General features: G+C 35.9%; 1 protein-coding gene and 1 pseudogene across 4 annotated transcripts; one reads left to right on the forward strand and one right to left on the reverse strand.

The window, feature by feature from the left end:
- Positions 1–14,176: 14,176 nt before the first annotated feature.
- CD55 (CD55 molecule (Cromer blood group)) lies at positions 14,177–39,917 on the forward strand. 4 transcript variants are annotated; one of them, XM_061187479.1, is made up of 11 exons: positions 14,177–14,512; positions 15,329–15,511; positions 16,922–17,113; positions 17,505–17,604; positions 19,563–19,648; positions 23,453–23,641; positions 27,387–28,070; positions 31,608–31,628; positions 36,440–36,512; positions 38,538–38,643; positions 39,525–39,917. In XM_061187479.1, exons 1-11 carry the CDS (start codon positions 14,413–14,415, stop codon positions 39,537–39,539), a joined length of 1,749 nt encoding a protein of 582 aa, XP_061043462.1. In that variant the 5' UTR covers positions 14,177–14,412; the 3' UTR covers positions 39,540–39,917. The 4 variants fall into 4 exon arrangements, 3 of the variants coding, with proteins under 3 accessions (XP_061043462.1, XP_061043463.1, XP_061043461.1); XR_009700581.1 differs by lacking the exon at positions 36,440–36,512 and having other exon boundaries at positions 39,525–39,597; XM_061187480.1 differs by lacking the exons at positions 36,440–36,512; positions 38,538–38,643.
- LOC133088454 (DNA-directed RNA polymerase II subunit RPB11-a-like) lies at positions 18,983–19,554 on the reverse strand (annotated as a pseudogene).
- Positions 39,918–72,089: the final 32,172 nt, after the last annotated feature.

Consider the following 72,089-nt stretch of genomic DNA (forward strand, 5'->3'; position numbering starts at 1 on the left):
ATTGATTTCAAATTGCATCATCCACACTAGAACTACTTACATTTCTTTTTAACATTTTGGTCTTAGTCCACCAGGAACAGATAGCCACATAATTTCAGCCCCCAGATTAAAACCACTGACATCTCTCCAAGAATCTGATTTGTCTTTTAAGTGCATGTTGATATCATCACATAAAAATTCTTAGTTTGGAGACCTCCACTTGGAAGCTTGGACTTGTCACATATTTGAAATGATAAAAACTTTATTTCTGAAACAGTACTTCAGTTAGAAGTAAAAACATTAGTGCTCTGTGCACAGATTGAGCACCTGTGATCCTTGGCAGCCCTTCTGTATTGGCTGCTTTGAGAAGGAAGGCTCTCCTTGGGTCAACATGCCCCATTACTTTATCCATGGTGAATAGCACTTTGTCAAATGATTTTATTAGGAAACGTGACTAGAACCTGAAGATTTTCTTTAATAACTCACAAGTTAATTGGCTTTGGAGGACATGTATTGACGCACTTTGTTGCATTTGAGGTAATATTTTGGATAAGAAGAGCCTACTCTCTAAGCCATTTAAAAGGAAACAACTAATCCAGTTTGCCTTATTTGCTGGATGTTTCTGTCCTAAAAACAAAGAAGATTTTTAAACTCTTGCCTCTTTTCTCTATTTTTAATTGATATATCCAGTTTTCTCAAAGTTCCTACCCAGATGCTAAATAAATATTGGCTGATAAAGATGTTTCTGTTCTTTAAGTGATAATAGCATCACACGAAGTAGTTAAGCAGTTAAAAAAAAAAGATATATACACACACAATGACTTCTGGTTTAAAATGATGAAAAATTAATATTCATGTTTATTACTACTCTTTCCCAAAATGCCACTAAAGTGACAGGAAAGGAATTTTTAAAAATAAATTTATTTATTTATGAATGATTTATTTTTGGCTGCGTCGGGTCTTCATTGCTGCGCGCGGGCTTTCTCTAGTTGCCGCAGGCAGGGGCTACTCTTCGTTGCAGTGCGTGGGCTTCTCATTGTGGTGGCTTCTCTTGCTGCGGAGCATGGGCTTTAGGCACGTGGGCTTCAGTAGTTGCAGCACGCGGGCTCAGTAATTGTGGCTCACGGGCTCTAGAGCGCAAGCTCAGTAGTTGTGGCGCACGGGCTTAGTTGCTCCGCGGCATGTGGGATCTTCCCAGACCAGGGATGGAACCCGTGTCCCCTGCATTGGCAGGTGGAATCTTAACCACTGTGCCACCAGGGAAGCCCAGGAAAGGAATTTTTTTTAAGGCAGAAAAACACAAGAGAATGATAATGGGTGAGGAGATGCACACGGGTGTCCGAACGGTAACTAATTTAGCAGAGAGTAGGAAGCTAAAACCTAACTGCCTGCAGAGGGAGAAGCTGGTCTGTTTATGCTGAAGAACCTCAGAAAAGCTGAGAAACTGGAGGCACCAAGAACCTCTGAAGATGGGGGAATGAGGGTTTGGACTGAAATTAGGAGAATGGGTTGAAAATATACGTGAAGTATATAGACCTCCAAGGATCCTTCTCATATCCAGAGCATCCAAGTGACTACCTTGGCAGGAGGAAGCGGGTATTAAGTGGAAAAATCAAGGCAGAGTAATTCTCGATTCTAAGATAACAGAAAGCGAAAGAAGAGGGGTAGGAAAGACAAATATTAAGATCCCAGGATGTTAGTAGCCAGGCTTATACCTCTCTGTTCCATCCCAGGCAAGGCTTTGGAGGATTTCTTTCTAGAGAAACAGATAGACCTAAGAGAAAATATTTTCAGACAATAATATATGGAGCTACTTCCTACTCTCAATAACTCTACAGTCAAGCCAACGAGGAAACCAACCTGGACCATACACACACACAGAATTCTGTACCAACTTTTTGGAGCCTTACTCTTCAATATTAAAGGAAAATTATGAATCATAAGAGAGCTGAGAAAAGCCTCCAGCATGAGAAACAGAGGCCAAAACTAAAAAAACAGAGACAAAAAAAAAAAGCAACTCAGAAGACACATGCAGACAGTGCAAGCAGTGGAAGAGTTACCCACTATCAAAACAAAACAAAACCTGCATAATTAATATCATCATCTATAAAAAAAGATATTATATCTATGAAACGAGAAAAGGATGCTGGTAAAAGCAAAAGAATATTCAGAGACTAAGTAAGAGCTAATGGTAACTGAAAAGATCATAGCAGTAATAAAAGTTCAATAGAAGGACTAAATGATAAAATTGAGGACATCTTTAAGGAAATATAACAAAAGGACAAAGAGATAAAAGATAGAAAAAAAAAGATACAAAGTTTAGAGAACTAATAGGAATCTTAGGACTAATGGTCTAACTAATAGGAGTTCAAGGAAGAGAATACAGAAAAAAATTATCAAAAGAATAATATAAGAATACTTCCCGAAACTGGAGGATATGAATTTCTAAATTGACTTGTCCAGCAGAGCGAATGAAAAAGTCTAATACAAGGCGTATTGAGATAAAATTTCAGAGTTCCAAGCTCAAAGAGAAGAAAGTATAGCTTTATAGAGAATAAAACTGGGCCAAACATAAAGAATTTGGAGTCAGAATGACATCTAAATTCTGGAAGTTAGTAATCCTGAAAATAGATGACAATAAAGAAATGCCTTCAAAATTCTAAGGAAAAGAAATTTCAACTTAGATTTTAAAAACCTAGACAAACTTTCAGTCAAGTTTGTGGGTAAAACCAAGATTTTTCAAATATTCAAAAAATTTAAAAAGAGAAAATTACCTCCAATACTCCCCCTCCCCCGTTCAGGAAGCTATCAAAATGAGGAGAAACACAAGACAAGAAGACAGAGGTGCAGGAAGCAGGAAATCCAATAACAATAATAACAAAAAAGGCAAAGTTAATTCTCAGAATCATGATAAAAGGGAGTCCCAAGATGACAGAGGTACAGATTGGTATAAGATAATGAAAGACTACAAAAGTTTGTACTCCAAGAGGAAGAAAATAATGGAACTCATAGTTTATTTAATGTCTGACCATATTTTAGGGAGTTTTACAGTTCTGTGTAAAGTTAGTGAGAGGTACATAGAAAAACTGAGCAAACAGTAGAATGAGGCAATTATCAATGGAAAGAAATATTTTAAAAATTAATGCAAAAAGAAAAGTTAATGTACTACATACTAATCTGTTAATATTTATAGTACTAATATATAAATACTGAATATTACTTTAAGTAAAGATTGTTATATAACTATATTGAGAGCATGAGGGAGAGAGACGGGAAGTATGTGGGGAGAGTAGGGGTGTAAGAGAGTTAAATTCTAATCTTCCATAAGAAGAAGTCAACAGATAAGGTCTAAAATTGATAAAGAAATAGTAAGACATGAAGAATAGAGTTATGGAGGTACATACCTGAAGATATAGTTAAAAATGCTGAAAATTGCTACCTTTTAGGAGGATGCTGGGCCAGGGAACTACTGCTTCATGCCCTTAAAAAGTACTGTTTGGATTTTTAAATTGCACATACACACACATATAGCCTAAAATTTATATTAAAAGTCACATATAAAGCCATGTAGGAAAAAAGATTTATTGTGAATATTTAGTAAAATAATGTGTGTACAACACATAATATAGTGTTGATACATCATAGATTATTAATAAATTCCTAAGATTTACCAGTTTGTAATATAAAGGTGGTCTCATTAACAGAATAATCAGCAAATACATGTACATCTTTACTCATCATTCTCTAGTAAAACATTTTTTTACTAAGAGTTGTGGAAGATATAAAGAACTATGAAACATAATCCTCACACTAAAATAATAGCCATGACAGCTAATTTTTAATTGGTGTAAAATGCACACCAAGCATTGTTCCAAGTACTTTAAATTAACTCACTAAATTCTATGAGTTAGATACTATTATTATCTACATTTTATAGATGAGAAAACTGAGGCCCAGTAAAATGAAGTAACTTATCCGGGTCATGGAGCTCGTAAGAGATGGCGCCAGAATTCAAACCCAAGTAGAAGGCTTGAGAGTTGATGTTGTTATCCACTGTGTCACACTGCTTTATGTCCTAGTTGAGAAGAACAAACAGAACTAAATGACCTTATGAGATTTAAAAGAGTTCAACATAATGCTAGAAGAGATGTCTCAAATGCATGTAAGCATATTTTAGGGAAAATAAGTGTATTACTGTAAGATTCAGAGGAGAGTGAGAACCCTTCAGGCTAATGGTCAAGGAAGAATTTACTTGGACCAAGCTGGGCAGGGAGGGTATTCCTTGTGAGTGAGTCAGGATGTGGAGGTGGGAACTGGATGCCAGAGGTCAGCAAGGAAGGTGATTTGACCAGGGCGTTGCAAGTTTTGTTCATCCACACACGAGACCAGTGAGAACAAGGCAGGAAGGACCTAATGTCAAATTACAAAGGGCCTTGACGGCAGGCTAAGAAAACTGAACTTGATCCTGTAGAAATGGGTAGTCATCATTGAGCAGGTGGGAGCTTAATCTGGACATGGTACCCATAATCAATGGATAGGAGAAGAGGAAGTGGGAAGAACAGGGAAGGGCTTATTGTGACAGGCTGGATGAGAGTTTTCAAGGTTAGACTGGGGTTAGTGAGAGTGCAAAGAAAGGGCTGGATTCTGGATGGGAAGAACCATCAAGACTTGCCAAAAAATGTTGGATTTTGTCTTCTCTACCAAGGAGAAATTTTTTCAAACTAGAAAGGATGGAACTGATATGATTCAAATGGAATTAAATTGCAAGAAGTTCAAGTAAATAAGTTCAGATCACTAGATTCAAACAAGTTACAACCCAGAACAATCAAATACTGAGCAATTATGATCTTGAATCAGTTGATAGGATTTCTTTTAAAATGAGAGTAAGAATTTCTAGAATTAATAGTAATGTATGCTCAATAGAGAAAATAAATTAAAATAGAAAGAAGAAAAAATCAGTAAGCATACCCCACAGATATATCCTTAGTTGACCTTTTGGTTTATTTTTTTCAATCTCTTTTATATATAACTTTGTTTTCATGTTGATACATAGTCAGATTGATGATCATAATATGTATAGAATTTATAATTTTTATCTTGCTTGAATAACATTGTAATAAAACATTTCATATTCTGTTACAAATTTATTTGTATATATAACTGAATCACTACATAACATTCAGTATTGTGGGTATACATACCAAAAGGTATATAACCAAATATCATTGGATATTTAAGTACTTTAAAAAAAAATTTTTTTAATATAAGTATAGTATCTTTTTGCTTAAAGTCTTTTTTTCTGAATTGTGAATTACTTCCTTAGGCTAGTTTTCCAGATAAAGATCTTTAGGAGAAACAAGAGAGTATGAAATGAGCAGCCAGTTTAAACATAACTTCTATTTAGGTGGAGGTGAAAGAGTTAAACTGCAAAATCTTAGTGAGACAACAAAATGACGGTTTGTTTTAACCACACTGCTGCCCCTGAAGGACAACTGATAATGACACATGGGAAATAGCTCATAGAAAACATCCAAGTAGGCACAACTATGGTCTGATAATTAACATCAGAAGCACACTCTAGTTATGCCTATATTTATGTGTTTTTATATTGCATTTACATTTACAGGTATTTATTAAGTTAACTGGGAAAATGGACATAGTACATTCTTAAGTGTGGGTACAATTATTCTCCTAATTCATCCTACTGTTGTTTAAAAATCCTGAATTCATGGAAACAGTAAAGATTATGGAAAAGAGATATCTGATCCAGTTAGTACTCACTGACGCTTAGAGTGAAAATCATGTGCTTGGAGTGGTGCCTGCAGGAGTTGCCGTTTCATTTTGCAGGACGTATATTGTGACCTGTGAGTGGTGTGATGGACCAAGTGAAAAATCTGTAGTCAGATGATTTGGGTTCAAGTTTCGCCCTGATCATTACCAGATGTATGACTTTGGACTAGTTAGGTAATCCTTGAAACTCACTTAGGGGAGGATCATAACACCTATCTCAAGGAGTGGATGGAGGACTAACTGAGATATCAGTGAAGAGCACCCTAGAGGCAACAAGACTCTCTAAGCATCTGAATTGTTGCTGTCATCACATCTGTCTCCCACATTATGCTGGCACAGGGTTTAGTGGGGATTCACTACATGGGAGAGGTCATTGGAGGAGAGCCAGAAACTCTCCTCACTAGCTCTGAGAAATCAAATTAGTGGCTTGTTCTCACAGCTCCTCAGATGGAACAGTGAGAACAAGCAGGGGTCAAAACTGTACAGTTAATGGAATCTTCCTGGTTTCCCTTTGATGGTAAGTCACGCTGGAAGTTCCCACGGATGTTCTGGTAATGGTGAGCCCTCTGATTTGACCCTGGACCTCCCAGAATATAGTAAACAACCAGGATTATACTACCCAAATCAGAAGATTGATCCAACATGCTTAAAATTTTTTTGTCATGTTGTCAATTTTCTCATATATAATAACTCAGTTTTTTGGAAGTCAGCAGAGGCCACTACTGTTGTTCATTATAGGCTAAGATTATTGCACAACCAAGGTTAACACTACTTAATTAAAACTGATCTACTAAATTAGGGGGCAAAAAGGGAAGAGGTACATTTGATTGCACTGTCCCCGATATAATGACTTACTTGGTCCTTTGTTGCTAAAGCCCACCAACTCCAGAACTGAAAACTTTGATCTCATTTTATGGTTCTTAATCAACTTTATGGAGGTGTAATTTACATAAGCCAAATGGAAACATTTAAAGTATTCAGTTTGATGAGTTTTGACAAATGCATACATGCATAACCACCACCCTGATCGATATACAGAGCATTTTTGTTGCCCTCAGAAGTTCCCTGTTGCCCTTTTACAATCAGTCCTCCTACCCCTTTGCAGTGCCCACTCTAGACAGCCACTAATTTGATTTCTATCACAGTAAATTGATTTTGTATGTTCTAGAACCTCGCACAAATGGAATCATATAGTATGTACTCTTACGTGTCTAGCTTCTCTTGGCTCACCATGTTTTTGAGATTCATTCATGTTGTTGTTTGTATCACTAATTTGTTCCTTTTCAATATTGAGGAGATATGGAAGTACCAATGTATGCAGGCACTACAATTTGTTTATCCATTCCGCTGTTGATGGACATTTGAACTGTTTCCAGTTGTGGTGTGGCGAATTAAGAATAAAGCTGCTAAGAACATTTATGTGCAAGTCTTTTGTAGACATGTTTTTATTTTCCCTGGGTCAATACTTAGAATTGGAATTGCAGGGTCATAAGGTATTTGTTTAACTTTATAAGAAGTGACCAAAGTGTTTCCCAAAGTGGTTGTACTATTTTACATACTCATTAACAGTGTATGAGAATTCCAGGTGTTCTGTCCTCACCAATAAAAGGTCTTTTTAAACTTTAGTCATTCTAATGGGTGTTCAGTAGTAGCTTATTGCTTTTTTGCTTTTGATTTTCATTTCCTTGATGAATAATGATATTGAGCTTTTTTTCCCCCTGTGCTTATTTTGGCCATTCCAATACCTTTTTTTTTGTAATATGTCTTCAAGTGATGAAAGCAATAGATGGCGAGACACCTAAACCTGGGTGGATAAAGATACCATTCTTTGAATAAAGCAGGTTTGAAGTAGAAGGAGAGGTGATTGATTGAATATAAAACTGAACTCACTTCCATATAGTTCTCAAATAAACTCAAAATCTTCTTTATAGTTCTTTTATCCTGGAAAATTCTTTCCTCTCTTTTCTACCTAGTGAAGTTCTAATCTGATACAGAGGTCAGGGAAGATTTACCTAAACTATGAATTACGAGGGAGAAATGGCCAAAGGTTGAAATAATGTTTCCAGTCCTCATCTTACTTAATATATCTGCAGTACTTATTAAACAAGTCAATAAATTCCAGGGTCATAAAGAAGATAGACTGGTAAATACAACTTAACTACAATTTATTCGGTGCCTATTCTGTGCATGGAATTGCACTAGGGAATAAAAGATAAAATGATAAATTAGATCTTATACTTGCCCTCAGTAAGTTCAAATCTCCTTGCAGTTTAGACTTGTCCTTCAATTAGCCCATATGTGGCAGAACGGACTAAGAAAGTACCAGCAGGGAGAGGCCAAGTGCTTCGAACCACAAGGATTAATGTGTAGGAGAGGGGAAGAAAGGATACCATGGAAGTCTTAGAGGAGGTGGTAATAGATGGAGACCTTGAGGAAAGAGCATTGACTGATTGCAGTTAATGCTTGTTTGAGGTAAATTGCCTTCTTTATAGCAAACTATTTGGCTTTATACGAAAAAGTGCAATTTATCCCAAGGAAATGCTCATCTTTAGGTAACTGGGTTTTATTTGACAACTAAAAGAGAAGTGGTAGGAAAATATTTACCCACTAATGAATACTTCTGAGAAATATCAAGGAACAGTTAGCTTTAATTATATACCAACAAATATAAAGTAATGTGTAGTGGAAGTAGCATAATTTTAAAGCTACTTAGACCTGGATTCAAATCTTGGCTTTGCCGTCTGTATCCTTTGGTCTGATCATTTTCTCCTCTGAGCCTCAGTTTTATCATGTGAAAATGGACGTAATAGTAGTTTACTCATGGCACTGCTGTGATGGTTAAGCAGTGAGGTTAAGCCTCAAACTAAGAGTAGCACATTATGTGATCCTTAAATACAAATTTCTTTCTTCTCTTCTTACCCTTGTGCAATTCTAATGAGCTCAGATTGAAGTTCTGCTTTTTAATTTGCAAGATCATAAATCAAGGCAAACAAAACACAGATGGGACTACAGGGGAGGAAGGGAAGGAGGACAATGTTTAAACAAATCTGGATCTTTGTAAATGACCTAATCTTTGCCAAAGAAGAAATTCTACTGGGTGGGGAAAGAATAAGGAGGATAACTGAATGATCTCAACACTATTAGCATCTCCTTTATATTTCTTTTATAGATTTTTCAAATTGTCTGTCATGACATGCTCTTTTTTATAAATTACATGAAAAGTGGGCACATCCTGGTATATGAAGTGTTCATTCATGCCTGTCATTGCCATCAATTGTTGCCAATATTTATTGAGTATTTATTGTGGGTCAAACAATATACCAAATGCTTTACATACATCTTCTCATTTGTCCATCACAAAAACCCTATGAGGTAGGCAACATTATCACACCTGAGTTATAAATGAGCAATTTGTGTCACAGAGCGGTTGGATACCAGCCCACACAGAAAGTAAGGGAGCAATAGAGTCAGTATTTGAGACTAAGTCAGTATGACTTCCAAGCCTGCCCACTCAGTCTTTGTGCTATGTTGTCTCCCGTCACACACTCATACACACACGCTAATACACATACACATATACTCACACACACATGAACATACTTACATACCTACACATGGATGTACATACACCACACATACTCACACATCCACATCCTCTCAGATGCACAGCCACACACACATTAATACACATAAATACATGCACATAGACGTATACTCAAACACACACACACCACACACAAGTTTCTGGCTCCTGCCACCACCTCCACTTTGGCAAAAATTCATGCTGTCTCACAAAATTAGGGCTCGGCAAAGAAACATTTGCTTATGTGAGTCAAGCATCACACTTCCATTTGGCTGCTGAGCCCTTCCTCACACACAAGGAAGCCAGAGGCAGGGCAGGATGCCATTGTGCCAGGTGAAAATGTCTCACAGTATTAGGCCACTTTTACTGGGTACTGCTAAACCTGCACCCAGTGGAAAAAAAGAAAGCTATATCTGATGTAGTAGACTGATGCCTTGATTAGTGAATTCCTGGAGAATAAACTCCCTTTATAAGAAATGGAAGTCTGCTCATTTGTTTTCACTTACGTTTTAAGAATACACTTTACTTATTCTGCGCAGCACAGCTGCTCTGGTTTGCAGCTGCATGACAAAATACCTCAATAAAAAGTTTTTGTTTTCGTTGGCCATCTTAAGACTGCTTGGGGATAATTCTAGGCTGAGTTATGAATGCAAATATGAAACAGACTGATTTCCTAGAATTGAGGAACTGAAAGACACTGAAAGACTGGGGTACTTTGGTACTAGGTCTGACGTCGTGGTCAGGGAGGTTTCCCAGAGGAGGTGATGCTGAGCAGTGTAACAGAGAGTTAAGATCCTAAGCCCCAGCTCCACCCCTCATAAGCCAAGTGATTTGAGGCTAGTTACTTCCCTAAACACCAACTGTCTCACTTATAACTAGGGTGATAATATTTGGCTCATGGTTTTGTGTCTCTAGGCTTTCAGGAAATTACGTTCTCTTCTCTTTCCACTATCCTCTCCTTCCCCTTTATTATTTGTACTCTAATGTGGGGGGTGGCAGGGAGGGCGGGTAGCAAGGCTCACTCCTCTGGCCTCTTTGAGTTTCTGTTTACACTCCTTCCCTTGGTTACCTTGCCTTCAAGCCATGTCTCATCCACGCTCCAGCCTAATCTCTCCTACATTTTCATCTCATGCTGTACATCTCCAAATGGACACCCTGCCCAGGCATTTTGTATTCAACAAGTGCTCAGCCAAATTTTTATTTCTTCCCTAAATTACCTCTTGAATTTGGAATAGATAATTCTTTCAAATAGGACCTCTAGTCTCACAGACACCAAACCACTGAGCCGGCTTTAACGCTTTTTTTCCTTGTTCCTTATCAGTCACCAAATTCTGAGTTCTTCCATTGAAATGTATTTGGTTGGAGCAAACACAGAAACTGAAATGGCTATAATAATTGTGTCAGGGGTTTTTAAGAGGAACAAGATTGTTTCCTTAATATAGATTTATTATTTTAAAATTAAAGATGTTTCTGTCCTCCAATATGAAGTCACTGGACCATTGCATAGTTAGCTAAATTGAGTCTTTACTCACAGTCATTCCCACTGCAACATCTTATACACAACTGCCAAATTAACCTCATACTTCCTGCTTAAAATCTTCAACTGGCCTCCAATGCTTCTGAATAGCATAAAATGTGGAAGCCTTCTGTTTAAGGCTCTCTCAAGTCTGTTGCCAGCCTATCTTTCAGCCTTTTTTTCCATTAGTCCAATTCAGTTCCCCAAGCTCTCCCTAAAGGAAACTCCTTACTATTCGTGGAATCAAATGAGCTTTTCCTGACCCCAAACCTTTGCTCATACCATTCTTATCTTTTCTCATATTTTCCCTATTGCATTGAAATTCATTTGTCATATTTAGCTGAATCACTAGGCCGTTAGCCTCCTCCACCCCAATTGCCATGTTCCTTTTTCTCTTTTCTGAACCCCCATACTACATTGATTGTGGCATGCTCACAGTATTTATCATGTAAAACCTCTCTCCTAGGTTACAGATTCTGGAACACAAGTATTGGCCCTTTTTTAGTGTGCTTCTGAGTACTAAGTGGCCCTCAATTTACTAAAAACCTTTGATGTAGTCATTGGATGGTTCCTGGGACAGTGGTGGGAGCCGTGTTTCCTAACCTCTGCCAAAATCATAGATCTATTTTCTATTTTGTTGAATGTTTTTCAATTTAATTATATAAACATTGTTTTGGAATTGGAGAGCTCTATAGAGACTATTTTAGTTCCAAACTCTTTCTTAATCAATCGGTACATGAGTCCCTGAGAATACATAGCTGGTTTTTGGTAGGTCAAGTATGAAGGCTCAGCACCACTGCTGACACCAGATGCAGCTGGGTCTCAAATCACCTCCCCAAATTGCCTAATTCAGTGTCCTCCACACAGAAGAAACCTTTGCTGACTGATTCCAACAAAAAGAATGTAGTGTGGTAGGGTAAGATAGGTAAGTGTACTTTTGGGAATCAGACAAACTGGATTTAGATTCTGGCCTGGTCACTTAGTAGCTGCACAGATGTGGGTAAATTGCTTACTTACACAGCTTGTTTCCTCATCTATAAAATGTGGACAGTTATCTCCACTTCATGAAGTTGTATTGGAAAAATTGTATATAATGTATATGAAGTGACTGGAACACAACAAATTGAGGCCAAAACAATCTTCAGTAAATTATGTTTGTATATTTAATTTTTCTTAATCATGTATAGATTTTTGTCATAGAACCTTTTTCTAAATTGAATAAATGGATACTGGATTTCTTTTTTTTTCTTTTTGCAACATTCTGAGGAAATGTTGAAATTTCCTGGGAGTGGTATTACTGAAAGTGTTACTAAAGAGTCCACCCAGTTATTGCTCATAAAACTTCCTTTAAATAATGTATTATCAACTAAGTAGTTTGGAAGGTAAATGCTTAGAGCATTTAGTGTGGCTAAGCTGGGTGAGAGACATAATTTTTTTTTTTTTATATTTGCAGACCTCATTGTTTTCTTTGGATAAAAAGCTATTATATTCACTTAATAAAAACTTAGAGAGCTCTAAGTTAAGTCTTAGGCCTCAAAGTGAAGTCTTCTAACAGTTCCATAACTGGACTTGACCTTCAACTATTTTTTATGATGCCACCTTGCCTTTCACACCAATTCTGTGAGCTCAAGCAGGAATGTACACTACCTGCCTATGATGGCGTGGCAGAAGGGAGTGGTAGTTAAGGTCATGGGAGGCTCTTTGGAAGAATAAATGAAGACCTGGTATTACTTCTAAAACACTGCTGGGTCCTGATATACTTTGTGTTTTTATGTCAAATATGGGAGTAAAAATAAGGTGTTTTAATATCAAATATGAAGATCATATTAGATGGTTTTAAAAGCACCTCCCCTACCCCCCTTCTAAACTCTAGAATGTTTTAATACTGATAGGTCATGAAAGCCTATAGGAGTTCCTTTCCTGGAATCCGTACAGGACTGGTTCCAGCACTGGGTGACACAAGGTTCCGTTCAGTACAGTAAGCATGAGTTAGAGAAAATGCTGTCATCAAAACTGTTGTTTTCCTCCTTATAAAGCTCATACAAACCAATAAAGAGTGATCAGAAAGCATTTTGGAAAGGATAGGAGGCATGGATTCCACAGCTGGTCTGTGGACCAAGGCATAATTCCAAGTCAGGGATTCCATTTAATTAGGTAAAGTGTTTGAGGGCATAGGAAACCTAGGCTAGGACTCTGCTAACCAGATCAGGTAAATTACTTAAGGGAAACATGTACTTTGAGTTACTCTCCTTGAAGATGAGTAAGTGGCCTTCTCATCAATGTCCTTTAGTGTTTTTGACAGAGACAGTCCTGGGCTGGGTGGATCTTCACTCTGACCAGCACCATATAGCTCTGTGGTTCTCAACCTGGCTGCAAAGTAGAATTACCTGCAGCACTTTAAATAATCCTGATGCCCGGTCCTATCTCCAGAGATTCTAATTTAACTTGTCAGGTGTAGCTTGACATCTGGATTTTAAGAACACCGCCCCCCCTGCCCCCCCCCCCCGACACACCCCATGCGATTCTAAGGTATGGCCAGCCTGGCAAACCCCTGGCATATACTTAAGGTCTTCTAACAAACCTTCCTCTTAAAATCCACCATCCTACCATTTAGCTTTTTAGCTTTCTGGCGCCCGGTTTTTGTTTTGTCATCTTTCTCCCGGCCCGACACACAGGCATACTCCACAGGATGGTGACTTTCTATCTGCAGTCACACTACAATAGTCCTTAAGTAGAATTCAAGAGGTGTCCTTGGTATATAAGGAGAACCCTAGAGACGTAAGCGATTCTCATGCAAACATGGTAAAAACAATGTTCACTCCCTGCTGTGTTTCTTGACCTGTTTTCTGGGGTCGTTTCCCACTTGCTGTTTTCGTATTACAGAGTTTCCTAGGAGACAACACACTGTGGTGTTTATTCTTCCATCCTCCTGTTGGCATTTGACAGAAGACACCACTTCCCTGGGTGGGCCCTATTTCTCAGCTCCGGGAGCAAACAAATTCCACCGCACCTACAGCTCAGCTTTGCAGCACTCAAGTGAGCTTAATTTCCACTTAAACTAATTCAGATTGCCGGGGAGCAAAGCCTGCGCCACTAAACCATTCTGCTCTCTCTTCCGTTCCCCCCATTTTTTTGTTTACTTAAGAAAGCAGATATTTACATTTCCACTTGGCGGCTCAGTGCATCCCCCCTCCCCTCCCCCGCCGACCCCCCCGCCCCTCCCCCGCCGCCCCCGCCCCGCAGCGTCCAGCGCCGGAGAGCTCCTCTCCTTGCCCAGGATCCCTCTTTCCTCTGCTTGGGTCCCCTGAGGCCAGTGACGATGGAGCCCCCGCCCTTACCCGGCCCAGCACCTGGTGTGAGCAAAGCCCTTCTCCACCCACCTCTTTTGGAGATTCAGAGCCCTGGCCCCGCCCAAGGCGCTAATTTAACTCGAATTGCAGAACTACCGGGCGCTGCTCCTACTTCCAGCTCCTGGCTCGAGCCTGCTTGGTCTTAACCTCAGAGACCGCGGAGCCCCGAAGCCAGATCCCCGTCCCCGCGCGCTATGAGTCCCGCGCGGCGGAGCGCCCCCGCCGTGCTGCGCCTACTGGGCGGGCTGGCCCCGCCGCTGCTGCTGCTTCTCCTGCGTCCTCCGGCTGCGTCGGGTGAGTGGGGGTCGGGGACCCCCCACGGGGACCCCCCCACCCCACCCCTCAGGCTAAACCTTTAGGCAGTGTGGGAGGGGCAGGGCCCGTCTCTACAACAACCGAAAAGTCAGCGGACCAGGGTAGCTGAGGAGTGTCGGTATCCCTAATTGTTCCCGTAATCCTCTACCTTTAAGGATCAGCGCTCCTACTGGCACGATCCCTGGGGACGGGAAGAGGCTCTCCGCTGCTAGCCGGCAGTTAGGAAGCTTGCTGTGCTGGACCCCAGCTGGCAGGGTTTTAGGAGTGAGGCGTGGAGGGTAGAGGGAGCAAACACCCCGAAGCCAAAAGGTAGGGCTCGAATAGAGTGAATCCTCAGCATCTCCTTAAGGGTGGAAGGCCAAATAGTTGACCACTCTCACCTCTCAACAGGGTCCAGTCGTGTACAGACGTGGCGCTACAAGTTTGCGCGTCATCTCCTCCAGGTGTAACGTTCCAAGGGGGCGTCTGTCTTTATTGTGTGCCTAGCAACATTATGTATGTGAAAGTCTAAAACACGATATATATTTTATATATGTATATATATGTGTGTGTGTATATATATATATATGTATATATTAGATAACGAAGGGCAGGAATTTATTTTCGACTATTTTAGTTTTGAATTAATTGACAGACAGGAAGCCTAGCAAGTTCTCGGTATGTCAGCTGAGCATTGGATGGAAATGTTATGTGGGCATAGAAAGCCATTGCTGCTTCCCTTATTCGTCTTGGGAAAGGAATGCTGCAAAGAATTGAAAAGTGGTATTTCCTTCAGTTCTGTTTTTTCCTCCCTAGGTGACTGCGGCCTTCCCCCAGATGTACCTAATGCCCAACCAGCTTTGGGAGCTCTTACAAGTTTTCCCAAACAAAGCACAGTAACATACAAATGCAACGAAGGCTTTGTAAAAGTTCCTGGCAAGGCAGACTCAGTGGTCTGTCTGAATAATAAATGGTCAGAGGTTGCAGAATTTTGTAATCGTAAGTTTTTCATTTCATTTTAGAAAAGTTATGGGAATGGAATGTTTCTTAAGTTTAATTTTATCCCTCTTTGCAGTGACTTTGATAGTTTTCTAGCATTATTAATCGCCAGGGTATACCTGTTGGCACTTCACAATCTAGCTAATTGACGGCATTGCTTTCTGGGATAGGTCCTGCCCTTCGTTAACGTTTTTGTTTTTTTTTTTCCCTTAACACTGTAACTCTTGAACTGATTAATAGCAAAAAATAAACAATAGGTACTGTTTAGGGAGTAAATTATATATAACTACGTTTGGCAATTACCTTGAGACACATAACAGAGATCCTCTGTTTTCTTAAATTTCATTTTGTAAAGTAGGACTTACCCAATACAGCTCTGTAGTGATATTTTTTAAAATTCTCAATTTTTATCTCAAAAATCTATCATTATAGGCATAGCCCTAGATTAGCTTTGACATATACAAGTAAAGATAAAGGTAAGACTTGATTCCTGCCTTTGAACAACTTGGAGCAATGGAAGCTACAGTAAAGATAGAAACTGCCACAAGTAGTTTTTGAAATCAGGTGTGAGATCAGCTTTAACTTTTTATCTATCCATGATACAAGGCAGGAGGTTGAAGTGCATAAGTCTTTGCACATGTATCATGTTTTAGAGTTTATGACTCTTCTGCACATAGTACTTCATCTAATCCTTCCGACAACTCCCTGAGGTGAGTTAGGGACTTATCCACATTTTACAGTTGAGAAAGCAGCCCCCAGTTAAACAACTTCCTTGAGATCAGGAGCTCCGTTATGCAGGGTGGAAACTTGAGTCTTTTGACTATAAATCCAGTGCCCCTTCCACTATACCATGCCACTATAAATTCACATTTGCCTGGATGTTTACAGTTTGTAAATACTTTGAGGTACACCATTGGCTCATCTGATCCTTGTCCCCATAGGTTGTTCTGAGGATTAAATGAGTTTATATGTGTAAAACATTTAGAAGCACTCAATAAATATTAGCTATTATTGTTAACTATTATCATTGTCTAGGACACTAGCCCAGGTATCTGGAAATACCAGTTCTCATCTACCCCTGTGCTACATGGGGCAGGGTAAGGGAACTGGCATTAACTGAGTCAGTTCCAGAACTATGCCAGGTAACTTAAATGAGTTATATTTTCTAAATTGTGGGCATAGTGACTTCTATGTACCAAATCTACTCACAGGCCTCTAGTAACTAGGAAATGAAAATTTATATGTGAATATGCTTGATACACTGTCAATGCCATAGTGACATTAATATAAATACCAAATATGTACAAAGAAGTATAGAAAAAGGAGTGATATAGGACCAGATAATTAAACATAGGTTATAAAATAAAGTGATATTAATTTTTTTGTTGTTGCTTTTGTTAATACTTTTAGGTAGCTGTGATGTTCCAACCAGGCTACTTTTTGCATCTCTCAAAAAGTCTTATACCAAACAGAATTATTTCCCAGAAGGTTCCACTGTAGAATATGATTGCCGTTTGGGCTACATAAGGGACCATTCTCTCTCAGGAAAACTAACTTGCCTTCAGAATTTTACGTGGTCCAAACCTGATGAATTTTGTAAAAGTGAGTATAATTTTTAAAGAGTATTCTTAATCATATGGTGTTTGGGGAAAATAGTGTTTCTTCCTTCACTCATAGTGGAAGTCTATGTGTACATGTTATTATTTAGAATGATTCTTAAATGAACCATTGGAACCATTTTATTTTAAATTAGGGAAACTAAATACTTGTGAGCTACAAATATTACTTTACTCACTGATTTCACATTTAATTAGTTTAAGGTTACCTAAAATGAAATAGTGTATAGTCTAAATATGTTGCTTTCTTGAAACTGATAAAATGAAGGTATGATTTAAATAGTCTAAGGATAAGTAATATCAATGGTTCAGATGATGAATTTGCATAGATGTGCCTGATAATTTAATTAAAAAAATCAATTTGTATTCTCTTCTAGAAAAATCATGTGCTAACCCTAGAGAAATAAAAAATGGTCATGTCAATATAACACATGACCTATTATTTGGATCGTCCATCCATTTTTCATGTAATACAGGGTAAGTTTGGATATATGAAACACTATATTTAACAAATGGAAAAACAAATTAGGATTTAAGATGGAAGCTTTTAGATTTGTGGCCAGTGTTTACAAGCTAGTAGCAATAAAACCACCCCTCTGTTCAAAGATCCTTTATCATGAACTCATCACAGTTAAATTTAGTAAAATTGAGGCAAGAAAGGAAGATTTCTTATAATACCACCAAAATTCTCTCAATGGTTAGATTTCAGTACCTATGTGATTCATTATAAAATTTTAAGTGTGATTTGTATAGGACAAAACTTGTGATAACTTGATGATCCTTGGAGAAATTAAATCCTTTCAGTGTTAAATACGAAACCAATCTTTACCTAAATAATGAATTTGCATTTGCTTTATCTGTATGCGAACAATCTGTTATAAAATATCATGGGTTAAAAACAATTATTCCTAGTGTGAAAATATCATTCTGACCTAAGATCTTTTATAAGTTCTCTATGCAGGGAAAAGGAACTTACTCATTGAGTATTGTCAGTGTCTCAGGTGCTGCTAAAACCTTTATACTCATTCTCTCATTTAATATCTGCAAATTGAATTATGATATTTTATTCTGTATGTGTATCCCTGTTCTTTATAAAACTATCAGTATCACTTGTCTCCTGTACTAAACATAGATGTTCGGATCACTAATATCATTAATATTAAATCTGGGGGTACTTTGAACCCTTTAAACCCATTCTATTATTCTATGGCATCTGTAGTGATCTCTTAGAACTCAGAAATATAAAATATTTAAGCATCTGTATCTTTCAAAAATGTTTTAAAACACTTTACTATTTTCTAACATGTGCCCTACCCAAATCAAAAATATTTTGCCTTATACTTTTTTATTCTTTTTTTTCTTTTTAGTCGGTGAATATTTTTATTAAACTCTACTATGTAAGAGAAGCCTGGGGAGAGCTGCCGGGAGGCAGGCCCGGCAGCTGAGGCTTCTAGAGCAGAGACTCCTGGAAGCACATGGGTTTTCGGTTTCCTTCTGCTTGAGACGCTGCCTGGCAGCCCCAGGTTCCCAGGTTTTGTCCAGAATGAGTTTGTTCCTGCCACCTTCTCAGACAGAAATCTGGGTCTCTGGGCCAGTCCTGAAATGAGGCCCCTGAGTGGCTTTGGAACAGGTCCGCAACCTCCACTGAACTGGTGGTCCATTTGCTTTGAAGTCACCTCTGCTTCAGCCCACAGCTGGGTCTTTTCCTGCCACATTTTATTAGGAAGATAAAACTATGTACAGGCCACATCGGTGTCGGGGGTGAGGGGCTCACTGGAATTTCTACAAGGAGGCCCACAGCTGGAAGAAGTTCTCTTGTCCACCTGGTGCCTGGAAAAGGGCCAGGTGCGGCCCACTACTCAATTCCTTCTTGCTTGTCTTTGATGGCCACCCGGAATCACTCTTCCAGCAGGGAGAGCTCACTAATGAGGTCTGTGATGGCATTGGCGAAGGCCTCCTGGGGGCTGTAGTCCCTCTGCATGCGGATGATGATCTTGTGTTCCAAGGTGGGGGGAAGGGTGTGCTTTGTAGCCAGCAAACAGCACCTGTGGGTCCATCAGTAGCTGCAATTTAATGATGTTTCCTAGAGTGGTTTTCCTTGTTGATGGTGAACAAACAGGCGTTGGGTACCTTGGTGTCCTTGTTAATGGTGATCTTCTTTTTGCCCTCAAAGAGCAAGAACGACTCGAAGGTGGGAGGGGCATTCACCCTAGCGTCGCAGCCGCCTCCAAAGCCGCCCTTTTTTCTTCTTTAATGTCACCCTTTTAGATATAATTTTTTCTTTTCCTTTAAACTGGCACATGGACTTTTATCAACTATTGTTTTGTCTTATCTACTGGTGTCATAAATATTTTAAGATGATATTCTGCAGAATTTAAGGGAAGTCAAATATGTGTGAATGGAACTTAACTTTTTTTCTTCTCTCATTGTTTTAGGTACAAATTAGTTGGTGCAACTTCTAGTTACTGTTCTCTTGCGGGAAGTACTGTTGAGTGGAGTGATCCGTTTCCAGAATGCCAAGGTAAGACTGAAAAATTCTAAGCACTCAGGTGTGGGACTGAATAATTAATAATAAATTTGCTTTCTGCTCTTTAAGAATAACCCACAGTATGTATTTGTAGTACCCTCACCTTCCAATGTGTGTGTGTTTTATCTAATTTAAAGATCTCTATTAGTAATGCTTCTTAATTTATTAACTGTGCAGATAAAGGATTAAAAACAAACTAAGGTTTATATTGTGCTTGGTCATCTTACCATTCCTTCTAACAGTCAAGTAAAATAGATATGGGTTTTTTTCCCCCATAATTTTTAATTTTATGGATTAAAATACTATTGACCAGAGGGTGTGTATGACTTGATCCTGTATGCCAAAATAAGTGGCAAAAGAAGGCATTTAACCCAGATCTCTTGATTTCAAACCCATAAGTCTTCTAACACCTAGTGTTACCTATGTGTTCCTTTAAGGATTATTAACTGAGGTAGTTATGTAGAAGTGTTTTAAAGTGTGGTATTTTTTTTATCATTAGAGAAATAACCTTATATAATAAAGAAGAAGTATGGTTTCTGCACTTGAAAATCTTATCTTCTCAAGGGGGGAATAGGACACAGAGATAATTTCCCAAATGGATATATCAAGTTAAATGTATGTGCATTAGAGACATATGTCTACCTGAAAATTGAGAGGAGTAAATATATGTAATATTCTAAAAAGTAGGCTTTATTTCTCTCATTGTCAAAGTTATTGCTAAGTGCAAGTTTTGGGGGTTATTAGGAGCAGGAAACTAGAGTAGATGCAGTGTAATTTATCAAGCATTTATTGACTGACACTCTATGGTAGGGAATGTGTGGAGTCAACTGATATGAAGACAAATAAAATGAAGCCTTGCCAACCAGGAGTTTACTCCAGCCACACCCATCTGGCGCCCCACCCTCCTATAGCTACTATTTCTCCCTTTTTCTCATTATTATTTTCAAATATCCATCAGTACTACCCACCATCACCTTTCCTATTTCCACCATCCAGTAAGGGATGCTGTAAATGATACTGAACCAAATATGGAAAGCAAGCAGGAGCTGGACCATATCTTTTTCTAACACAGGCAACAACTTGTCACAAAGCCTAGACAAGCGGTCTCCCAGTTGAGGCCAATATCTTTACAAGCAATTGCTGTCATGAGTGTCAGAAATGTGGACACCAAGCACGTATTCCAGCACAGAAGAGCTTTTGCACTGCAAACCCACTTTCTTTTTGTGCTTGCCCACGGCTAGGCCGGGTCCTACTCTCTGTCTGGTATCTTCAACTCTGTGGTGAACATACTGATGTTCATACTTTCCTCTTTGATTCTTTTATCTGTCTCTGCAACTCAGCAACCACAGACATCTGAACCCTGCAGGAAAGAGCCCTTTTTCCTCAGCAACCCCAGTGTCTTCAATTATCCCTATTAAAGCCCTACTTCTCCTAGGGTTGATTTTCCACATAACTTTTCTGTTTTGACAATACCAAAAACATCAAGTGGAAAGTATAAATTCTTAAGCAATGAGCTGTTTTACCTCAAGTATGCAGCCCTGGCCTCTATCAACACATGAGACAGCATTGATGTCCATGTGTGGATGTGGATATGGAGGTGTGGATATAAAGAATGAATGAACAATGGACATATTCAAAAATTATCCTTGGTTATACATCAATCAAGAGTGATAGTTGTTCACGTCTGAACAAAGCTTCAGTATCAGAAAGATCTGTTTTCCTCTCTCTCTGCCAGTATTTTCTTTTTCAAAAATAATTTTAGTAGACTGCTAGTACATGCTAGCCTGGAATCAATCCCTGCTAGATAGTATCTGTCGTCCCGGGCCCCTCTCTTTATCTTCTCACTTCTAATCACTAAATCATTTTCCTTTACTCCTTAATCTATTTCTCAAACCTGCGTTTTATCTTCCACCTATAACACTTTTAATATAGTTTATTATTCCTTGTCTGGACTATTGCAATAAGGGCCACCCCTAACATTTTCAGGGCCCAGGACAAGGGTATAAATGGAAGTCGCTGGCCTAAGATCCAGCCTTTCTCAAGTCAGCACCCCCTTCTTGCACTGTGAGGGGTCTCTGATGCATGTAAATGGATAGCTCGGCCTACACACCCAAGTCACGTCCCCTGTAACCCTTATCCCCACTCCATTGAACTTTGGCCTAAAGGTGAACACATCCACAGTATAGACCATTCTCAAGAATATGGACCAGGAGAAGACTTGAAAGGTGTGTTGGCACAGGGAGTTCTGGGTGCCAGTTCCTGGAGCATGATTTAGAATGGGGTGGGGGAGGAGCTCTCATTGAACATATTCCCTCAGCCCTGCAGATTCCCCATCTAGTAGAGAGAGGCCCAGCCAGAGGAGGGCCAGAGCATGGCCTTTTAAGATGTGGGAGCTAAGGCAGGAGTCCCATTTGCTCAAGTTCAAAAGTGATACTGATTGCAGTGGCCTCCAGCCTCCATTCTTACACTCCATTAATGTTTCATCTATACTGTACCCAGTGATCCATCTAAAACACGAATGTGAACTTGTCTCTTTCCTTCTTAAAGCTTATTAGTGTCTCCTCATCGTGTACAAAGTCTAAACTCCTTCATATAGTGTACAAGGCTAGACATGGTCTACCTGCTTCTCCATGCTTATGTCTTGCCCTCATCCTTTGCAAACTTCTGTAGCTGTCCAGATACCTCAGACTTCTTCATGCCCCCCCATCATTCCTTGTGACACTGCCTCTGCCTGGAATGTCCTTCAGCCCCTTTTTTGCTTAGGTTTTTTTTTTTTCTTAAGGGTCTACTCTTGTAGTTCTCCTAGAAGATTTCCCTGACCCCCAGGCTGGTTAACTGTCCCTCTTCTCTCTTTCCACACCACTGTGCATGCTTTTGTGATAATCCTCACCATTTTGTATTGAAATGATCTCTTTGAATGTCTTTTTCCACTGTATTTTAAGACAGAGGAACTGTATCTTATTCAGTTTTGCACTTCTATTTATAGAGCAATGCCCGGTATGTATTAGGTGCTCAGAAAATGTTGGAACTGAACTGATGGTAATATGTGTTGTCATCGCCCACCCAGTGGACAGCCCAGTGTAAATCAGATTAACTTGTTCTTGTTCCTTGCTTTGATCAATGGCCTAAAAGTAATTCGTAAATTGCTAGTATTCTCTGGGTACTTGAGAGTATTTGTGTAATATAATTTGATGTTCACATGTGATCACATTGCTTTCCTGCTTAAGAAAAAAAAGAGAGAAAGAAAAACAACTTCATGGCTCCAGAGAATGTGGAACCATTTAATTTTTTATCAGGGCAACTGCCAGGGAGAGGCTTCTTTTTATAATATAACAAGCAATACTCTGCTTGTATTTGTTTTACAAATTCAGCTGCTTAGTAAGATTTACTTTAAATAAAAGGCCAAGAGTTAACACATGCTTAAAAAAATTTACCCTGAAAGTCAAAGTCTAATCCTGACATTTAAAATCTTTTGCTCTATCCAAAATTCCTGTTTCCCAAGCTTGCCACTTACATTCCCAACTCCTTTCATTTGGCATCGTTTCTCCTTGGAATGAAAAGCAGAGCCCTCTTCTCTGCCCTAAGAAGAAAGGTACATCTTAGGTTTAAACTCAAGTCCATTTACTCCCTAAATGGAAATCTCTGCCTTGCTTTCATCTCACCTCTGAGATGAAATGCTTAATTTAGAAGAATAAGTTTTTTCTGTAAATAAAATCTTTAACAAATTTTAGTCTTACTTGTTTATAAAAATACTTTGCCAGTTTAATTAATTTAAAATATGTTGGGATTTTTTTAAAGAAATTTTATGTCCAGAACCACCAGAAGTTGACCATGGAATGATTGAAGAGAAACAAAACAGTTATGCATATAGACAATCTGTAACATATAAATGTATGAAAGGCTTCGCCCTGCATGGAGAGAGCTCTATCTATTGTACTGTAAAAGATGACCAAGGAGAGTGGAGTGGCCCCCCACCTGAATGCAAAGGTAATCAGTTTGCAGAGTTATATTTCTGATTTATTCTTGCCCTTAGGTCTATATATGGGCATCTGAGAATCTATGAACTCCCTGAGAAATGAATGTAAAATGTTATACATATGCATATTTGCATTTTTCTGGGGGATACAGTTTTTCATCAGACTCTACAAGGGGTCTATGACTTCCAAAAAGGACGAACCACTGATGTGGAGAACATATGGTAACATATAAATAAATAAATATACACATGACCTTTATGAATATGTATATACACACACACACACACACACACACATACACATTATATGTCTCATGTTTTTAGTGAATTAGCTTAAATTTGCTGTTTCTTACCATGTTACTTTCAGTAAGTTAATATAGATATCTCTTTGTTTATACAAAGAGTGTATAAAGTGGTTTATTTTATTTAATTGGGAGAGAATCTTAGATTGAACTAAGGGATCTAGATAATGATTATATATGTGTGACAACGAAGAGAAACTCTTGCCTACCTGTTGACTTCATTGAATTATATTATATTTGTTTTCTGCCTCCAGAATTTCTCTCTTATTGAGAATGCTCTCTTCTTCATCTTTCTAGACCTCTTCTTCCCTCAGTGCTTTTTGATACTTAGGCTGTACTCTCAGAATCTTTAGAACTGCTTTTTAAGTATATTTTTGAAGAGATATTTAGAAGATCAATGAAGCTGGGTTATAACATTGCACAGGACCAGGAGGTGGCATTTATTTAAGCAGTGTCATATTTGAATGCCAATATAATTCAAGCAAATACTACTTTTATAATGATACTTGAATTCTATTAGCATGAATTTTTAAATACTATTGCTTGTTAATAATAGTTTTTTCATATAAATGGTATACATAAATATAGTGAAGTAATATTAAAACCATGTCGATGATTGTATAAAATGAGAAGTAAAAGTCTCCTCCAGTCCTACTCTCAGAAGTAGCCACTGTTTACAAATTTTAGTGTTTTATTCTAGAAAATAAATATACATACACATATTTCTTTTTTTAAATCATATTCATTGTATGGATATATTATTTATTTAACCAGTCTCCTATTGAAGGGAATTTAGTTTTTGTTCTAGTTTTTTAAAAAATTATTTTACAAAAGGTGCTACAGTAAATATTATTGTATATCTGTTCATTGTACATATGTGCAAGTACATTTTTTACAACAAATTCCTTGCAGTGTAATTACTGTATCAAAGGTATATGCAACTAAACTTCTGAAACATTAACAATATTGTTTCCAAAGAAACTGTACCAATTTACTGTCCCACCAATATTGTATCTTTGTTCTCTGCACCATTAATGAAAATGGTTATTATGATATGGAGATGTGATAGTATAAGTGGTGAAAATTTCATTTAATTGAATTCATTTAATTATGAGTAAATTTTGATATTTTAAAATTTAGCCATTTGATCCACTTCATGTTTACTTTCCCCTGTTTTATTAAATCATCAGTTATTTAGAGCTTACAGCTCTATGGTAATGCCCAAGGAAGTCATGGCAGGCCAGTGCTCCCATGACAATAACTACAAAACCTGGGTAGATTTTTTTTTTTAAATCATATTTTAAAGGCATAGGTTGTTCCCTCAGGGGAACAACTAGGGCTGGATGAACTAAAATTCCTGGGGGTAGGGAGTGAAGGCAAACCATTCTGAGGCCCATCTGGGCTGAGGATCCATCTTGACCCAGATAAAAGACTATTGCCAGGAAAGAGAGACTCTAGCAAAGCTTTCAATAGTTGTGGTGAGCTAGGATAATGCACTGGAAATTGGAAGTCCTCAAATGCTGACCCAGTTTTTCCCAAGAGCCATTTGCTGATTTCTGGGAGTGCAGGTGAGACTGGGGAGCTAGACCCCAAGCTTCCAAAGTACAAAATGAGATCTCCCTGAACCTTATGGTATTTGGACAACAAACCCATCACAGGAAGAGGCTTGTATCAAGCATACAGCCAGTGTCCTCCTTATGACATTTAAGCTCATTTTGAAGCTGTGTGGGGAAGGAGGCTACATTGCTGGACTGGGGCACTGCTGAAGGACAGACCTGGCTCTCCTGCAGTCTCTCAGGGCTGAGGAAACAAAGGTCCACCAGGCTGTCAAATAAAAAACCCAGAAGGTCCACTTCCAAGGAGCAGAGACAAGAGCAGAAGTAGACTGAGTCTTACAGAATCAGTCCCTCATAGGCTGAGTCCCTCATAGGCTGAGGATATGATCACTTCAAACCAATCTGCCTATCAGAAAAGGACACCCTCCCTTTGGTGGATCATATCATCTGAATTGTATGGCATATAATAAAAAATTATTAGATATGGAAAGAAGCAAGAAATTATAACCAAATTAGGAGAAATGAAAATCAAATAAAAAAGATCTGGATAATTGAGTCAGCAGACAAGGACTTTAAAATAAGTGATTAATATATTTAAGATGCTAATGGAAAAGATAAATAGAGAACTTCAACAGAGAATTGGAATCTATAAAAATAGTGTAAAATAGACATTCTGCAATGGGAAAATATAATATCTAAAATTAAGAGCACAATAGATATGTTTAACAGTGATTTGGATGTAGCAGGAGACAGTATTGGGAACTGAAAGAAAGGTTAATTAAAACTGGAGAACAAAGAGAAAAATGAATGTAAAATATAGATCAAATTTAAGAGACATTTGAGACATATTAAACTCTTCTAACATATGATTAAAAAGAGGGGAGAGAGAGAGAGAGGGAGGGAAGCAGAAGAAATACTCTAAGAGATAATGACTGAGAATTTTCCCAAACTGATGAAATACATCAACCAACAGATTACAAAAGCTCTCAAGACTCTAAGCAGAATAAAACCAAAACCACTTCCAGGCACCTCATAGTAAAACTTTGGCAACTTAAAGCAATGATAAAAGCACTAAGAGACATTGTTTTCAATTCTCATTTTACAAATGAGAAAACAAGCTTAGAGAAGTTGACAACAGTCTCTAGTATGTGGTCAAACAGGCTTAGGCACTGCTCAGTACTGCGTTATGATGGAGATTGCATAAGCAACCCAAAGTCAAACAGGCACTGAAGATCTAAAATTTTAATGTTAGATTTGTGACTCTCAGAATAGGATCTTCACAGAATTTGCACTTCAGATATTTATTATCTCACCTAAAATCCAAAGGGAACTAAACTAACCTATGTAAAGTTGGTAACCAACACAAGAGGAGAAAAAGGGTGTTATTTTTTTCTAATTGAATTTATTGCTTTAAAAAAGAGGTGAAACAAAACAAGTTCCCAAGGTCACTAACATGTCCTGAAAGCTTTGGAAAAAGTAACTATGTTGTGATTATCTTTGTTGGTTCAAGGTTGCATCCTGCCGTTCTTTGGTCTTGGCATGAGGGAAAGAAGATAATTTATGAGAAAAAGTATCTTTATTTGGGGTGTGTCACAGAATGAGATCACTGCCAATTCTGACTTTGGTTTCCTTTTTCACATAGAAAACAGTTTTAAGAACCTCAACACTACTTGGGTGTAAATTCACTTTAGTTGCCTAAAGGTATAATTTATTTCAAAGCAAAGACAATATAGCATTTCAGTTCTTTGGGAAATACATGAGAATACTTGGTTTCCTAAAAGTCATATTTAGTTGTTTGTGGGGAAAGAGAAGAGTCATAGAGCAAACAATTGGTTCCTAAATTTTAACTTGGACAGCATTATTTAGCTAATTTTTTAAATAATATTTTTCCTCCACAGAAACTTTTCAAATTTACAAAGTCACACCAGCAGTTCAGAAACCCACCAGAGTACATGTTCCAGCTACAAAGGTCCCACCAACTCCTCAGAAACCCAGCACTGTAAATGTTTCAGGTACAGAAGCCCCACCAACTCCTCAGAAACCCACCACTGTAAATGTTTCAGCTACAGAAGCCCCACCAACTCCTCAGAAACCCACCACCATAAATGTTTCAGCTACAGAAGCCCCACCAACTCCTCAGAAACTCATCAAAATAAATTCTTCAGCTACAAAGTCCCCACTAGTTTCTCAGAAACCCACCACTGTAAATGTTCCAGCTACAGAAGTCTCATCAGCTCCTCAGAAACCTTCCACAGCAAATGATTCAGCCACAACAGCCCCAAATTCCCCCATATCAAACACTGTCTCTACAGCAGCTCAGAATCCCATCATGGCAAATGCTTCTGCATCACAGGCCACACCAACAACCCAAAGATTCACCACGGCAAAATCTTCACTTACACAGAATCTTAGAGCAACACAAAAGTCCACTGCTGTACATACCCCAGTGACCAAGAGTCTCCATGCAACACAAAGATTGACCTCTGCTCATGTTACAGCAACAAGGAGTCCAGCTGTTCCCAGGGCAACAACACGTTTTCATGCAACAAGCCCACCTAAAGGAGGAGGAAGCTCTCCTTCAGGTCAGTTGACTACTCTGTTCAGGTTTCCAAGTATGGATTTTATGTGCTATGGTGGAAATTTCAAATTGATTGGGATTATAAGATTATATAGTCTCTGGTTTATTGTAGGCAGAGTTTCTTCATACTGATGTTCTGACTTTCTTCAGAGGCAGACTTGGATTGTGCTAGGGCACACCTTTAAAAAAGAAACATTTTGCAGTAATATAGAAAAATGTTGTGGCTCCATAAAAGCAATGCTAAATTAAGGTCGGTGAAGAAATTCTGTTTTTTATGTTAGCTTTAGGGAGTCACTGAATTCCTCAAGACCCCTCAAAGAACCAAATATGTATAATCCTTAAGGTTTATTTCTGGGTCTGATTCATTGACAGAGACCCATCCCTCAAGCATGCTAAAGGAACTCTCCAGATTCCCTAGAGTTGCTAATTTGGTAAAGCACCTTAATAGTGTCTTCTAAGTAATTAAAAACAGAGTTCTTTGAAATAGTTCATACTAACTCTTTAAATGACAGTTTTCATGAAAGCAGAGTAAAATATGCTGTAGATTTCAGAAAAACCTGTTGAGTGAATGAAACCCCTCTTACTAATTAATGCTGTTTCAGACCACCTGGATGTCTTCTTGTTTTACAACTTGCTTAATGTATAGCTATATTAATAGACATTCTTGTTCTCTAATAGAGATATGTGTTTTTTGTTTGTTTGTTTAGTTTTTTGGAAAATCTCAATAGGACTGAGCCAAGAGATAATTTTTTGAATTATTTTAATTTTTCATTGACGTCAACACACAGAAAACTGTGTAAAATATGCATATAAGGCTTAATAACTTTTCTAAAGCAAATATTGGTATAACCACCACATATGTCAAGAAATAGAGCATCGGCAGCCCCTCACTTTCCAGATGCCCTGTCGATTCTGAACTCTATTCTCTGACTTCTCCAACCAGTGAGACTGTGGCTTTCTGCTCCCTGCACCAAGTGGCCTAGGGATTTCCCCCTGCTGCATCCATGCAAATCTCACTCCCTGCAGCTTACCCCCTGCCTGAGCTCTTCAGCTTTGATTAGTTTCTGTCTGAGTTAGTTTGCTCTTCCATGCCTTCAAATCATTGTTATTGTTGTTTTTTTAGTATTTTGTCCAGATTTCATAATTGCCATGCTCAAGTTCATTTGGCTATTACCCAGAATCTTTAAGAACTTAAAACATTACAGGTATTATTGTTGAAATTTCCTTTGTATGTTTCTTTATTCCTTTAGGTAAAAGGCCAAATACCCACAAATACACAAACTCTCACTCCATTGAGTTCCCTTCTTTAAAAGGGGAACTTCAATTCCTGCCTTCTTTCTTAAAAAATTTTTATTGAAGTATAGTTGATTTACAATGTGGTGTTAATTTCTTCTGTACAGCAAAGTGACTCAGTTTTATATATATATATATATATATGCATATATATATATCTTTTTCATATTCTTTTCCATTATGGTTTGTCACAGAACCTGCCTGCTTTTGATCACTCTTCAGTGGCATCAGCTAGTTGTGTGTTTTAGAATCGTGTTTTATACATTATGACCATACTTTCATAATGATTTCATACATTTAATAATGTTTATCTTGAGGCTTATTTTGCCATTACCTGAATATTTTTAGGAACTTAAACATTACATATCTTACTGTTAAAGTTTCCTTGCACATTTCCCTGCTCCCATTTCTCTTGCTCTAAGGCAATCACTGCAAGCTTCCTCTCTGTGTTTTTATTCTTATGCTACATGTATGTCACCATAAGTAGTATATATTATTGTTTTTTTAAAATTTTTATTTTATATTGGAGTATAGTTGATTTACAGTGTTGTGTTAGTTTCAGGTGTACAGCAAAGTGATTCAGTTATATATATACATATATCTATTCTTTTTCAGATTCTTTTCCCATATAGGTTATTATAGAGTACTGAGTAGAGTTCCCTGTGCTATACAGTAGGTCCTTGTTGATTATCTATTTTATATATAGTAGTGTGTATATGTTAATCTCAACTTCCTAATTTATCCCTCCCCCCAAACCTTTCCCCTTTGGTAACCATAAGTTTTATGTTCTAAGTCTGTGAGTTTGTTTCTGTTTTGTAAATAAGTTCATTTGTATCATTTTTTTAGATTCCACATATAAGTGATATCATGCGATAGTTCTCTTTCTCTGTCTGATTTACTTCACTCAGTATGACAATCTCTAGGTCCATCCATATTGCTGCAAATGGCATTATTTCATTCTTTTTTATGGCTGAGTAATATTCCATTATATATATGTACCACATCTTCTTTATCCATCCATCTTTTGATGGACATTTAGGTTGCTTCCATGTCTTGGCTGCAAATAGTGCTGCAGTGAACATTGGGGTGCATGTATCTTTTCGAATTAGAGTTTTCATCTTTTCTGGATCTATACCCAGGATTGCTGGATCATATGGTAACTCTGTTTTTAGTTTTTTAAGGAACCTCCATACTGTTCTCCAGAGTGGCTGTACCAATTTACATTCCCACCAACAGTGTAGAAGTGTTCCCTTTTCTCCACACCCTCTCCAGCACTTATCGTTTGTAGATTTTTTGATGATGGCCATTCTGACTGGTGTGAGGTAATACCTCATTGTGCAAGTTTCCTCTCTGTTTTTGTTCTTATGCTACATGTACGTCACCATAAGTAGTACATATTATTGTTTTGTATATTTTTTATAATTTAAACAGTATGTCATATATTTCATTACCTAACTTGACTTTTTGCACTCAACATTGCTTTTGTGGCTTATATTGATATACTTAGATTCAGTTCATTAATTTTAACACATATGTGGTTACTGACTTCTTAAAATTTTATGGCATCTCTGGGCCTAAAAGTTTTAGGTTGAATACATCCAATTTTTAATAGGGCAAGGCAAAGAGAAACAAGTTTCACTTTATATAAATTTGTTATAGAGCTAACTTTGTTGAAATATTTTTTTCTGCAAGAATACAAGATAATTTAACAAATTTAACCTAAACCTGAGTCAATTATTATGATAAAAATGCAAACAAATATTTGGGATCAAATTTCTCTCATATACAATTAATTTACCCTTTAAATATTATTTACTTTTTTTGCTCTTATTGAAAAAATAATAGTAGCTACTACTTACTGAGTGTGTTCCATAGTGTCATGTACCATGCACCTTCCATTTGTTTGTATTAATCCTTACAATAACCTTGACTTGCCATCAAGTCATACAACCAAATTTACATGGTGTTTGTTTCAGTATTCAATAACTCTTTGTCGTATTTTATGTTTATTGTGTTGACTCTGTTTAATAGAGATAGCACTGCTTTATATGTTACTTGATTAAGTTAATAATGTATAATTGTTTTCATCAATTTATTTACAATTATTTCTTTTAGTTATGAAAATCTGAGTTACTTTTGAACTTTCAAGTACAGTTGTTGATAAATTTATATATTTGTTAAATTGCTAGCAAATCAATGACTTTAAAATATTTTTATTTTTGTAATTCTTTCCTTTTTTTTTCTTTAGTTGCTAGCATCATTGCATCGGGTAAGTGTGGCTGTCTGGCAGTTAACAGAACTTGTCCTCGCTTTCGGACGTGTAATCTATGTTCCTGGAAAATTATATTGTCTTTTAAGTGTCTTAGGAATACTATTAAAATACAGTGTTTATGGGTGTCAAAGAGAAAACAGGTAAATGCATTTTATCGATGTGTTTTGTACTACCATCAGGTACTTGGTATGTTCCTAAGTATTCCCCACCATGTTCTTGTTCCAAGGTAATTTTAGGACAACTTCAAATCATTTGGCCAATTGATCAAGTATTATTGCGTGCCTGTTTTCTCAATACATCTCATTCTAGTGGCTAAAGAACCACAAGAGGAGAGAGTTATCAATACATTTTCTATCCTCAAGTATTTTATAATTAATCGTAAACTACTCCTTGACCATTTCTAGATGTCTGTCTTATCCCAAGTAAAACAAAGGGTCTTACCTTTGGTTATATCCTCTTCATTTTCCCTTCCCTGTCAATGGTTTAAAGTTATCTTTAAAAAGTATTCTGTTGCTATAGGCATGAGGCCAAAAACATACCTGTGTTGCAGCATTTGGTCTAGTCCTTGGTCTTCTAGCATTTGGTCTAGTCCTTTTCTTGTTCGTAAATAAATTATTTGATGTTATGCATTAACAAGAAGATTAATAAACTCCTAAAGAAGATGGTAAAAGAAATGTTTGTTAAGAAGCAATACAGATAAATAGGCATATATTGATAAGTAATGTCTAATGGAAAATATAAAAAAGTGAATTTTTTGATCTATGTGTTAATAAGCTGAAGTCGCCTATCTTATGCATGCATGAATTAGCCAAGGGACTATAAAACTGAAAGCAGGTACTTGTTTTATTATTTTCATTGTTATTTATTATAGTTTTTATATTTTAAATGAACCTCTTTTAAGCTAAAAGATTTATCTTGAAAGATTCCAACAGTTGGAATTCACTTTGTTCATTCTATATTTTAAACAAAAATAAATGTATTCTAAATGAAAATCTCATGATTTAATGATTTGATGACATTTTTAATAGATGAGCTTAAAAATTTAATAGGTGAGCTTTTTCTTACAAGCTCAGTGACATTCAGTGAAGGTTTGAGGTGCTTATTATTTTCTCTGAAATTCTTTAAGTGTATACTGTGTGTTTTCCCAGAAACCTTCCCTTAGGGTTAGGTTTAATTCCAACATGTGCTCAAAAATAAAGAGGAACTCCTTCCCTCTTATATCAGACATATGACAATATTTTTCTTTAGGATCCTATACTTGTAAAATATAAACCTGAAAATTATTATTTTTACTTCTTAAATGTATTCTGTGAATGAGGTCACTTTTCTCATTTTAAAGATAAACTCTATTGCAAGGAAATTGCTTTTATTGATTACACTGCAGTGCACATGAGTGATACAAATGATATTAGAACTTTGCAAGTATTTAATATTTTTCCTATTTAATTCTGCTAAGAAGTAGAGACTGACGGCTCTTCCCAGAACTTTCTTATCTGCTATGTAAGTGAAGCCTGCATTTTGATTTTTAAAGCTATTCTCTGCTGGCTCTGTATCAGTGTTTTTCAAAAAAAATTTTTTTCGTTATTACCCTCTCCCCCTCAAGGAGCTTTTAAGGCATTTTTTCTTAATCATCCCTATGAAATATTAATACTACAGATGTAATATAAATCTATTTATGTACTGTATGCACATCTGTACTTTATACATAAAAAAGTGAGATTTTTTTTTTTCCCCTTCTAGGGATGATAGCAACCCCATTGAGAATACATGCTCTATATAGTTGTGGGGTTTTTGTTTTTGTTTTTGTCAACAGTGTCATATAAAAGAAAGACTTGTGCTTTGGAGTCAGTCAGACCTTGGTTTCAATCCTCTTTTGGACTTTTTTTTTTTCATTTAGTAATAATTCAACCCAAGTGATTTACTTAATCTCTCTGACTCCCAATTTTCTCATTTATGAGATGGTGATAATGATTCCTATTTAAAGTCTTGGAAGCTTAATGAGATAACGGATGTGAAAACTACTAGCATAGTGCTAAAAATTGAATAAATCCTAGCTCTAAGAATTCATTTTTATTTTATCACTATTTTCCTAAGATGGATTTCTGATAATTTTATCATTCTCTCTGGCCACACCAAAGAATAAGAACAGTCCTTTATTAGAGCAATATTTGTGTGTTTGGTGTGTGACAAGGACTGTACTGAAATATGCCTATGTATTATTTCATTTACTTCTCACAACAATCCTATAATGTAACTATGTCCCACTTTTTAGCTGAGAGAACTGTGGCTTTGCAAGATTCTTAACTTGCTCAAGATCACACGGCTATTAGGCTCTTAAATAGACGCAGATGACTAGCTTCTTCAGCACTAAGTACTTGAAAGGATAGAAAAATTCTTCTCCTAGAGCTGCACAACTCAAATTTGACAATTAAGATAGTCCTGATTCTTTACAAGTATTGCTTTTTTTCCCCTCCATTGCTGAAATCCTATATTGTGGCATTCATAAATCCCTTGTGAGAAATAATAGGTCAATTGGAGGAATATTAAAGAAAAAATTAGAGAATGCTCAGTGAAATATCTAAAATACTCTTTCTTTTAAATATCACATGCTTATTGACATATTTTTATGTTAAATAGGATTATAAGGAAGAACAAAACCTATTCATAGCTTTCTTAGTTTTTCATAGTATATAGACTGTATTTCCACTTTATGAGATGTATAAGTGAGACCTTTCGAAATGACTGGATGAATCCACATTTCTTCAGAAAAGGAGACAAGCCTCATTTGATAATACCAGATCTTGTAGTTAGGTTCTGACTTGGGTTGTTCGGGAATGGAGATGATACTCTGTATATTAATGTAATACCCATCTAATACAAATTTTGTTTGAGTAATCTCAGGTATTTTTATTGAGAATATTGTGAACAGTTAAAATCATGCCGTGAACCAGGGGTTAGGTTAGAAATAGGTTTTCTCTGGTGATAAACTGTTTGTCTTATTCATTTTCAGTCTCCGTTTTCTAATCTGCGAAAAGAATATCATGCAATGCAATTTAATAAATATTTACTGAACACTCTTTACTATTTACAAGTACCATGCCAATTATTGGAGATAATGAGATAATAGGTGACAAACTGCCTTGCAGTGTTTTAAGTACTAGGTAAATATGATTCTACATAATGGGGAACATTACTAAACTACTCCTTTTACTCCTTTTGCATTTTCTAAAATTATTTAATTTTGCTACCTATGATCTCTTCAATGAATAATTAAGGACATTGGAATCATAATCATAATTTCATTTATAATTTTATAGTTTCATGTAGCTCAAGTTGTGTCAATCTTAAATTAACACTGATTCACCTTTGGGTGAATGTTAAGGTCACTGCCTTTATACTTTAAAGTTTCTTTGTTTCTAATTTGCAAAATAATAGTCTCATTAATTATTAATTATTGAGGAATCATTTATTTAGAATTATATTTCTCAATTTCTGTAGTTTGCACTGGTTTTCTGTTGAAACATCAACCTCCACACACTTTCTTCCTGAATCACTTATATGGGCTGATCAGTGTTCTAAGAATATTCCTAACTTATGTCATCCAGACATTCTGGATCACTTCAAAATTTTCTATTTTCATTTATCATTCAAACTGAAAATGGGATTTTTCTGCGTCATTTGAAAATGGTAGGATTAATGGGAAGTGGTGAAAGGAAAAGAAACCCCAAATTTTTGAGGAGCTGTGATTTATTTTATGAGTCCAGTCTTTTCAAACTAATGCTATGGTGCTAAGGGATCAATTAAAGAAATTGATTGGGTAAAATAGTGTAAAACCTGTGGTGGAAACGGCTGTTTTTAAAATTATGTATCGACATGGCCATTCAGTTGTGCGACATCTGTAGTATTTTGCTGATTTGGAACCAGATACACTTGTTAGTCATATTACCTTCAGTTGCTTTTCTAGTGTCATCTATAATTTTCTTTGTAGTACAGATCAAAAGAGTAGAGTTCAAGGATTTGGAGGGTGGAGTGGGGAGGTAAAGGGAGACCCAAGGTGGTGAGGGGAAAGGGCAATGGGTGGTTTTAAGAAGAAAGTTTATGTGTAAAAGTCAAGGTATAAAAGTTTTTTGCTGTTATTCAACTTATTTAACCAATTATTTTCTGTTGCTCAACTCAAAATAGTGCATTTAATCTTGAAAGTAAATATTAGTTTTCCTAAAAGAAATTTTATCTGCAACAGACTAAACACTGAAAAGCATTTCTATAGGCAAAGTATGTTTTACTCTCGGTGCTCAGATGATGATACCTTTCCTATGATGGAGAAATACCTACATCTCTGTTACCTTTATGAACTAAGTAAATGGCCTTCCCATTAACCACATATGGACGCTTCACCTTTCTGAGGCTCAATTTAATTATCTACAAAATGAGCGTGAACTCCAAGATGCCTTCTAGTGCTGAAATTATATAATACAGTCATCATATTTAAATCAATGATCAAATCATTTAAAATTAAGCATGGTGGGATTGAAACACTTTAGAATTCTCTCAAACCTGTCAAATTTTATTTGAGCATTGTGATAATTCATTCTAAATATTTCATCTTTCCTTGAAAGAAAACAGGATAAATAACATGCAGTTTTTACTGTCAGACTTGTGACATAAGCAAGCAAGCAAAATATAATTCATGTCTCCTATTTTTTCTTTAACTTGCCTCATAATCAATATGTTTGTCACTGTGAACTACTGTATATATAATTGTTCATATTTCTATATTAACTGTCTTATCAAATTCTTTTCCCCTCAAGGATGTGTTGCTGGTACTATAATAATTGGTACCATAATTCTAGTCAAAATTTTCTGGGGCAGTGGAAAATCAGGGTGAGCAGAAATTCTGATGATTTTTAAAAATTTATTCTTAGCTTCTTTCCAGTAAAACTTGACACTATGCCAGTAGATAATTTTCTTAGCTTAATTGCATTTTTTGATATGCTGTCTCTTTATTCCTTTTGTCTATGATTACTATCCTGGATGAACAGACTTTTTGTCTTAAAAAATTTTTAGATTTCTCATTATATACGAGGACATTGATTTGAAAGCCAAAGTCTCATTGCAATCTATTAATCAACTCACCTTTTTCTCTACTCAGTACAATTTATGAGAGTACCTGTGTGTTGTACAGAAGTGAAAAAATTTAGAAAGAGAAACTCTAACATATTGTTAAATTGCCTGTGACTAGGCCTATTAATAAATTGCATTTATTAACAGATGCCTGTCTAGCCAAAATCAGCCCAGTGGTTAAGAGGGCAGGCTCTGGAACCTGACTGCTTGATTCCAATTCCGGGTCTACTATTTAAATGCCATGTGACTGTGAGCAGCTTAACCTCTCTATGCCTCAATTTTCTCGTTTGTAAAAATGGGGGAAATATAGTACCTACTTCATGGGATTGTAGTATCTATTTCATGGGATCAAATGAATTGCCATCTGTAAAGAGGTTAGAACCTTACTTGGCACATGGTAAGCACTCAGGTGATAAAACAACAACACACAGAAAAAAAAAATCAGTATTTGAAACATCTGATCTGCATTGAATTTACATGTGTTAAGTATAAAGTCATGGTTGGCTCTGATGTATCCTGTAGACAGAGTATTATTTAAATTGACTCTCTTCTGTTTTGTAGATTTTGTTGCTCAGAAAACTAATTGTGGAGTTCATATAAACTTGAATTCTTTCTGAAGTGCCCTAATACCTATTTTTTCATTACTTAATTAAGAACAACTATATTTTAATGCTGTCACTAAATTGCCTATTTCAATTCTTTGGATGATGTGAGGTATCTACTATTTACCCTCCATGGCTCTTTCCCTTCTCTTTAAATTAACAATATTATTTAAGCCTATTATAACCTAAAGTATGTAAATGTTCTTTAAATCACTAAATGGTTCAGTCTTTTACTAAAAATATTTGACCATTAGGTCCTGGGTTGTTTTTTTTTTAATAGCTTTTACAGATATTTGTTTACTGCCAATGAAATATTCTAGATGCTATAAGAGCAAATGTAGTAAAATATAACTTTCTCTTCAGATTTTTCAGAAACTTTTAAAGAATGTGGTTTAGAGCCCAGCATAAATGAACAGAATTCTAAGTCATATAAAGTGAGTTAAGTTGGTACAGAAGTCTCAGCAAAACTACTCTGGAAAAAAGAATAAACCACCAATCTTCTCTACTTCCTTACATTTGGTCCAGCTCTCCTTTTGAATTGGAGCATTATTAATTTACTTCTAAAACCATTGCTCTGGGGCTTGGTAGATGAGGGGGGTGGAATGTGATGAGTTGGCTCCCTCTTGGCTCTCTCTTGGCTATCATTAGTTTCTTTAGATACTTTGGTAAAATAATAGACCATCATATTTTTAATAGAATGAAAAGTGCTGAAATGTAGAAGGAAGGAATATTTGTTTTATATTTTATTGGGGTTTTGCAGTAAACCTAATCTATTTCTGAATCAGAGGAAATTCATGCAAACCTCTAAGAAAGAATTTGCCTTTTTTAATGTGCACTTAAAAACACTCCACTTGCCTTATTTTGGAAGTATAAGATGTTGAGGGTAAGAGCTAACTTTATACATTCCTGGTTATTCTCTCAATTTCATACTGATTTAATTAAAATTTGATCTTAATGAGACAGGAGAAAAAGTTAATGCATGTGAAGGTGTAATGTACCTTCACCTAGTGATCCTTTGTGTTTGCCTATCAAAGGATTTATTTACGTCTTTTAGAAGTGTTGGATATATATGGTAAATTTTAGTTTATGAAAAGAATGTGATTGTAAGCAAATGCTGATACTGCTTTTTGAGTGAACTTAAACTTTTATAATTTAATCAGTATTTTCTTTCTCTACTATTCAGCTCTTACTACACACATGAGAACAACAAAGCACTTAATGTTAAGTTTCATAATTTAACTGTGACTGGTGATGCTACAGAAGTAAGACCTTCTAGTAATTTACAACAGGTATATGGTTCAATAAAATCAATTTCTGTATCTTGGAAAATGTCCATTAACACAATTAGCTTGATATCTATCTGTGACTATTAAAGGACAATAGAGGCTTAAACCTCTGTTATTGTCAGAATTGTTTTTCTTTGTTGAACGAGTGACTAACACATTGAATCTTTCATTAATATGACATGTCTTCAGTCTTCCACTCTTCAGCAGTATACTCATTATCTCATCCTGTGCTTTGTACTCAGTTTATTGAAATGATTGGATGCTCACAATGCTACAAATATCTGGAAAAAACAAAAGGTTGATACATTAGGGCTTACAAATAGGAATGCCTTCATTGTGACTACTTGCATCATGAGATGATTGGCCCATATTGTATTTGCTTCTCCATCTTGCTTGGTGACTTTTAAAGTTTCCAGTGTTTAAGAAATATTAAATCTATTTTAACCTGTCTCTTCTAAGTCAAGTTTACAGATCTTATCTGTTTTACGTTGTTAGGCAAAATTATCACACAAAACTAACTTAATATGTATGTACCCGTGAAACCTTCTAGGTGTCTTCTTTTGATTAAACTTTCTTCTATTCCAGGGAGTTTTCACTGACTTTTAATCTGAAGGTATCTTAGTTGAATCCAGCTTGGCCACTTAATCTCAAGAAACTAAAAACTCAAGTGTCATGTTTTAGTTGGTATTGCTATAGCTACCGAACTCTATACTGTGCTGGCCAAGGTTGTCCATACTCTATAACTTACGAATTTTGCATTTGTTTTGCACCCCAAATTAACCAACTAATTCTTTTTCATGGTTTATCACATAGTAACTAAAAAATTAATGTTTATCACCAGTAAATACAATTATTTTGATTTAAACTTTTTTTTTAACTTTCAGGACATATATGTATGACATTGACAGTTTTGCTTATGATGCTAGTAACCATTGGCTAACTGAGCCAAAGAAGAGTTGAGAAGAAAGTGCACATGAGTACACAGAATATTTCTAGTTTTGTAGAACTTTCTGGTGGAGTGGACACAGTATATGTGGTAGTGTTCTTCGTTTTGCATGTTATCTTGTCTTTAAGATGCATAAGAATGTCCACGAAGCAAGGAAAAACGAATCTGTCCTGGAATCACGTTCTCAGCACTCCTAAGACTCTTGAAAATAGAAGAACTCACAAGATTGACAGTGATTACTTTCATAAAAGTGTGAGAAAGTGGAGAGATTTGTTGATACTTAGAATGTGAGCAAGAAGAAAAGGAAAAAAGTGAATTTTTTTTCACCAAATGTGTAATGTTATTTTTACTTACAAAGGACACAACAAATTAAAAACATTAATTGGATATTGAAAACAAATAAACCACTCTCTTCTAAGGAAAATTGCCCAAGAGTGATGAAACATTATAAAATAATCCTTCCTGACAAAAAGGCATTTTCATCTTTTCTTATTCCATTAAAATGAGTCTGAATCAGTTGGCAAAATTTTTTAAAGGAAAAACATGCTGATCACCCAAGAATGTTGAGTTTCTTGGGTTATTTGGTGACAAAGGAGGAATACAGAATGAAGGAATAATTCTTCCTTTGTCATACAAGCACAGATAGTGAATTAGCTCCTTATTTGTCAGATAGATCAGCTATAATTTTGTTCTTAAGACAATTTTAAAAAAAACAAACAGCCCCGTGAAAGGGTGAAAGGTGTCTTTATTGACTTAATGTCTTTAAAGGTCTCCAGATATATTATAATATTAATATAAGAAAAGATTCTATATTTCTGAAGTGAGATGTTCATATTCAAATTGTAAATCTTATTCTTTTGTAATATTAAGCTTAATTTATATTTATTTAGATTTTACATGTATACCAAAAAAGTTCAAGAAGATACGTAAAGAAAAATTTGTTTTCCCTAAATAGAAATAATTGATCACATTTTTGTCTCAGGTGGTATTTGACATTTATTTTCTTAAATGTAAATAATTTACTTATAAATAAGAGAGTCCCTTCCTGCCTTTCATAAGTAGTTTAGAATGCTGCCCTTTGGTTATCCTAGTGTGAATCATTTTCAGTTACTTTTAATGTATCACTTGTTATTGATTTACCAAACGGCAATCACATCAATTTCCAGATACTTAATATGTTCTTGTCATCTTGCCAATTACATGTTAAGTGTTGGAATAGACTAGAATATATACATAACTAAATTTAACAATAATTATTTTGTCATATTGCATCTACTTTGTTGTTAAAGTATTTTAAAATAAATTCCATTAGCATCATGGCATTTCACTATAAATACTTAAATATGTATTTCTAACAATAGACTTTTTTTCCTACCTAACCACTATCATCACAACTAACAAGATTAATGGTAATTTCCTAATAGTTTCTAATTTTAGGAAATTCTTTTAACTTCCTTAAGAGTTCTGCAAATAGGCGCACATCCATCTATTAATTCATTCGTTTGTTAATTAGGAGGGCCTACTCTGCTTACTCTGTGACAATCTGCTGCTTTCTGGGGTAGTAGCAAGGATAACACTGATTCAGTTACTCAGAAAAATACATGAGAGCCCACTATGTGCGGGTTATAGTGCTAGGTGCTGAAGCTACCAAATGACTACCACACAGTATCTACCTACACGTTGCTTATAAGACCAAAATGATAACACCTATTGAGAGAAAGAATGTAGAGTTGTAAGTGTTACACTTTTACAGAATATACGGAGTGCCTAAGATGTCTTTGCTAAGTGGTTGAGTGGTGGGCTGAGAGCCATTCAGGACAGGATGAAAATTGACAAAGGACAACTAGATGAGATTCACATGGCAGGATTGGGGACTGCAAATAGTGCAGCAAGCTCGAAGTAGGAAAGGCTTGGAGAGAGGACTATGGTATGTCATGTGTTTAGTGTAAAAGTAAAATTATAAATTCCAAATAGTTTACTCTGCTGTGATTAAATTAAAAGTTGGAATCAATGGTCAAAATTTATGGTAGCAAGAATTTTAGATATTGGGAAACATTGAACTTTGACAATAAAATACATTGAGTTAGCCTTTGTATCTTATTACTTAGATAAGGGTAAAAGCTGAAAAAATATCTAACAACCAGTTACCTTGAAGAAAATAATAATAGGAACAGGTATGTTAGGGGTAGTGGGATTTTCTTGTAGGACTTATTATTTGTATCCTGTTATCATGAAGTTGAATAGTTTTATATTTTCCCAAGGTAAGCTCTCCTATAATATTATACTTTATTTTAAAAAAAATTTATTTATTTGGCTGTTCTGGGTCTTAGTTGCAGCATGCGGAATCTTCATTGCCTTGCGTGGGATCTTTAGTTGCTGCATGCAGTATCTTTTAGTTGCGGCATGCAGGATCTTAGTTGCAGCATTCAGGATCTGGTTCCCCGACCAGGGATTGAACCTAGGCCCCCTGAACTGGGAGCGTGGAGTCTTGATCACCAGGGAAGTCCCCTAAATATTATACTTTAATTGCCAAGATTGTATTGCCTTTACTCTAGAGACTGATAATTATTTGTTGTAAGAAATTATACTTGCTCACCACAGAAATTTGCATTTTATAATAGTTAACCCACAATTACTATCAAATTTCTTGGAACACTTGAACATTAGTAGTTTTTGTCTTATCACACCCTGAGACTGTTTTTTGGTTAATGCCCAAAGTGGAAATGCCTCATTTTCCACCCGCCCACCTTGAGTGTTCCCTCCACCCCCTTGCCTAAATTAAAAACAGCCTCTTCCCTAAAGTTGATGCTTCCTTTGCAGCCCATTCCAGTGGTGGCTGGTTCATTTTCAGGCTTCAGATGCCTCAGTGTTGAGAGGTGGTGGTGGTGTTTTCCTTGCTTCCCCTTGTCACTACTTCCATCTCAGGTCTCCTATACATTCTTTAAAAAGAGTAATTGTTCTTTTACTCCGGTAGGGTAATTAATTTACTAAAATGTTAAAATTTTTTCCCTGTAGTTTTTCCTCTCCCAATTCCAAGCAGCTAGCCAAATTTTGGTCTTCCTTGCCATGGGAACCTCATGACAAAATGGAAGCAGAAAACTTAAAGAAGCTTAAAGACGGCTCTCTTCCGTGTTTTTTGTTTTTTCTCTGAAATCCTATGCTTTCATCATAGACTAAGCTGTGGAGAGGGAGGTAGAAGCAGAACCAGGAAGAGAGAAGATTCCTGTAAACAACAAAGAAGACAGATGTTGCTCACAATCTCAAAGTCTCCAAGCCAAGCATCCTGAGGGTTTCTGGGGTGGGGAGGTAAGGACCCAGAGATGAGTGATGGGAATGCATCTTTTGAAGTTGCACATTTTGAAGTTAAGTTTAGCAGGATTTGCTAAAGCATTAGGTGTCCAGTTAAAAAGAAAGGAGTCAAGGATGACACCAAGATTTTTAGCCTGAGCAACAAGAAGGAAGAGGTTGCCACTTACAGAGCAGGGGAAGACTTTGTAACAGAAAGATCAGGAGTTTGTTTTTTTGTTTTTAGACATGGTAAGTTTGAGATACCTTTCAGACATCAAAGTGGACGTGTTGTATAAATAGTCAAAAATACAAGTCTGGAGCTCAGAGAAGGTGTCCAGGCTTGATATATTTGGGAGTCGTCAATAGGAGAACATGTGTCAGGGAACCCAAGAAAGAAAGATGAAGACAAATATTCAACTTTCAGGTTTATAATATGGAGGCTATTGGTGGCCTTGTCCAAAATTCTTTCAGTACAGTGGTTGTGGGTAAATGCCTAGATTGAAAGAGAAATCTTACTGACACTACATTAGTCAACTGATCAAAAGTAACATTACCAATAATGGGACAAATAACATGAAGTTGATCCTGATAGAACACCTTGAGAAGAACTCAGCATCATTTGGGTGTGGTATTCCTGCTAAAAATATATAATCTAGATCAAGTTATAAGAAAACATCAGAAAAAACAGTTTGAGGGACATTCTACAAAATAGCTAGCCTGTATACTTCCAAAGTGTTAAGGTCACGAAAATCAAGTCCAAAAAAAAAAGGAGATGATAAAGATAAGTGCAAAAATCTTTGAGATAGAAAGCAGAAAAATAATAAGAAAAAAATGAAATCAAAAGTTAGGTCTTTAAAAAAAATCAATATAACTGATAAAATTCCATTTTGACTGATAAAGAGTAAAAGCAGAAGACAAAAATTACCAGTATCATAATGTAATAGAATACATCACTCACTACAGAGCGTGGTCATTAAAAGAAAAATAAGATAATACCAATAAATTCAACTTTATACCAATAAATTCAACAAAAAAATGGATGAAATGAACAAATTAGTTGAAAGACACAAATTATAAAGTCTGACCCAATAAGAATACAAAACTTGAATAGCCCTATATTAATTCAGGAAACTTGAGTTTTCATTTAAAATCTTTCCAAAAAGAAAATCTTATGCCCAGATGGCTTCACTGGTAAATTCTAACATTTAAGGAAGAAATTATACCAATCCTACACAAACTCTTTCAGAAAATAGAGGGAGAGAGAATATTCCCAAACTCATTTTATGAGGCCAAAGACATCAGAAAAAAGAACTATGCACCAATATCCCTCATGAAAATAGACACAAATATCCTTAACAAAATTTTAGCAAAACAAACCCAACAATATATAAAAGAATATGGTGCATCATGATCAAATCGAGTTTATCCCAGGAGTAAAAGGTTGATTTAACATCCAAAAATCAACCAGTGTAATTCACCATATTAATAAAATAAAGAAAAAACCATATGATCATTTCAATAGATGCAGAAGAAGTTTGATAAAGTGCAACACCAATTCATGATAAAAATCTCTCAGCAAGCTAAGAAAAGGGAAATTTCTTAATCTAATTAAGGACATCTTTAACAAACCTACAACTTTCATTGTACTAAACAGTGAAAGACTCAATGTTTCCTACCTAAGAAAAGGAACAAAGAGTGGATATCTGCGCTACTACTTCTATTCAATATTTTACTGGAGGTTTTAACTAGTGCCATAAGGCAAGGAAAAGAAATGAAAGTCAATGAATTGGAAAGGTAGAAGTAAAGTTGTCTTTATTGGCAAATGATATGATTATATAGAAAATACTAGAACTAATAAATGAATTTAGTAAGGTCACAGGATACAATGTTAATATACAAACAATTATAATTTTATGTACAAGTAATGAACAATTAGAAAAAGAAAATTTAAAAATAATCCATTTCCATTAGCATCCCAAACATGAAATATTTAGAAATACATTTTACAAAACATATGAAAGAACTCTACAGAGAACACTATAACACTTTGCTGAGAGAAATTATAGGTCTGAACAAATGATATATCATTTTCATGAATTGGAAGACACAATTATAAGATGTCAGTTTTTCACACATCAATCTATAATTCCAGCAGGGATTTTAAGAAACTGATCCTAAATCTATATTAGAAATATACATTTCCTCTCTTAACCCTCTTTCAAAGTGTTATTTTTAAAAACAGGTCAGAAAACTAAGAACTGTATTTCTCAGATTCCACTGAAGCTGGGAGTCTGGAGGCAAATGACATCTACCATGTAAAAGCAGTATTTGGAGGTCAGAATGAAGGCATAGGCCAAATTCCTGCTGCTTCTACTTCTAGAAAGCTAAGAGCGGACAGAGGTAAATGTTTGTGGTGGCCATTTTCCACTTTCCTTTATCTAGTCACAAACTTCATGGGAATAAAAATCTGTTGTGAAAGATAGTGGTATAGCAGCAGCTTCCTGAGCTCCAGCTCATGACTTCAGTGATGTGGCTTTGACGTCAATAGTCCAAAAATGGTTCTCTGACTTCTAGCCTTCCCAGCTTTTTTTTTTTTTTAAAGAAACAAAGGGATTTCTGTTTTCTGCACTGAAATGTGGCTAATCCAATGTTCCACAAGTCTTAACTATTTTATATTAATCTGTTTCTTCTTTGCTATGAAGTATGGTCTTCCAATCCACTGATTCTCTCTTAAACTGTGTCCACTATAGAGGTAATACAATTAATTGAGATTGCAATTTGAAATGATTCCATTATCCATTTCCAAGTTTTCTAGTTGTTTTATATCTAACAGTCTGTGCTTCATACCTGCCCTATTTTAGTTTAGTTATTAATGCATGTTTATACTTCATTAATTTCCCAAAATACTTATTTTGGTGTTTTTATCATAGTTCTTTATTTTAAAAAATTTCACCCATAGTGAATTCCTGTCTAAATGTTGATTTCCATTGGCTGTTTCCTATAACATTACATTTTTTAACATATGTTACACTTGTGATTTGCAATTTTTAAAAAAAGATAGCCTCCCTTGATCTGACAGCAAGAAGGAGTTTCTCTCTCTAAATTTCTGAACATTCTTTTTATGGAAAGTTAAAATGCATTTACTTTTACTATTTTTTTACTTTTTAGTTGAAGTTCACAGCATGTATAACACCTTAAAATACAATTTATAAAAGTTGTTAGATAAATTGAAACAACAACAAATTCTGCATACTACATTACAGCATATCCAATGTCCTTTTAGATAAATACTAAATTTGATATGTTACTCTATTTTTTTAAATTAAAGTTTTTATTTTGAGATCATTGTAGATTGACAAGTTTTTTGAAGAAATAACCCAGAGAGATCCCCTGTTCCCTTTATGCATTTTCCTCCAATGGTCACATATTGCAGAACTATTGTACAATATCACAACCAGGATATTAACATACAATCTAATACATTTTATTCAGATTCTTCAGTTTTACTTGTACTAATTTGTTTGCATATTTATTTAGTTCTGTGCAACTTTATCATATGTGTAGGTTCACATCTTTAACACCACAATCTAGATACAGTACAAGTTTCATCACTACAATGATCCCTCCTGTTGTCCTTTTACAACCACACCCATCTCCCTCCTGCTACCCCTCCCTGCCTCCTCATCCCTGACCCATGACAACCACTAATTTACTTTCCATTCTACAACTTTCTCATTTCAAGAATGTTATATAATGGAGTCACACAGCATGTAACCTTTTGAGATTGGCTTTTTCATCTGAGCACTTTCTAGAACTGCAGTCTATGTTTGAAGACTGCTTCTAGTACTTTGTCAAGTTACTTAAACATTCCATGCCTGAGTTTTCTCACCTGTACAATGGGCACAACAATTTCTACCTCATAAAGTTGTCTGTAGCATGGAGTATTATCTGTCCCAAGGCAAGTTGGTCCCACCATTGTTGTTGTTCACTTGACTCATTTGCCACGTTGGATTGTGGGCATCTTGTGACCTCCTGCTACAACCCCTCTAAGAAGACCCTGCCCATTACTGTCTTCTGAGTCATTGTTTGGGGGATACCAGAGACTGGGTTGGCCTGGAAAAGACTCTTGAACTGAAAAGTTTATTGCTATTTAGAAGAAAGCACTAGAAGAATATGGCTCCTGCATGGAGCTGGCCATGTCTTGCTAGGGAATACTCTCAGAGGAAGGGATGCCATGGAACACTTTCAGAGGAAAGGATGTTGGGAACATCCGTCAGAGAGTTGCTAGGAACTTTCCATCAGAGAAAGGATGCTAGGAACAATCTCAGAGGAAGGGATGCTGGGAACAGGCTGTCAGAGAGGCAGCAATTTTTTAAAAGTGGATTTTTGTTTTTGTTTCATTCTCTTATAGATTGTATTAATGTTATAATTTTCACCCCTTCCATTTCACAGGTTTTACTTGGACACCTTTTGCTAGGTGACTTCTCAGTATAAGAGGCATAATAAACTTCCCCACTCCACTGATGTTGAGATAGGCTATATGACTTGCTTTAGCCAATGGAATGTTATCAAACATAATGGAAGTAAAGGCTTTAAATGTCTTACTTGATTTGGCATGGCCTCTTCTGATCCTGTAAGCAACCGTGAGAGGAGTGTGCACCAGTTGTCTGCATGAGAGAAGGCATAGGAAAGAAACCTGAGCCAGACCTGAAGCTAATCCTAGCAAAACCCCTTCCAACCTCCTGCTGATTTCCAACCTAAGAGAGAGGAAAATATTTGCTTTTGTAAGCCACTAAGGTTTTACAGTTATTATTACAGCAAATATTGACTAAGAAATTTATACTTAGAAGTGAAAAATCCTAAAATGTGTATCTATTAAAGGAGGCTGGAAAAATGGCAACACTGCAGTGGTGAAACATTAGATAGCACTCTTGCCTGAGATACTTTGGAAGGCAGACATATACCCATTGAAATTGTGGCCCTGAGCAAAGAGGTTTCACGGCAGAATTTTAATAGTATAAATGCTTCCTATTTTTACGTTTGATAAGAGACAAGGGATAAACTCAGAATATAAATGACCAGTGTGCACATAGAACTGGAAAAGAATATAGAGAGCCCAGAATGTCCAAAACTTTCAGGGTAGGAAAATGGAACTAGTTCTCCTCTCCAAATAACAATAATAGAAGCTAAAATTAAGAAAAGCTTGGATTTAGAGTCAATCTAAGACATAGCCACTGGGCAAAGACTAACTCAAGGGTGATGTCGTCATACTTTGTTAAGACCTCTGAAAGGATTAAGGTAGTGGCTAGCAGATGGTTTTAGCTTTTTGAAAGGAGTCTGATGGCATGGACACAAAGAAACCTGGTTCACCCAAAGTGGAGATGATTAAGAATAGATATTTCAAAAAGAATCATGGAAACCTTTGTCACACTGGTGTTCCATACTGTCCATTAGATCAGTCTATAAATATGTAAGTGGTGCTGGAGTGAGATTTCTTGTGTTAAATGATCTTTCACGGCACTTCCAACTCTGCTGGCCCAACTCTGCTGATATCTACCTGTGGAATATCAGTAAGGGCTTAGGAATCCTGTATGTTCTGATTTCTACATTGCTCTAGGTCTCATTGTAGCCAACACCATTTGTCACTAGTATTGTGGATCTGCCCCAGGGAGGTTCTTCCTTGTTCATTTTCTTCCATGGCCACTCCAAAATGACCATGAATGGAGGTTAGGGGCTATGTTTTCTTTGGGGGATGTACAGCTTTCATAGCTCACTTACTGCACATGAAATTTGGGGCACCCAAAGTTTGAACAGTTGAAAGCTTTCCAAGTCCAGGTTCTTCATTTGACTATACAATTCCCTCAAAAACTCAGTAGGCTTCTGATCTATTTGCTTCTAGTGTGCACCATGGGACAGTTGCCACAGCCAAGTAATTTACTAGAATTCTCAAGCCTAAGTTGTTTCTTTGCCTCCTAGCCACCACATCATTCTTTCACTTGTTTCTCCAGGTTCTCATTCAGAAGGGTTTATTTCCTTGTGTACTTGGTTGCCTTTGATTTTGCTGCTCATTCCTCTTTGTAAAATTATTTATTAGGATTCCCCAAAGCAAAGAGTGGAGATGCTTCCCTCCAGGGATAATTTAGTTTTTCATCTACCATTTTATTTGGCAATATCGTTAAATTACGTTTAGAGCATGGGGTTTCCTGACACACCCAGGTCATGGGAACTTGGGCTGTGAATCCTCACAATGACTGGGCAGTGGCCACAAATTCTCGGGGTTAAGTTTTTATATTTCTATTCCTTTTTAATTTATTCTGCTTCATGCAATGCTATGGCAACCTTCCCTCCAGTCTTCTGGAGTTGGGTTCAGAAAAGGCAGTTTTACTTTTGGTTCATTCGAAGCCTGAGGGTAGAGTACTTTGCATGTCCATTGCAATGCTGGGACCACCTCTGAAAAAACTCTCCACCTTGGATGGGTCCTAGGCATTGACTTCTGTTCCTCTTACTCCATGAAATTAAAAAAGATAAACATAAATTTCCTGGTATCAGTAAATTACCCTAGGGCAAATTTAATTTTGTTACTGGTATTTCTCCTGTCTTTTCTGGGTTCAGTTTTTCTCCTAGAATTTTCTCTAGTAATTTCCACTCTATTTTGTTGGCTCATCATTGTTTTTAAGGTAATTTTAAATTTTTTTAAAGCAGTTATCTTGGTTGCTTTTTAGAGGGTGATTAGTCCAAATGACTTAGGTCACCATTATGGAAAAATAGAATTCCTAAGCACAGTATATAATTTTGTCACGTAAACCTATGAAAGATGAAATGCTGAAAGGAAAAAAAAGGATATGTCAGTATGATACAATATATGTAAATTTAAAATAACAAGTCAAAGAAAAATATATGTGTAGTTCATGAATACTTTCACATATATAAAAATCTTTAAAACTAGACTCCAAGGGTAAGGACTTATGATGTAAGGAACACAAAGGAGAAATAGAAAGAAATATATGGCTATTGTGACATTTGCTTGTAATTCTAGATTTTTCCTGGTAGGCAAGAACCTGATTTCCTATGGCCATGATAATTTATTTATTCCAGGTATTCTGTATTGTGAATAAAAGAGTCAATGCTTTGATGTCATTTCTTTAATTTCATTTTTTGTTTTCAAGATTCACATATCTCATGAGAGGGAAAAAAGGGATATAAGAATTTATTTTTGCAAGTTAACACTCCTTTTAATAAAATATTAATTTCAGTACACAATTTTATTTTAGTTTTTTAAATTTCAATTGTATGCTACAAATCCTTATTCATAATGGAGGTATGTGTCTCTCTGAGCTCATTATGTGCAAGATGCGCTTTGTTCATTCCTTCATTCAATGAACCTATTGTTGATTAGTTACTATGTAACCAAATACTGTGAAGAATAGAAAGAAACAGAGTGGGAGAGAGATAAAACCAGGATGATAGAAGAAAGACTTGAGCTTTTGTATCATAGAATGCAACCAGTAGTTTTAATGGTAGTGCAATTTGTTCATGCTAAACACTTTTATAGCTAAGAATACAATTTTATTTCAATCTCAGAATTAGTTCAGCTGCACGTAAAATAAAACAAAAATAACAATGGCTTAAGTGTGACGGAAATTCATGTATTTCTTAGATAAACTGACTTCCAGCAAACTGACTTCCAGGTTGAACTCAAACCTGGTACCAAAATCATTAGAGACCGCAGTTTATTTTGCCTTGTTTCTCTGTCATTCTCAAACATAATTTCCACTTATGATCCAAGATAACTGGTGAAAATCCAAAGATTATGTCTGCATTGCAAAGACAAGAAATTAAGAAAGGACAGAAAAGGTACACACCTCTTCCTTTTAAGGTCCCATTCTGGAATTAACACATACCAGTTCTCCTTATACGCAATTGACTTCTACTTAGTCACAAGTTTGGTAGATACATTGTCTATTGCAGGTGGCTCTGTACTGATGCAAAAATAGAGAATTCTACTCAAAAGAAAGAGGAGGTAAGTGGTTATCGCATCCGTCCTGTATCCAGTTGTTTTCACGAGTGTTTTGAAGTTTAGAATCACATATTTTCTTGAAAGCTCTATTAGTGCTACGCTATTATTTTACTGTGTTTAGAGTTGCAAAGGGGTAATTTGTTTTGAAATTTGATTATTGGAGGATAACCCAATCAATTTGCCTGGATGTTTATAGTATGTTTTTTTTATTCAGCAAATTTGAAAATAATGTCACCGTATGTGGTTTATTTTCATTAAGCTTTCCTAAAACACAATGTCCATTACTAATTTTCATAATAAAGAAGTGGAATTAGATATAAAGTTCACAGTGGTGATAAATTTGTCACAGAATGTGGAGGAATAATCTCTGTGCCATGGAGCTCTTTACTGAGTTTGGATGAATATTTCCAAGATCTTTGATTTTCTTCTAATCTTGGCCAGGCAAATCGTCTTCCTTTTCTATACACAGTTCTTCTCCAAAGAGAATAAAATTAGTTGATTCTGTTTCCATTCCAAAAATTATACTTAAGTTCAAGATTTGTGAGAATACAAATGTACACCTGTGTGACATAGATAAGAGTTTTGTGGATTGCAAAATACTTTAATGATACATTTACAGACATTTTAAAGATTTATACCCATCCATTATATATGGATATATTTCTACCCTAAATCTGAGTCAAGCTTTATTTTCTCATTTTGAAGGGGGAGTCATCATATACTTGCCATTATGTATGACAATCTGTAGCTATGCTTCATTCTCACCCATCTGATAATACAGAATTTTTAGGGTCTTGTCCTTTTTTTTTCATTGTTTTAATGGGAATTTGGTAGGGGATTGTGAGGCTTCTGAAGTCTTGATACCACTTTACCTGGTGATCAAATAATTTTTTCTCTTTTAAATAAATTTAAATTTTATTAATAAACTTAACAGTTACATATGGTAGTAAAAAGTAGTGTTTTTTAAATTAATTCATTAATTTTTATTTATTAATTTATTTGGTTGCACCGGATCTTAGTTGCAGCCCACTGGCTCCTTAGTTGCAGCATATGGGCTCCTTAATTGTGGCAGGCGGGCTCCTTAGTTGTGGCATGTGAACTCTTAGTTGCGGCATGCATGTGGGAACTAGTTCCCTGACCAGGGATTGAACTCTGGCCCCTTGCATTGGGAGTGCAGAAGTCTCAAAAGTAGTGTTAATACTTGAAATTATTTATTCTTTAGGAGATATGCATCACCGACATATGCATTCCTCAGATCCTTGTTATAATGTCACCACTGTGACCCTTTCACTGGCGTCTACTGCTTATACATGAAGAACATAAACCAATCATCAAGGTTTATAAAAACTAATAATTTACTAAAGATACATTATCCTCTCCTGTTATCCAAGTGTAAGTTTGTAAAAATGTAATATTTTACCTTGTGTAACACAATTAGAGAAAACGATATTTGTCATTAATGAAACTATACAATATATTTTACATAATTAAATATTTGTGGAAAGAACACTGTCATATAACTGTATGTGATGGACAAAATATCACCCTTGCACAATCACACAATGGCATGATTGCTTTCTTTCTGCCCCAGACTCACTAAAATATAAGCTTTATGGGGGCATTGTACTGTTTTTCATTATATGTCCATTGCATAGATGGAGCCTGACACGTATTATCACTCAACACACATCAGCTTAAAAAATGAACTCTTTGGAAATGCAAATTTGAAATTTTAGGAAAAGATTTCAGTAAAGTATAAATGACTAAAATTGACCCAAGAGGACAGAATGCCTCAAAAATGCCAAAAAATTAATCAGAAACATTGTTAAAGATCTGTAATTTCAAAAGACACCAGTTTCAAGACTGGATCGTTTTTAAGTGAGTTTTTATAAGATATTCATTCTATTACTCAAAATATTCCAAATCATATAAATTTGGAAAGCTTATCATTTCATTTTATAAAGTTAACAAAAGATAACCAACACATCATTAAGATTGCATGAAAAAAATCCCTGCAATTGTAATTTTACTTATGAATAAAAATGCAAAACATTATTAAAATAGAATAAACATTATTAATATAAGTACAAAATGGTATAAATACAGATGAAATTAGCATATTTAATTCTACACTGTATTAAAAGAAAGCTCAATCATGATCAAACATGGATTATTCTGGGGCATCAAGGATGGTTCAATAATATGAAATCTCTCAAAACAAACCACTGGAAAATCTGGGGATTTGGAGACCTTCACTGGGCTTTCTCCCTCTTCCTTCCCAACTCCAACCTAGTTGCCTCGCCTGAGCCAATGGCTACTGTAAGCTCCAAACAGTTAATTATTATCTGAACTTGTGATTGCTTGAGGTTTTAGCTAGAGATATATTATAAACCTTTATTCCCTGTCTTGAGCAAGGTATTGAAGAAGATATTTGGTGCCTTGAGACAAAGGAACAAAAGCCATAAAACCCAAGGAAAAATGTGATGTTCAGTGATCTAATGCAGGGGTCCCCAAGCCCTGGGCCCCTGACCATTACCGGTCCACACAGCAGGAGGTGAGCGGCGGATGGGCTAGTGAAGCTTCATCTGTATTTACAACCACTCCCCGTCGTTCACATTACTGCCCGAGCTCTGCCTCCTGTCAGCATTATGGTGAGTTGTATAATTATTTCATTATATATTACAGTGTAATAGTAACAGAAATAAAGTGCACAATAAATGTAATGTGCTTAAATCACCCTGAAACCATCCCCCCCCATCTGTGGAAAAATTGTCTTCCATGAAACCAGTCCCTGGTGCCAAAAAGGTTGGGGACCGCTGATCTAATGAACTTCCTTAGGAAGACTGATATTTACTCCATGTGATTTTTCTAGACTCTTTAGATCCCCAAAAGGTCAAGAAGGCACTAAGGAGGTAGGCTGAATCTTCCCTGACTCTCAATATATATAGACTCTTTTGGAATGTAAGTTTTAAATACTGACTTTGTGACACTTTAAGGATTGAGGAAATCTGCAAAAGAACAAAGTAACATTATTCCCGAAAGTCTCATCAGCAGAGAAGGACAGAGAATAAAAGAAGGAAGAAGAAAGAAAAAGAAGGAAGAAGAAAGGAAAAGAAGTGTTCCAGAGATCTCATCTAGTTTATGTAAGAAGAAATTTGGGCTAATGCAGCTGTATGGAGAAAGATACAAATCATATATTTCTGATCTTGAGAGCATCACGTGAACAATGAAAGGGATGAAAACACACAATTAATCTTTGAAAGAACAAGTGAGATGAATTTATACAGAAAAAAAAAAGGAAAGAAAAGAAAAGTAAAAGTTAAGGAAATAATGAAATAAAATAGGTAACAACAAAAATAAGTTACAGGCATTATATAAAATGTGAATGGACTATCTTATCCTTCCATTAAAGCACAAAGACTGATGGTCTGGGCTAGAAAACAAAACTTGTCTACAAGGGACATGGTTAAATCAGTAAAGAAAGGTGGAATATAAAAAGATGGGCAAATATAAAATATCGATATAATAGGAACATTTTATGAAAAAAACACTCATAAATATGTAGATATCAAACTACATAGCAGCTGTCTAAATATATAAACAAAATTTTAGTAATTCACTAAATTTGATAAAATACAATTATAATGAGATTTCAATATACCTCTGCCAGAATCAGATATAATAGACAGAAAGAGACCAAGGGCATAGAAAAAGAACCTTATATCACTCAAAGAGAGATGTGATGGTTTTCCTTTACTCTAAGACACTTTGATGCTGGTGTTTTCTTGACTTCTTGATCTTAGCAGAATGTGTGAACTGAACGTTTTACACAATTGCATCACCATTGCTATGGGCTGACAGCCATAAGGAGTTGCACCTCAGTTCCAGAGAGGTAAAAATGTGAGAGAAAATATGTTTCAGAATAAAAAAATTTTTTTGTTTTTCATATGTCCATAAAACTTTTGTACATGGACATCATATAGTTGGTCACGAAGTGTGTTAACTTTTAAAAAAGGTTACAATAATAAATATGAAATGATAAGAAGAAAGAAGGTGATCAGCAAAATCTTTACTTGGAAATAAAGAAACACACTCTTAGATCTCCCTTATATTAAAGATAAAATTGAAAAATGAACAATTTAAAAAACAGTGAAAAGAAGAACAATTTTCACCAAACCATGTGGAACACAGAGAAAACTGTTTGTGCAGGCCTTCGTTATTAAGAAAAAGGATAGATTAAAGTTAAAGTTGGTGAACGTTTGGTAATGCGGGGAGAGTGGCTCACCTGGAGAGGGCATGGAAGTTCCTTACCCTTTCACCATCCCTTGTCCATGCTTCTCTCCCATCGAGCTGTTCCTGAGTTATATCCTCCTATAATAAACCAGTAATCTACTAAGTAACACTGCTATAGGTGAAGCAGGGTGAAAGTGGAAAGCAAAGTAATAATTACTATATCCCAATACAGGAAACTGTGAAAAAACAAAAAGACTTTAGTAGCCACAATGATCTCCATCATGCTAAAAACTGAGGGAAGAGCATCTCAGGCAGGGGACATAACAAACATTGTGGTAGGCTGTGTGAGACAACAGCCTGCTCCTCCCACCTTATATTTTGACAAATAGCTGGACTCATTTAAAGATGGACAGGATCTCCCTAGCAGTCCAGTGGTTAAGACTCCATGCTTCCACTGCAGGGGGTGTAGGCTCGATCCCTGGTCAGGGAATTAAGATCCTGCACACCACGCGGCACGGCCAAAACTAGGAAAAAAAAAAAAAAGATTAGTAAAGATGGAAAGGAAAAGCAAGCAACCTAAGCCCTCCAACTCCATCAAAGAAAGATCAAGAAAATAGTGGAAAAGTTCAGATAAATATAATTCTTTTGAATCTTAAAGAAATTATAACGTGATCTCTGAAAGAGAGCTCAAAAAAGAGATTTTTAAGCCAAGAGACAACATTTACAGAGAATGATATAAGCAAAATGACAGAGCTTTGGGTAAAAAAGGAGATAAATAGAAATGAAAGCCTCTTTAGTCATAATGAAAAGTGGACTAAACACAATGAAAAATACAGTCATAATTGTAATAGTAGCTAGACTTGAAAAGGCATGTAAAACAACATAAAAAGGTCATAAAAAAGGTACTGTGATTGAAAAACAGTACGTGAGAGATGATAGACATGAAAGACAAAAAGAGATCTAACATATGCATACTTGTTGTTTCAGAAGAAGAAACAGAACAGGAGTAAACTTTTTTCCAAAGGTTTAACAGGAAAAAAAGAAACCCTAAAATAAAAACTAGTCTGAAAATCAAAAGGGCAAACTGTGTCCCAGGAAGAATATTATAAGCCTAATCAATTCCATGAGACATTCTGGTAAAATGATTTCAAGTTAAGATGAACATTTTAGGCAATTAGGAAGAAAAGCAAATTATGTATAAGGAGGAAAATCAGGCTGGCTTCAAACTTCTTCACAGCTACCCTTTACACCAGAAAAGAGTAGCCTATAAGTTCTAAGAGAAAAAAGTATTGTTATGGGTTGAATTGTGTTCCCTTATAACTTATATATTGAAGTCCTAAACCCCAGTACCTCAGTGTGACCTTATTTAGAGGTAAGGTCATTACGGTGGAACCTAATCCAGTATGACTGGTGTCCTAAATCAAAATGCAAAGTTTAGACACAGCAACAGGAGAGAAGACACAGGGAGAAGCTGGCCATCTACAAGCCAAGAAGAGAGGCCTGGAACAGATTCTTCCCTCACAGTCCTCAGATAAAATCTATCTTGCCAAAATCTTGATCCTGGACTTCTAGGCTCCAGAACTATAAGACAATAAATTTCTGTTGTTTAAGCCTAAATAAATAAACAAACAAACAAACTCAGAATTCCTCTGTAAAAATTAAACAAAGGACAGCAAACTAAACCAGAAGTTAACAGGAGAAGGAATTAATAAAGAAAGTATAACATTTTAGTGAAGATAGATATAAAGCAATATTAAATAAAAACTATGGCCTCAATCTAAGGACAATAGAAAACTTTAAGGTAAAGATTAGAATCCTAAGAGTTACACAATGAATACAGACATTTTTGACAATGGGAAAATTAAAATAGATTTAATGAACAAACTCAATAGAAAAACAATAGGGGATAATTCTTTGTTACATAAATGATGTATAAATGGTTAGTGTCTATAAGCCAGGAAAAGCTTGTAGAAATTGACAAGGAAATGACATGAAACCCAATGGAATGGAAAAGCATACAAATAGGAAATCTTTAGCAAAGCAAATTAAATTGATCAAGAACACATGAAAAGATGCTCAAATTCACTAGTAGTCAAAGTAAAGAAAATTAGAATAACAACACTTCATACCTATGGGATTGGCAAAAATAAGAAGTGACATGATACCTACTTTGGCAAGGGTGTGAGGAATTAGAATAAACACTAGAAATGAAGGCACATTTTAAACTTACAAATTACATGAGAACATACCTAGACAATCCAATTAAACTTTACTAAAGTATATTGGATTAAATAATGGACTTGATATTAGGTAAATATTGACAATAACAAGTTATTAATAGATGTGAAAATGCAAAAATAATGCCACACATAAGAGTGGCAATTATTCTAAAATATCTGAGAATGTGGGTACCCAGAAAGATTCAGGACTACGTGAAGCAACTGTTAACATTTCATTAAAAATTATAAAAAATTGAAAAAATGAAGATAAATCATTCCCTCCACAAAACTATCTAAAAATTAAAAAGTCTTCACAAATTTAAAAGTAAAATAAATGCAATCCCAAATAAATTTTCAATGAAGTTTTTGTTGAACTGGACTGGAAAAGATAATCAAGCTTTGTATGTGTGAAATAAATTATTGTATTATTAATCATCTGAGGAAAATTTATTATTTCAGGAAAAGTATCAAAATCAGCTTTTTAATAATAAGCTTTACCAGGTAAGGTTGTTATTTTTAACTCCAAGAAATTATACTAAATTTTGTTATTTCTCCAAACAAAGTAACTTTTAGAAATGAAGCTAGTAAGTACATTGCTGAGTCATTACATAAATTGATGTAATTTATGAACTAACATTAATTTTCAATTTACATTGGCATATGACATTGTACCCAGATATTGTAATTGGAGTAATACATTAGAGCTACTTAATTTGTAATATGGTCTAAGATTCACAGGACACAATTTAGAAAGATACTGGTTATGTAAATTATTAATTAGTTTAGTTGAGCACTTATGGTAACATCTACGGAAATTCAGATAGTATTATAGATAACTTATCAAAGATCTATAAGCTTTATTTAATTTAGCCTTTTTTTTTTTTTTTTTAATTTAATTTAGCCTTTTTTTAATTAAAGAAAAAAGCCTTGGCATATACTAAAATCAGGACCAACTATACAATTTGCAGAGCCCTGGGGAAAATGAAAATTCAGAGCTTCTTGTTCAAAAGTTATTAAGAATTCCAGGATGGTTATAGCAGAGCATTAAACCAAGTGTGAGACCCTTCTGAGCACACTTCCCTGTGCAACTGTATAGGTTGCATGTCAACGAAGCCAGCACTGAGTAAAATGCCATGTTTGCATGATTTTACACTGTGAAGCATCACAGAGAAGATATGTAGCTTTTTATTCTTATTCCAAATTCACAAAATAATTTATTTATCGAAGAGTTTACCTTTAGTGTATGAATGAACTTGGATCATAATTCTTGCTTTAAAACACTTATTTCAGAAGTTTTCAAAGCCTTTAAATACATAAATTTAGGTTAAAATTTAACTTCTTTTCTTTTACAGAAAAAAAGGATATTTTCCCCTTAGACATTTTCATGGTTGAACATTTATTGGCTATTGTCTTTTTGATATCTTTATCTTTTTAATCTTGTTACTATGTACAGACAATGAAGCCATTAAAACAAAATTAGATTTCCCTTTTCCTTGTTCAGATACTTTTTAAAAAATAGAAGAAGTTTTAATTCTAGAAAACAACTTTTTGATTTGCCATTTAGATATTTTATGCATACTCTGGGTGTTTTTCTTTTTTCTTGTCAAAGGTGTGTTATCTACCTTTAGCTGGATACCATTAACTAAAAGGTTTAACACTCAATTGAATAACAACTTTTTTGAATAAGTTTGGAAGGTATGATTTCCAAGGAGAAAGCAGCTTTGAGATAAAATTCTCTGATTATTAAATTCATTATCCTATTTCATATAAGAAGATTACAGTGACCAGGTGATTGCAGAACCTTGATTATTCCCCAGTATGTGAGTTTTCTTATAGGAATGTAACATAGAAAGACTAAGAAAGTCTTGCCTAATTTCTTTATTTTTTCTTTATTAAAAAAAATTTTTTTTATACAGCAGGTTCTTATTAGTCATCCATTTCATACACATCAGTGTATACATGTCAATCCCAATCTCCCAATTCGTCACACCCACCCCCACCACTGCTTTCTCCCCTTAGTGTCCATACATTTGTTCTCTACATCTGTGTCTCTATTTCTGCCCTGCAAACTGGTTCACCTGTACCATTTTTCTAGGTTCCACACATATGTGTTAATATACGATATTTGTTTTTCTCTTTCTGACTTACTTCACTCTGTGTGACAGTCTCTAGATTCATCCACGTCTCTACAAATGACCCAATTTCCTTCCTTTTTATGGCTGAATAATATTCCATTGTATATATGTACCACATCTTCTTTATCCATTTGTCTGTCGATGGGCATTTAGGTTGCTTCCATGACCTGGCTATTGTAAATAGCACAGAAATGAACACTGGGGTGCATGTGTCTTTTTGAATTATGGTTTTCTATGGGTATATGCCTAGTAGTGGGATTGCTGGGTCATATGGTAATTCTATTTTTAGTTTTTTAAGGAAGCTCTATACTGTTCTCCATACTGGCTGTATCAACTTACATTCCCACCAACAGTGCAAGAGGGTTCCCTTTTCTCTACACCCTCTCCAGCATTTGTTGTTTGTAGATTTTCTGATGAAGCCCATTCTAACTGGTGTGAGGTGATACCTCATTATAGTTTTGATTTGCACTTCTCTAATAATTAGTGATGTTGAACAGCTTTTCATTTGCTTCTTGACCATCTGTATGTCCTCGTTGGAGAAATGTCTATTTAGGTCTTCTGCCCATTTTTGGATTGGGTTGTTTGTTTTTTTAATACCGAGCTGCATGAGCTGTTTGTATATTTTGAAGATTAATCCTTTGTCCGTTGATTCATTTGCAAACATTTTTCCAATTCTGAGGGTTGTCTTTTCATCTTGTTTGTAGTTTCCTTTGCTTTGCAAAAGCTTTTAAGTTTTAATTGGGTCCCATTTGTTTATTTTTGTTTTTATTTCCATTACTCTAGGAGGTGGATCAAAAAAGATCTTGCTGTGATTTATGTCAAAGAGTGTTCTTCCTATGTTTTCCTCTAAGAGTTTTATAGTGCCCGGTCTTACATTTAGGTCTCTAATCCATTTTGAGTTTATTTTTGTGAATGGTGTTAGGGAGTGTTCTAATTTCATTCTTTTACATGTAGCTGTCCAGTTTTCCCAACACCACTTATTGAAGAGACTGTCTTTTCTCCATTGTGTATCCTTGCCTCCTTTCTCATAGAGTAGTTGACCATAGGTGCGTGGGTTTATCTCTGGGCTTTCTATCCTGTTGCATTGGTTTATATTTCTGTTTTTGTGCCAGTACCATATTGTCTTGATTACTGTAGCTTTGTAGTATAGTCTGAAGTCAAGGAGTCTGATTCCTCCAGCTCCATTTTTTTCCCTCAAGACTGCTTTGGCTATTCGGGGCCTTTTGCGTCTCCATACAAATTTTAAGATTTTTTGCTCTAGTTCTGTAAAAAATGCCATTGGTAATTTGATAGGGATTGCATTGAATCTGTAGACTGCTTTGGGTAGTATAGTCATTTTCACAGTATTGATTCTTCCAATCCAAGAATGTGGAATATCTCTCCATCTGTTGGTATCATCTTTAATTTCTTTCAACCGTGTCTTATAGTTTTCTGCATACAGGTCTTTTGTCTCCCTAGGTAGGTTTATTCCTAGCTATTTTATTCTTTTTGTTGCAGTGGTAAATGGGAGTGTTTCCTTAATTTCTCTTTCAAATTTTTCATCATTAGTGTATAGGAATGCAAGAGATTTCTGTGCATTAATTTTGTATCCTGCAACTTTACCAAATTCATTGATTAGCTCTAGTAGTTTTCTGGTGGCATCTTTAGGATTCTCTATGTATAGTATTATGTCATCTGCAAACAGTGACAGTTTTACTTCTTCTTTTCCAACTTGTATTCGTTTTATTTCTTTTTCTTCTCTGATTGCCGTGGCTAAGACTTCCAAAACTATGTTGAATACGAGTGGCGAGAGTGGCCATCCTTGTCTTTTTCCTGATCTTAGAGGAAATGCTTTCAGTTTTTCACCATTGAGAATGATGTTTGCTATGGGTTTGTTGTATATGGCCTTTATTGTGTTGAGGTAGATTCCTTCTATGCCCACTTTCTGGAGAGTTTTTATCATAAATGGGTGTTGAATTTGGTCAAAAGCTTTTTCTGCATCTATGGAGATGATCATATGGTTTTTCTTCTTCAGTTTGTCAATATGGTGTATCACATTGATTGATTTGTGTATATTGTAGAATCCTTGCATTCCTGTGATAAATCCCATTTGATCATGGTGTATGATCTTTTTAATGTGTTGTTGCATTCTGTTTGCTAGTATTTTGTTGAGGATTTTTGCATCTATGTTCATCAGTGATATTGGCCTGTAATTTTCTTTTTTTTGTAGTATCTTTGTCTGGTTTTGGTATCAGGGTGATGGTGGCCTCACAGAATGAGTTTGGGAGTTTTCCTTCCTCTGCAATTTTTTGGAAGAGTTTGAGAAGGATGGGTGTTAGCTCTTCTCTAAATGTTTGATAGAATTCACCTGCGAAGCCATCTGGTCCTGGACTTTTGTTTGTTGGAAGGTTTTAAATCACAGTTTCAATTTCAGTGCTTGTGATTGGTGTGTTCATATTTTCTATTTCTTCCTGGTTCATTCATGGAAGGTTATACCTTTCTAAGAATTTGTCCATTTCTTCCAGGTTGTCCATTTTACTGGCATATAGTTGTTTGTAGTAATCTCTTATAATCCTTTGCATTTCTGCAGTGTCAGTTGTGATTTCTCCTTTTTCATTTCTAATTTTATTGATTTGAGTCCTCTCCCTCTTTTTCTTGAAGAGTCTGGCGAATGGTTTATCGGTTTTGTTTATCTCCTCAGAGAATCAGCTTTTAGTTTTATTGATCTTTGCTTTTGTTTTCTTTGTTTCTATTTCATTTATTTCTGCTCTGATCTTTATGATTTCTTTCTTTCTGCTAACTTTGGGTTTTGTTTGTTCTTCTTTCTCTATTGCCTTTAGGTGTAAGGTTAGATTGTTTACTTGAGATTTTTCTTGTTTCTTGAGGTAGGCTTGTATAGCTATAAACTTCCCTCTTAGAACTGCTTTTGCTGCATCCCATAGGTTTTGGATCATCATGTTTTCATTGTCATTTGTCTCTAGATATTTTTTGATTTCTTCTGTGATCTCTTGGTTATTTAGTAACGTAGTGTTTAGCCTCCATGTGTTTGTGTTTTTTACCTTTTTCCCCTTGTAATTCATTTCTAATCTCATAACGTTGTGGTCAGAAAAGATGCTTGATATGATTTCAATTTTCTTAAATTTACTGAGGCTTTATTTGTGACCCAAGATGTGATCTATCCTGGAGAATATTCTCTGCGCACTTGAGAAGAAAGTGCAATCTGCGGTATTTGGAAGGAATGTCCTATAAATATCAATTAAATCTATCTGGTCTGTTGTGTCATTTAAAGCTTGTGTTTCCTTATTAATTTTCTGTTTAGATGATCTGTCCATTGGTGTAAGTGAGGTGTTAAAGTCCCCCACTATTATTGTGTTACTGTCGATTTCCTGTTTTAGAGCTGTTAGCAGTTGCTTTATGTATTGAGGTGCTCCTATGTTGGGTGCATATATATTTATAATTGTTCTATCTTCTTCTTGGATTGATCCCTTGATCATTATGTTGTGGCTTTTCTTGTCTATTGTAACATTCTTTATTTTAAGTCTACTTTATCTGATATGACTATTGCTATTCCAGCTTTCTTTTGATTTCCATTTGCATGGAATATCTTTTTCCATCCCCTCACTTTCAGACTGAATGTGTCCCTAGGTCTGAAGTGGGTCTCTTGTAGACAGCATATATATGGGTCTTGTTTTTGTATCCATTCAGCAAGCCTGTGTCTTTTGGTTGGAGCACTTAAGCCATTCATGTTTAAGGTAATTATCGATATGTATGTTCCTATGACCATTTTCTTAATTGTTTTGGGTTTGTTTTTGTAGGTCCTTTCCTTCTCTTGTGTTTCCCACTTAGAGAAGTTCCTTTAGCATTTGTTGTAGAGCTGGTTTGGTGGTGCTGAATTCTCTTAGCTTTTGCTTGTCTGTAAAGCTTTTGATTTCTCCATCGAATCTGAATGAGATCATTGCTGGGTAGAGTAATCTTGGTTGTAGGTTCTTCCCTTTCATCACTTTAAGTATATCATGCCACTCCCTTCTTGCCTGTTGAGTTTCTGCTGAGAAATCAGCTGTTAACCTTATGGGAGTTCCTTTGTATGTTATTTGTCATTTTTCCCTTGCTTCTTTCAATAATTTTTCTTTGTCTTTAATTTTTGCCAATTTAATTACTATGTGTCTCAGCGTGTTTCTCCTTGGGTTTATCCTGTATTGGACTCTGTGCTTCCTGGACTTGGGTGGCTATTTCCTTTCTCATGTTAGGGAAGTTTTCAACTATAATCTCTTCAAATATTTTCTCTGGTCCTTTCTCTCTCTCTTCCCTTCTGGGACCCCTATAATGCAAATGTTGTTGCGTTTAATGTTGTCCCAGAGGTCTCTTAGGCTGTCTTCATTTCTTTTCATTCTTTTTTCTTTATTCTGTTCCGCAGCTGTGAATTCCACCATTCTGTCTTCCAGGTCACTTATCCATTCTTCTGCCTCAGTTATTCTGCTATTGATTCCTTCTAGTGTTTTTTCATTTCAGTTATTGTGTTGTTCATCTCTGTTTGTTTGTCCTTTAATTCTTCTAGATCTTTGTTAAACATTTCTTGCATCTTCTCGATCTTTGCCTCCATTCTCTTTCTGAGGTCTTGGATCATCTTCACTATCATTATTCTGAATTCTTTTTCTGGAAGGTTGTGTATGTCCACTTCATTTAATTGTTTTTCTGGCATTTTATCTTGTTCCTTCATCTGGTATAGAGCCCTCTGCCTTTTCATCTTGTGTATGTTTCTTTGAATATGGTTTTTGTTCCACAGGCTGCAGGATTGTAGTTCTTCTTGCTGTCTGCCCTCTGGTGTATGAGGCAATCTAAGAGACTTGTGTAAGTTTCCTGATGTGAGGGACTGGTGGTGGGTAGAGCTGGCTGTTGCTTTGGTGGGCAGAGCTCAGTAAAACTTTAATGCATTTGTCTGCTGATGGGTGGGGCTTGGTTCCCTCCCTGTTTGTTGTTTGGCCTGAGGCGACCCAACACTGGAGCCTACCTGGGGTGTTTGGTGGAGCTAATGGCAGACTCTGGGAGGGCTCATGCCAAGGAGTTCTTCCCAGAACTTCTGCTGCCAGTGTCCTTGTCCTCACGGTGACACACAGCCACCCCACGCCTCTGCAGGAGACCCTCCAACACTAGCAGGGAGGTCTGGTTCAGTCTCCTATGGGGTCACTGCTCATTCCCCTGGGTCCTGATGAGCACACTACTTTGTGTGTGCCCTCCAAGAGTGGAGTCTCTGTTTCCCTCAGTCCTGTCAAAGTCCTGCAATTGAATCCCACTAGCCTTCAAAGTCTGATTCTCTAGGAATTCCTCCTCCCGTTGCTGGATTCCTAGATTGAGAAGCCTGACGTGGGGCTCAGAACCTTCACTACAGTGGTATAAGTGTTCTCCAGTTTGTGAGTCACCCACCCAGCAGTTATGGGATTTGATTTTATTGTGATTGCACCCCTCCTACCATCTCATTGTGGCTTCTCTTTTGTCTTTGGATGTGGGGTATTTTTTTTGGTGAGTTCCAGTGTCTTCCTGTCGTTGATTGTTTAGCAGTTAGTTGTGATTATGGTGTTCTTGTAAGAGGGAATGAGAGCACGTCCTTCTACTCTGCCATCTTGAACAAATCTCCCTAATTTCTTATTTTTTTCAAGTTTTTATAGTCATCTTAGTTTATAACTTAGTTTACAGTTATAAATGTTTATGTAATATATATAATAAATATCTATAAAGTTATATGTAACTTAGTTTATAGTTATCTTTAGATAACTACTTAGTGATTTTTAATACCAATTAAAATAGAGATTCTGTTGTTTAAGGGACTATTTTGCCTTTAAATTTCAGAATTATTTAAAACACACATACCAGTCTAGATAAAATGAAATCTTCCAATGAAAACCTGTAAACTGGAATTATTTCATTTCTTGAGAAACACAGACAGCCATAGTGCTTCGTCATCAAAGGCAGGAATCTCTTTTTTGGTGTTCTGGGAATCTCGCATTCCTCAGGGTGGATTTGGTTTTGCTGGGAATAAAAGATATACAACTGTTGTAAGGAGTGATGCTTTTTAAGAAAAAGGATACAAAACTGTGAATTCAAATGTAGTTACTACCACCTTGGAAAGGGTCATGCAAGGAAAGACCCCTGAGCATTAGCATAATTGATGAAAATAGTCCATAAACAATCTATAATAAGAATAGAAAAGAGTTTTATTTGAGCCAAACTGAGGACTATAGCCTGGAAGACAACCTCTCAGATAACTCTGAGGAACTGCTCCAGAGAAGCATGGTTTTTAGCAGTTTTGTATCTTGTCAGAACAAAGAACATTAAACAAGTCAGGGATACATTCCTTCAAGGTTTCAAAAACAAAAAACAGAAACAAAAAAACACAACAGATCAGTATGTACACACAGCAAGTCAATATGGCCTTGGCACCTGGAAAGTGAGTCTTATCATTGAAGGAGTACTTGCCTTGGCGTCCCAGGAAAAAGGGCATTTAACCTTTAACATGGACATTATTTCTGGTCAATGTGCCCTTTTCCTAATAATTAAAGCAGATTACAATACATGTTTGATAGGCCACAACCTGGCTGTTTTAGTTGGCATAAAATTCAAGTTAACTCATATATAATCCAGAATGTCTTCCCCATACCTCAATATGTGAAAATATCTTTTATCAGCTTCAAGCATAAATCCTCCTCTGGCCACTCCCCATCTCCATTCATGTTGGCTTTCACAAAGGGTAGAGAGGAAATGACCCTTAAACAGTGACTACACTTTTTTTCCACAGAAAAGAAAGAACTGTATATATTCAGAACAAGTTTAGGTAAGCAGATAAATGGTCATCTTTCTGCTTGCCTGCTTGACACAGGTTCAAGAGTGAAGCACACATTCAGAAGAAAAAATACACACAGCTTTCCTTTTACGCAGCTCCCCTGTGCTTCCACTTCTGCTAACCAGATCTTCACCTGCGTTGCATTCTCACTCTCCAGATGGTGGCAGTTTCTTGTGGTGAGGAACAGCCTCCTACTAAAGACAGGAGTTCACCAGAGCTTCAGCTCTGTACTCCTAGTCTACCTGTAGTGCTAGAAAACTTTGTTTCCTGAAGCTATAGGTCTCACAAAGGAACAAACTTCTTGCCCTGAAGCAGATAATTCTAACCTAATCAGCTCTCAAACACAGAAATATCTATTCCTAAAAGACAGACATTAAACACTCTTTCTCTTATCCTGATGCTAGCAGATCTCTTTCACTTTGTTGGGGAGAAAGAAATTTTTCTCCATCCTTCTACTTTTTTCTGGCTGGTCTAAGAATTAAATTGACATGAGACAGATTAACAGGAGAAAATCACACAAAAGTTTAGTAGCATATATACCTGGGAGAGACCCAGGAAAACTGAGTAACTCACTAAAATGCCTGACCCTCATCTTAAATACCATCTTCAGCTAAAGGTCAAAGAGGATGTTGGGGTAGGGGTTTGGGGCTTCAAGGGGGGAGTGGGGAGGGAAGGCAATTTAGTGGGGATGGAAAAGCAAATGTTTGCTGGGCCAGGCAAAGATAATGGGACACAGAGAGGAATTTTAACAAACAGACGTTGCTAGGTTCCTCCCTGTCTATCATGCCTAGTATATACCATAGTTATCTATGGTGATAGCTCCCTTCCTGGAACAGGCCCTCTACCTACATTCTTTTAAGCAGTTAAGGGGAAGGTCAAAATTCTTCCTGAGACTTTTGGGCCTTAAAAACAATCAGCCTAGATTAATCCTTATGCCAAAGAGACAATTTGGGGTAGTGAACTTTGCTCCCCTAGGACTTCATTAAGTAAAGCAATAAATTAATTAACAATTACATGCTGAATCCATCTATACTGTGGTTCCCTACAAGTAAAATGGGCAGAAGCTACAAAAATACAATCTCTCAGTGCTTCTGCTTTCCCACAGCATGGTATCCATAGATTTTCTCAGCAGATACCTCATTTAAGGTGGTTCAGAAGAGTTTACAGTGAAAAGGTAGAGGAAGGCAGGTTCTTTTAAAAGCATTCCCACTGGGTTTTGTCCTCTGCTTCACAATACCAATTGTTATTTTTTAATGGAAACAAGACAAAGACTTTTAAAAATCTGTGTTTGAATAAAGAATCTAAAGCTATAGTCTCCCAGGCCTTCCCTAAGTCACAAAAGCCTGGCTCAAGAATTAACGATTCAAGGGATGTGAACATGTAGTGACAAAAATAACAGTTGCGCCAGGAGAATTAATGCTAAAACCCCCACCAAATGGATGATGTTAACTACTTGATGACCATGAGCAAGTAGTCCCCAGACCTACTAGAGCCTGAAGATTGATAATGTTAATGCCTGTGACACTATTCTGTCACTTCACCATCAGCCAAACACAGAATTGTGCACAAGCTAATCACACACCCTCTGACTCCCTTCCCTCAGCTTGCCTTTAAAAATGCTTTCTTAAAACCCATCGGGAGTTTGAGGTTTTGAGCTGCCCAGACTCCTTGCCTGGCACTTTGCAATAAATGTTTCACTTCCCTTCACCACAACCTGGTGTCAGTATATTGACTTTACTGCATACAGGCAAGAGGACACCAAGATTGGTTCTGTAACATAAGGGCTTTCCTATGCTTTCACAAAAAAGAAGTAGAAATGGGATACTCTATAGCAGTGCTACTTATCAGCATGCTCTGCTGCCTCTAAAAGTAACTCCCAGTTTCTATCCTCTTTTTTCTCTACAGAAGTTCAAAGTTGTGGCCACTATCAAGATTTTAAATTCATTTTAAAAGAGAAAGAAAACAATAATTATTATCCAAATATTGGCATGGGTAGTCAATATTTTATTTGTTCTAGTCCAATAATATCATCTTATAAATTATGACTAAAATAAATTAGCAAAAACTACAATCCACTTAAGTATCTTTTTAGTTGGTAATAGATCTTGGTAATTTAGCATATTTGTGAATTAGGTACCATCTTAAAAATGACGAAGTTAAAAAAAAAAAAATGATGAAGCTTACAGTCTTTTAAATTATCACACACACATATTTCAAACATTTTCCTCACCAAGTTTTAAACATGTATGTATCTTCCAACAGAAGTTTTAAAATTATATATTTTTGTCCACTATACCGTCCACTTGTCCCTGGAAAAATAGATACACAGATCTTAAGAAGCAAACTAGATTCACGCATTCTGTTTAAGAATATATCATGATTATTTCTTTCACCAATATCTTTCACTTTTCATAATTTTATATATTTCGTTGTATATGTGTATTTCTATTGAATTAATCGTTCATTTTAATAATGTATTTTTCTCATAAGGAGAAAGAAATTCTTAACATTGCTTTTATGCATTTAAGCTAAGTCTCATAAGAATTCATTTCAGATGCTTAATTATTCTCATTACAAATTTGTATCAAAGTGAATAGAAAAAGCGTGAATGACTTCTGAACTGCTTTTGCACCTCTAGCATTATTATAGCCTGCCCACCAATGTATGACTCTTTGAGATTTCATTATTTATATATTCCATCACTTTATTTTCTTATTTATTTTTTTTAATGTCTATTTGATGTGTAGAAGTGAATACAAGTTTATTGAGAAATGATTTGAAGAGATTCGCTTGATTTAAATCTTGTATTAGATCATTCCAAGATAATTAAATTTGTTGTATTTTAGTGGCAAATTCAAACATCTGGAAATTTTCTCAAATTTTGGCTAATAAGTTTCAGACATTTTTCCTAGCATTACATTGGTATTATCTGTCCAGATTTTAGTGAATTTTCAAATAAATGTTTCTAATGGAAACCATTTTTATCAAGAAATAAATATAAAATTTTATGTTAATTTAGATGTTATGTTAATTCTAATTCTACCAAAATTATTAAATTATAAGGAATTTTACATTTGAAGTAATTAAATAAAATACAAATTATATTTATGTCAAATAAAATTTAGGAATAGACTCGGTTCTACAAGGGATCTTAATATATGATTAAGGTATCATATATTATGGTGTGGAAAATGTGGTTTATTAAATTAATAATGCTGCAACAATGGTCGACTGATCGAAACAATAATGTTGCTTTGTAATTTTTCCTAAGATTTATATTCTCATTTTAGTAGAATATGTGCTGTGATAAGTGTTCCATAAACCTGGGTAGCAATGATAAGATCATATCAATATTTTTTTTGAAACTGTATTAAACATTTTACCTGAAAATGCTTCATTATTTTTTCTGTTTAATCATAGTGTTAAAATTATGATGGTTTATTTAAACTTGTTTCATTTATTTTATCCACATACTGAAATAAAGTATTTTTTCAGAAATTTTGTTATTTCAAATATTTTAAGGTAGAATTTATTTAATATGTGTTTTTAATTTTTCTTTTTGATGATCACAACTTTTCTTTGAGCATGAGTTTTAACAGAACATTTTAGTCCCATTTTGATGAAATATATGAGTATTTCATTTTTAAAGATAAAACTTTTGAGTGACATTTTCTCTCAGTTCTTTTCCTCCAAAGAGCCTTCACACAAGATGCTAGTTTTATTCTGTAGATTTCAGTCTTAATGACTGTCCTGTATTGGTTTTATATAATTTCAAATCCACTTATTTATAACTTAAGTGGAGTTGTTTTAATCCACTTGTTTATGACAAATACAAAAAAAAAGTCGTTTTTAGAAGTAAAGTTGTTTTGTTATAAGCATGAGGTCAGGATGTCATCATCCCTTCTGTTGTCGTTGATAAGCACTTGCAGGTCAGATGTTGAGGGGCCCCTCTGGGGGCTTAAGAAGAAAGTGTGGGGAAGCAACTATGACGAGGGTACATTTAGACTGAAGATACAGAGATTTTGTGAGGAGTATCCTAAACTTTGGGTCAGGACAAAGCTACCCTTTGGTGATCTAGCTCTCTGAAGATCTTGAGACATTTGCTTCTGCTGTGACCAGGCTACTTTTGGTGGGCAGTGGTAGTAAACCATGCAACCGTTTCAGGGAGAGAAAGGACATCTGTTCCTGCCCGGCGAGGCACTTAGGCAGTGGCTCAAGCCATGTGACAGGTCCTAGTGAAAACCCTGGAAGCAACTTAGGAGGCCGGCCAACACTGGCGCGTCGGTTCCCTAGCAACAGTGCTCTAGCAACAAGGGGGTTTTATTTTTGCGCTGGCCGCTGGACGTCGGTTCTCGGTTAGAAACCAAAACTCTCGAACTAAATTTGGACTTTATTCCTCTCATCTCCCCTTGCCTGGAACAATAGTGTGATGAATTTATCATTGGTTTGGAGTATGTTATTTCTTGATTGACTTATTATTGTATGCTACTGGCTTGTGAAATTCCCGCAGTGAACCTGTGTTAAACTATTGGCAAAAAAACGATCTCAGTCTCTGAGCATAATTTGTCTCTCACCCAAACAAAACAGAGACCTTTTATGATCTGCCTGCCTGCCCCTCTGTTCTACCCACACCTTTCACTTCTCTCTGTCTCTTAATTTATGCTGCATCAAAAGCACACTTTCACATCCCCCATGCACTGTTCCATACAACTTATCATTCTTTGTTATTGTAATTGTATGTTTTGCTTAATTTTATGTCTTATCACTCAACTGTAAACTCCATGAAAGCAGGAACCATATTTATACTACTGAGCATTGCATTTCCACCCCTTTCAATGTACTGGTCCATTAAAGGTGCTTAATATATATTTATTTAAGAAAAATAAGCAAATAATGACAAAATGAACATATATATATATTTGTGATGTGATATTTATCCTGCTTTATTGTTGACTGAAAATGATAGTTTTATGGTTGAAATTATTAGTCTATTTAAATTCTTACAATGGTAAGAATAACTTTTATAAGCTAGTTTTGTGAGTTATAAACTATTTTATAAGCTAGTTTTGTTAGTTATAAACAGTTATAGGTTCTGAATTCTACTGCTGGTTTCCTGATAAATGTTTCTTGCTTTATTTTTAGGGTTATCATGCTTCTTTTACAATTTTTTCCTCAGATTTCCTCTCTTCCTCTGCTAGTATTAAGTGTTAATCTAGAGGGCAGAATCAAACAAACAATTGATGAGGATTCAAATGAAGTGCTCAGAGAGCTATTAAAGAAGACATTTTTGTTTCTTCCTAGCTTTTAGAAATATTCTACTTTAGAAGATGAGATAGTTCTCATTAAAAATATCACTGAGATGCACTTTATAAATTACATTTAAAGGAACACAACATAATAAGAATGTTCAAAGCCCATTTGCAACTTCTGTGGAGGTTTTATCTCAAACTCTCTCTCCTTTTATCACATAGTGGCAAGTAATCCTCCAGCTTTACAGCAGATTTCCTATAGATGTCCTAGTATACCCATTACTTTTATATTTAATAAAAAACCAAATAGAATCAATTGCTAATATTTTCTTTTTACACATAATGCTTGTATATTTGCAAAATTATCAGACAGTGACAAAGGATTCTGTAAGGCAGTGGTCCCCAACATTTTTGGCACCAGGGACCTGTTTTGTGGAAGACAATTTTTCCACAGACTGGGGGCAGGGCAGGGATATGGTTCAGGCAGTAATGCGAGCAATGGGGAGTGGCGAGTGGCAGATGAAGCTTCACTCACTTGCCCACCGTTC

Source organism: Eubalaena glacialis, chromosome 3 (assembly GCF_028564815.1).
Source record: "Eubalaena glacialis isolate mEubGla1 chromosome 3, mEubGla1.1.hap2.+ XY, whole genome shotgun sequence".
Classification (NCBI taxonomy): Eukaryota; Metazoa; Chordata; class Mammalia; order Artiodactyla; family Balaenidae; genus Eubalaena; species Eubalaena glacialis.

What these genes read in the sequence shown, in the direction of transcription:
- CD55 (XM_061187478.1), top strand. Translation starts at nt 14,413, where the DNA reads ATGAGTCCCGCGCGGCGGAGCGCCCCCGCCGTGCTGCGCCTACTGGGC. An exon ending in GGTTGCAGAATTTTGTAATC is followed by an intron (nt 15,512 to 16,921) that starts GTAAGTTTTTCA and finishes TAATACTTTTAG; the next exon opens with GTAGCTGTGATGTTCCAACC. An exon ending in CCCCCCACCTGAATGCAAAG is followed by an intron (nt 23,642 to 27,386) that starts GTAATCAGTTTG and finishes TTTCCTCCACAG; the next exon opens with AAACTTTTCAAATTTACAAA.